Here is a 72,089-nt window from a genome sequence, read left to right as displayed (position 1 = left end):
TAGCGGATTCCGTTGCCTGACAGGCCTTGTGGATGCATTGTGGTAGGGTATAGATTGCCATCTTGTGAGAGGGGGTGGTGAGATGGTCGCCAACCTGTTGTAAGGAGTGCCTGTTTGTGGTAGTCATGAGTGGTATGTGTTGGGTTCCAGCCGGGTCTGGTGGCTCAGTGGACTAATGCGTCTACTGCAGGGGTCTGTGTTCGACCTCATGGTCACAGTTTCAAATCTCGGCGGGTCCACTTAGCCTTTCATCCATCTGAGATCGATAAAATGAGTACCATTGAGTTGGGTAACAACAAACATCTGTTATTCAGCGCCAACATACCCTTAGGGGTGAACGCGCGCTTTACTAATACACATGTTATGTTATGTTTTATGTTATGTTGTGGATGGATGAGGCTATTACTTTCTGGAGTCCTTTTTGGCCATCTGTTATAGACCAACTCTGACAGGATATTTATTAAGCTCTGTAGGTCAGACTGGAGTTCATGTAGGTCTTGTGTAATTTTGTCAAGTCTAGATTCTATTGTGGTGTGGGTGTATGTGGTCGTGGTTTGGGGCAGAGGGCCAGGAGTTGGGGGGCTCTGGATTGTGTAGTTTGGTTGGTCTGAGAGAGATGGTAAGGGGGAGGGCTGCTGATGATCGTTTTAGGCTTGTATTCTGAGATCGGGGTGAAGTCAGTGTGGTGAAAATATTTTCGCTGCTGTGTGACTCCGTGTCCCTTTTTGTAGCAGTTATTTGTAGGTGTGTATTGGTTTGTTGATTTGATGGGAATGATTCTGGTCCATCAGGAGGTATGTGTGAGTTGGTATTGTGTGGGCTTATTGCTGTGGTGGAGTGTTTAGGGGATAATGGTGGACCATTTAATGGTGCTAGCCTGGGCAAGCACAACATTTGGGGTACCTGCAGGTGGTGTGTAGATCTAGGATGATCTAGAGAGAGGGCTAAGTCCTTATTAGATACTGCATGTTTGATGATAGGGAAGAATTTGTTGAATAGATCTATGTTGCAGACTGATCACTGGATGAGGATTATCCTATTGTTATAAATGGAGATGGTTATTTTTGTATTGAAGGCTGGTGAGGAAGCAACATATAGTCTTAGGCTATGAGAGGTTTCCTGGATGTAGAGATCGAGAGCATGGAGGGCTCTCCACCTCTGAGCTCTTTTTGTTGTGTAGAAGATGACATTATTTATTATGGTTCCTTTATATGCACAGAAGAAGGGCTCAGACATGAAGGTTTCAAGGTACATATTGAGAAGTCTGTGTTTAAAGTTCTTAAAGGCCTCTTTTGTTAGATTGGAAGGGTATTTTATTTTATGGGCATTGCAGCAATTGAATTCCAGGTAGGTGTCTAGTGCATCAAGTGAAACAGGATCCATGTCTGATAGGGAGCTGGACACAAATCGATGGATCAAAGAAGAAAGAAAGAATGGATTGTGATTTGAGTGGTGCATAGCAACATACTGACAGAGCTGGGAAAATGTCAGATAATGAATTAGATTAAAATCACAGGTTATGGTCCCGGAGTTCTATAGTCATTACAGTTGGGAAGACAGAAAACGTGATCCTCAAAATGGCAGTGCCGACCGTCCTGGGATGACAGAAGTATCATTGGGCAGGTTCGGGTGTATAGGAAAAGGGGTAGGAGATAGGAGATGATCTTGATCTGATCAATAACAAACGGGTCCTGAAGAACCGTCCAGTTAAAATAAGATAAATTCTCTCTATCACATTTGACTTCATGTAACTTCTTTGAGAAATGTTTTTCTGGCCGAATTATGAGTTTGGGCAAGAAGTTGGCTCTATCATGTTATACTTTGTGTAACTTGGTTGAGATTTGTTTATCTAGCAGACGTATAAAAAATGGCCAGAAGATGGCCCAATAGTTCATAATAAGTTTATGACTGGAGATGGCATAATAGTTAATATTTAATAGTAAGTTTATGACTAGAGAGACTCCATGGTCAGGACTGGGAACTCTACAATAAAAATATGAGATAGGCTTATCTTTTATGTGGAGAGTTCACCGCCCCAACTGTGGAGTATCCCTAGTGGTAAACTTACTATTAAGTCATGGTATTATTCTGATTGAAATATTGTCAGCCACCAAAATTATTCACTGCAATGTAGAAAAACAACTGTTTGTCAGATGCTGAGTTTGTGTATGAGTCAGCACAATCTCAACTGAAAGAGGGACTAACACAATAAGGCCTGGTTCACTAACGTAAATTAAAATTTTTGTGTAAGTTTAATACTTTTAGATATTAGCAAACAACACACCAGGATTCCTTACAACTCCTCGATATAGAAGAAATCTGGACCTCTAATCCATCGCAGCAGGTACTTAAAACCCATATCAAAAGAAATGTCCGTCTCTGGTCCTTCCACTCGGACAGAGCCCAACTGGTTCAACGTAAGCACGCCTGGACAGTTGTAGCAGGATTCAAGCCAGTGATTATGGGACCACATCTGTCATGTACCTACTCAGTGCTGTGGAACAGATTTTTGGCCCTCAGAATGGATGAATGGCCATTTCTGTATCACTTGCCGAGATGGCGATGTGCAAATCCAAATGTAACGTGCAAAGGCTGCGGGAGCAGTACAGAAACAATCGAGCACGTGGTATGTCTTTGTCCTGCAGCTCATGACGACCGAAGGAAATTGTTTAAGAGCGAATGGAGCAAACTTGGTATTCGTACACGCCCTCAGGCTATTCTTGCATCAATGAACCCGGATAATCCACAGCTTAACATCAGGTTCACCAAGTTTGTTACAGGAACAGCAAGAAAATTTACAAACAGTGAGACCCTGTAAGCCACCAACGGATATCCATCAAAAGACAGACAAAGCCCTGCGCCCATGTTGTACTCCTTTCCGATTTGCATAGTCCTTTGTACTACACAAGAATAGCTGACAATGGCCCTGGCGTACGGGTTGACTTGTTTTTCCTGTGCATCCCTGGAATTATTTGAAACACTGTATGCAGGGGGCTCATTACATAAATGGATTGTAACCCCAGGATCCTCACCACAAACTCTGAACCATATTATCAAAGTTATCAATTGTTATTTCTTAATAGCAAATGTCTGCATGTGGTTCGATTAGATGGAAAAACTAGAACGGATAACTAAGGTTTACAACTACTTTTATCAATAGGCTTTTAGGATTTTAAATCATTTTTCTGATGAATTTTATCTTTCATTCCCATTGTGAGGGTACAAATGTAAATATTTTTATAACTATTCATGACATATGTTTTATATTGCTCGCATGTTCACCATTGTAATGATTTTTATTAATCAAACAATAAAGTTACTCCACACCAGGTTTTGTGACTCTGAACTCCCTATACTTATGTGTGTGGAGTTCTGGGCCTGAAAACTCTGCACACATAAGTAATATGGAGTGCAGATTCTTATAAATCTGCACATAGTTTGTGACTAACTAAAAGTAGAAGTAGTAAACCTATACAAAGTGTAAGCTTATATATGTAACCCTTCTTTCACAATCCCTTTACTGTACTGAACAGCAAGGCAAACTGCTTCAGACATCCAATTCGTGCAGCAGCAGTTAGATCTAATGTGGCAGAAAAATAAGCCATGGTTCTTCTGATTTTGTCTTATTCTTGAACAAGCACAGATAATGTACATCCTTCTCTCTCATGGCAGAAATCTTTAAAAAAAATTACATTCTTGGAGCAGGTGCACTACAGAGTTAATCTCAGAGCATGAGGAAGGCACCCATGCATTTGTCTTAAAACTGCACAGGATTAATCCATTCTCTACATTTCACAGGAGCCAGGAACATTCTTACTTTTCTTCGTGTGTTTGGAGTATTCAGTCTCAGTATTGCAGAAACATGTTCTTTCTTGCCCTGTTTTCAATATGGTAACCCAAATAGATTATTTCTTTCATACAATAAAGCATTTTCGTGAGAGACACTTTACAACTATTATCAGCATGAGGGTTCTGAGCCTAATTGCATCCAACTTACAATCTTCTTTGTTTTTGCTGCAACCAAATATTCAATATATTTTATGAGCACCGAATTACAGGGTAGTTGCAGATTTTCCAATTCTTCTTTAAAATTTAATTACAGATTGAGGGGCTTTTGCATACCTTTGTAGGATACAGCACCAAAAGAACTTTATTGAGGTACTCAATGTGAAAAGATATTGGCTATCTTTATTAAGAGGAATGGAGAAGAATTCTTGGCATAAGTCGGTAACTGTGTACCATTCTGCATCTGCAGGAATCTGAACTATAATCAAGCAGGATTGGGTACCACACATTTTGTTGATATTTTGAAGATCTGGGACTACCCTGTATTTTCCACTTGTTGTTTAAATATTCCCTTCACTGTGTAATTTCGGGGACAAGCTAGCATTCCCTTTAGAATTCACTGTTCTATTGTCTTTTCAGTTACAGGCTTCATTCCCTCCTCTGCTTCTCATGTAAGATTACATTGAGGATTTTGAGGAAAGCCTACATTAATATCACTGAAAGTTTTTTGCTGACTCTGTACTTTTAATTAGTCCTATCTTTTTACATGTAAAATTCACCTTGTGTCTCAAATCAAAAAGCAAATGATCTTTTTTTTCTCTTCAAATTTATTTATTAAAAGGTTGAAATCTTATACAACATCATGGAGACATATGACAAGCTTTTCAATAGTGTACATCTTGCATTATAGGCTACACAACTATAGTAGGAATGTTAACATTATGCATCACATTCCTAGTAGCATAACGGCTAAGATCGTAACTGTATCTTGCTAAAGGAGCACAAGCTGTGGCAATAGAAAAATAGAAATGTACGAGAAAGAAAAATAGAGGAGGAAGAGAAGGAGCCAGGAAGGGGGGAAGTGGGAGGAGGGGGAGGTATCTCAAGTAGGCCCAACAAGGCCTCCTATAGGCGGTTAAGGGGTACACATTTGGTTCTTTGTAGTTTCAAGCTGAGGATTTTCCCAAGGGGTTTTAGCACCCTGGACTAGCGAAAGGTCCTTAAACAATTGGAGGTCACAGAGCCGAGATGGGGTGAAGCAAATATTTTCCAGTAGGAGAAGTGGTCGCTCAATGGCTACAAAATACATTTGAATTTGAGTTCTGTATGTGTCACCCGACATGAAAGAAGTTCCATCGCCATAACATGCCAGAGACTAGTAAACCATAGGATTATGGAGGGTGCAGAGGGTTTCTTCCAATGGAGGGCTACTAATTGTTTAGCTGCACCAAGCATACGTGAGATGAGGTGCCAATCGGAGTGGGTCATGGCAGTGAGCGCTGTGGCTCAGAACTTCCTTCCAATAAAGGGTCAGTGAGGGACAGGACCACCAGATATGATTGAAGTCCCCAGTCACAGATTGACAGTGCCAGAGAAGGTAGGGGAGGCAGGCAAAATCGTTTGCAAGTGCAGGGGGTGTAGTCCCATCTTGTCATAAGTTTATAAGCAGTTTCACGCTGGGGTATGCTTTGTATATTTTGGGAATGTCGTGCCGTAACGGCTCCCATTGGTTTGAGGGATCTCCTCTGTAGCATCAGCGTGCCAGTGTTTTGGTATGAGTTAAGTCTGGTCAGGGTAGAGTGTTGCGGTACTTGGTAAGTGCGAGAGATCAAGCCCGGCGAACCATCATAGGAGCAGACTAGTAATTCAAAAGAGTTGAGTGGCCGATTTGCCTCTTGAGTGTTCAGTGGTGTGAGATTTGGTAATATTATAGTCTAGATTAGTCCGGTAGGTGAAAACTGCGTTTGCACTCATTGAATGTTTTGAACATAGTTCCCTCAAAGAGATCTTAGCTCGTACTGCATTTGCCCTCTCTTCATGTTGAGAGAATTTTGTGACTATAGAGTAGGGGGAAAGTCCGGTTCGAGAGGGGAAGGAGGTGAGGCCCTTTTGTACTGCACTTTTGTCACTGATTTCTATGACTGTTTTAGTTGGGGTGGCTATATAAGTGCTACGAGGCCGGGCATGCAGCGGGAGCCAAGCCAGGTTCCAAATCGGTCTGCAGGCCACCGCCGGATTCATATGGAACCCGTATTTCTCACTTTGGCGGACCACCCATTCCAAAATTAATCTGTGGTGTAACGCCCAGTAGTACTACAGGAGATTAGGGCATGCCAGGCCCCCCCCATCCCTGGGTAGCATGAGGAGTTTGCTGGAAAATCTCTGATGCTTCCTTGCTCAAATAAAAATGGTAATGTGCTGCCTTAGATGCAGTAGGTCTGTCTGTAGTCTAGGGGTTGGCAGCATTTGTAATAATAACCTTGAATTTTTAAAGCGCACAGCTACCTTCGAAGTGGTTTCCCGGTGCTGGGGGCCCTTGTGAAAATTAAGCGAGCTATTGCCCAGAGTAACATGGTGCTGGGCTGACCAGCCGCCAGCACCGGGGATCAAACCGTGAACACCGTGGTCCGGAGTCAGGGACCCTGGCTGCTGCGCCACACCTCTACCTCCACTTCCACCCTTTGGAAGAGGTATAGGATTTTTGGCAGAATAGATATTTTGACCGCGCTAAGTCGTTACAAAGCGAGGAGATTGGGAGCAGCTTCCAAGTTTGTAAATCTTCTAATACTGATTTCCTACACTCCGGACAGTTTGCCTGGGTCCATGTTGATAAAGAGGGGATTAGGATCAGCCTGAGATAGTGGAGGTAGTGTGGAGCCCATTGAAAAGGGGTGAGCAATTGAAATACTGGCATATCATTATTAGGAATCTATAGATTCAGTGTCCGGGATTTGGCCAAGTTGATTTAAAAACCGGAGGTTCCCTTAGAAGAACAAAGAAGTGATGTCAATGCGGACAGGGAAATCCTAGGGACAGTCAAGATAAGCAAGAGATCGTCAGAGAATAGTGCTACTTTGTGCTCAGTGCCTCCAAAGGAGATGCCCTTGATGTCTCTAGCTAGTCGCATAGCGGTTGCCAATGACTCAACCACAAGGGTGAAAAGTAGGGGCAAGAGCAGGCAGCCCTGCCTGGTGCCCCTACATATATGTTTGGGCTGGGCAAGCTGGTCGCTAATCCTGATATGTGCATGTGCTGTCGGAGAATGTGTTAAAAAGTCACAGTAAATGGTTCTGTATTTGAGGTAAAAACATACGATAAAATGAGACCGGGAGGACATCTGGACTTGGAGTTTTACCAATTGGTAAGTCTTTTAGTGCCCGTTGGAGTTCAGTTAAGGTGATTGGTACTTAAAGAAGCTGTGAGTGGTGTGCGTCAAGGGGGGGCAAACGCACATGCAGAAAGGAAGGAGTTGATTTCAGTTGGGGAGGATGGATCTTTCTCATATAGGGTGGTGTAAAAAGCTTGAAACGCTCGTTGTTTATCGTGTTCCAAGATAGCCCAGGTACCCTCCACACTTTTGAACTTTGCAATATGGTCCCTTGCCACCTGCCTATGTAGCCTGCGCGCAAGAACAGATCCCACTCCCCCCCTTCAAAGTATCACTGCTTCAGTGCCAGCAGTGACAATTTTGCCTTGTTTATCCGATGCACCCTCAGTTAGCCCCAGAGCATGCTAAGTCACAGTTTGTGGCATCTGGAGGGCGCCAAATGAGCTAGTCACTCCAGCACCTTGATGTCGCTGTACAGGCCGGTTTCAACTAATCAGGTCTCCTGTCTACGTGCTATTGCGATTGAGGTGAGGACACCCCAGGGTTCCGCCTTCAAGGCGTCTCACAAGATAAAGTATGTAATTTCAGGTAGGTCATTGGAGGTGAAATAAGCTCTAGCCGTATCTCGGCCAGTCGACTGGGTCATGTAGAATATGGGGGGCCATCGTCAGCGGGTTCGGGGTCACGCTGTGTTGGTGTGTCCTTGCAAGAGCAATTCCAGATGAGCATGGTAGGAAATGGAGATGTCAGTGATGAGGGCAGATTCTAGGTCCTGTATGAGTGAGTGTGAGAGGAAGAAATAATCGATGCGGGAATATGAGCAATGAACATGTGAGTAGTAAGAGTAAACATGGGTGTCTGGGAATTGGTAGCGCAGGCATCTATGAGGCCCAGGTCCTAGAAGGCCCTCTTCAATGCCACAGATATCGCCCCAGTGCCCTGAAAGGATGTAATGCTGCGGTCTAGGTCAGGGTCCCAAACCAAATTAAAGTCCCTCCCCCAGGATTAGTCGGTTCCCCTCCTGTGTCGCCTGTTCTTTCAATAAGTTTCTACGGTTCAGGTGCTGTGATTGGTTAGGGGCATATATATTAAGCAGACAGAGGGGTTGTGTATTATGTTGGATCACAATTTTTAAGAACTTGCCATCCCTGTCCCTTACCACCCACAAGCCATGGAGGCAGAGTCCTGTTTTGCAAAGGATTGTGACCCCAGCAGTTTTGGTTGGGAAGGGATCCCAAAATTGTGGCAGGTATTTAGGATTGGCCATTCGATGTCTGTCAGATGGCATGAGGTGAGTCTCCTGTAGGAAGATAATATCTGGATCTTGAATAAGTAAATAGCACCAGATCTGATTCTTTTTGTTAGAAGCATTAAGACCCCTCAGGTTAAGGGAGAGAAGTTTGTAATAGGCGGTGGTACTCTTTGTCAATATCAAGGGGGGGCAGCCAAAAATGAATATGAGTTCAAGCCGCCTCTCCCTGGGGGAGGGAATGGAGCTGTTACTCGTGTTTCCAGAGGTCAAGGAGGAAGCCCCCAAAGGTTACGCTCAGCTCTGCAGTCCTGTGTCAGGCCCCAATATGAAAGGTGCTATCCTGCAGCACTGGGTAGTTCGATCCACTGTAGCAGGAGGAACGATTTTCATATCCTGTGCCACCCACTGCTGCTCCAGTGTTCCGGCGATTCACGGTGGGTTTTCACTGGCCCTGTTGCTGATGGATTGGCTATGAAAAACCAGGGGAGAGCGGAGATATGAGAAAGTGCATCTCACTCAATTGGTGGCTTAGCCACGCCTCGCAAATTATCTTTTAAGAAAACTAGATACAAATGACTTTGGGCCTGATTTAGATCTTGGTGGAATCAGTCCCGCTGTCACGATTTCAATGGTTTCACTGCCCGCCTACTTGGCAGTCCGCCCACCCGATTTAGATGTTGGTGGGTCCATGGGCGAAAAACCGTCAGAGTCCCACCGCCTCCACCAGGAATCTTCACTCAGGTCAACAGTACCATAGTCAGAAGTGGCTGGCAGCAGGAATCCAGCCTAGGATTCCTCTGAGCTGATTGCTTTGAGGCAAATATGGTAGGAATACCTCCTGTGGAATTGAAGGAAAAGAGGCAAAGATGTACATTTTTCCTGTTTTCCTCTTTTGTTTCCATCTTGTACCTGTTAGCCCAGGTCCCTCCCTTGCGACTCTGACTCTAACATGACGCCAAACAACTCCATTGTGCTGGGATCTAAGGTAAACTACTTGTACAATTGCCCTAATATAATTTGTGTTTTGGCAATTGCTGTACTCTAATGGATCTTGTGTATTGCTCTTACATGTAATATTTGTCTTAGGTGTGATGCATAGTGTTCATTTTCCTGCTTATAGCTGTAAATTGACCACACCTGTATTGGCACTGCCAAAAAATATTTTTTTGTGTTGTGGTTGTGGGTTTTGTGCTTGTGGTGCCTGTGGGTTTGCATTCAATATTATGTGTATGTTGTGTGCGTGGCATTCAATATATTACACAACAAGACATAATGCATTGCCTACATATGTTTTTGACCAAACGTGACATATATGTGTATTGGCACATTATTAAGTAGTATTATTTAACAAGGAGTGGAACCTTCGGTGGACAATTTTTAACGGGGTCCAGTGTGTGTGTCCAATGCACTAGCAACAAAGAAAGTACACACAGTTCCCCAGGAGGACTGGGTGTAAGGGAAAGAGAGTGTGTGGTGTGGAGTAGAAGCAAAAAGCCAAGAGAGAAGGGAAGGGAAGGGGGGAAGGGAAGGGAAGGGGGAGTTCCCTCTTGGGAACTAGAACCCTCACACACCCAGCAAGCTAGGTGTCATGCTTCATCATATGGGTCCTGCTCCTCGTCGGACTGGCGCTGCAATGTCCGACGGGCCCCCGCAAAGAGGCTCTTTAGCGGAGATCTTTTGTTCCAGCCATATGGTGCATGCGTGTGAGAGGGTAGGTGAATGTGTGGTCAAGAAAATCCCTTCGTACCTTTAAGATACTAGGGATGTACTTCGCCTTCTAGAAAATATTGAAGGAAGAGAGGGAGTTGACTTGTTGCTAACCCTTGACGTGGAAGCACTCTACACGAATATTCCACAACAAGCAACACTTGAAGCTGTAGTGACCGCTCTCCAACAAGAAGAGTGGTCTTAATTTTGAAGGGTAAGGCTTCATCTTGTTTTTAATTGCAAAATCCTCTGGTACACAATAGATCATGCAATTCAATTTTGTAGAGGATGTCCCTACCTAATGAGCTTACAGGACTTGTATCACATTTTATGAACTCACGATCACTCTCAAGTTGAACAATTTTTACTGTAACATTTGCTCAGATTTGCTAAGACCTGGTTAGTTATCTGTCTATCACTAATACTAACAACTTTGAATTCTTTCCTCAACAGGGATAGGTTTGCAGCCCACCATGGGACAAACAGTGGTGTGGGAAGCAATGGTATCAATCAGAAATGATACTGGGTGGCCATTCACATCACCATCTACATATGGTAGTGTATTCTACATATAGGACTCCACCAAGCATGCATTGCTCCTCCCCCTCTCAGGCACTGTCATTGTGAATCACTAACATTTGCTGTTAAGTGGGGAAAAACCTGCATCATTGGTGATTAAATGAATTTGCTATTTTGCATATTCTGCAACATCACTGGATCTACAGGTACATTCATATCATATTGTCCTTCGTTCTGTATATTTTGTACAGGAGACGGTTTAGCTGGGACCATTGACTGAGATTTCAGGGATCATTCTGGGCTAACTGATTTGAATTCAGCTGCATTTTAGGATCGAAAATCATTCTGAATTTGATCTGGATTTTGTCTGCATTCTTGCTTCCAATGCCCAAGCTACCAACAGTTATGCAGGAAGCATTATTCTTCAATATATTAATGTTCTAATTTCCGTGTGAACTGTTTACAAAACCACTACCGCTACCCTGAGAAATAACGTCTACATTCTGATCATTGCTTTACATCACATGTATACGTTGAAAATGCAAACCTCAGATCTTCTCACACTGGAAACTCATTCACAACCATTTCTTTTTCAAATTCATTTTCATGTATTTTTCTTCTGTGTTTTGCCACCCCTTTAGGTTTTGGTCCTCATTTTTCACTGTATTTTTTAGAGCCATCCATTCTTTAGTACATCTTGCTAACTTCATAATGTGTGACTGTAGGCAGAGTAAATACATTTCATTTATCTCATCTTTAGTCATATACATTATATACATTTTTCATAAACATTTCTTTTTAGTAGAGGTGAATGGAACTCACAGAGTTTCACTATTTGCAACTCTGTGGATTGACATAAAAACTCAGCGAGATTCCACAGAGTTCCGCAAGCGTGCAGATTCAGCACGTTGCGCAGATTTTTTAGCGCCAGGAGCTTGCCGAGTGCTCCAAAATCAGTACATACGGAACCACGCAGCGCGCCAGTTGGTGCTGCTTCTTTCCTGCTGCTTGAAAAGATTTTCTGCTCGAGTGGCAGCTTTCTCACTGCCAACAGTCGTGACAGTCCGCGACCGCCCGTGTTGAGAAAATCTCACTGGGTGCCACCCTAGCACCAGAATATCGCACTAGGGGACAGCAAATCTCGCTCACCATATTAATGTTGGCGAGTCCCACGTGGTGGTTGGCGGAGTTTCTTTGAAACAGAGCATTACAAGCAAGCGGGCACTCCAGCGGCGGAGCTGAATTTATTGTCCACACCTACTACTGCCAGCTCCTCAAACTTCTCATATGCATCACATCAATGAAAGCTGCTTCTTTAATCATTTAATTGAAAACATCCACATTGTAGAGAATGTATCTCTTTATAGTAATACTACCTCACAAATTGTCCACATATTGAAATTTTTCCTTATAAATATTAGTCTCTTTTCTTGCTGATTCTTCTGGTTGCTCTGCAGTAGCCACAGCAATAATAATTACTGTGTCAACAGTTGGCACATTAGCTAAAACAACGATGGTAGGCACAATGATAACACTGGTTGGATCAACTACACTTGGCCTTGCTACTTCATTAACAGGTGCTGTTGGAACTTCTGGCACTGTACGTGTAATTCTGGCAGCTGCACAAAGGATCTCCTGCTCCTCCCTGCTCCACAAGTCTTGATTTCCGATCGTCATCATTGTTTGGAGAAGGTCTTATTGCACATGCCTTCCAAAATGTGCCCTCCTAATTTGAATTGTTCTCAATATTTTGCTTTTCTATTTTAATTTTATCAGACCCATTATCTTTTTACTTTTTATCAGTATCACTAACTATTGCAGGAAACACCCCCACCTAACACTGTATTGCTTTTCCATACCCTTTTCTGCATGCCACATCTTGATTCTAAACAATGGATCACACCATTTTTTTACTTGGTTTTTCATTCTTTTTCGTTCCCTTTTAAATACCTTATAATCCCATTCATTCAGTGCTTCAAACTGTACTGTTCAAGGCTGTGGCTTTTTCTTGAGCATCTTCCATCTCAGATAGTCAAGCTTCCTCACATTGAAGGTACCATCTAAAGTAAAGCACAGGTTCTTGGCTCATTCCATTCTTTTAACCACATACACATATAGGGGCCACACAACAAAAAAAATAATTGGCAAGGGAATCCTCTGGAGAAATAAACACAATTACACTAAACCAGTAATAGCATCACTAAAGTAAAGGTCAACCATTCACGATGCAACACTCCTATGCAACATCTATGTTAGACCTGACAGCCTTTGGTGTAGTCTTCCCCGAAACCTTTTGTCTTCTTTCCTCCTGTTGCTGAAATTTGTTTTTATTGGCTTTTAATGCTGTGCACTTTAACACGGCTAACTAGTGCTAAAGAGCTTGTGGTAATTCATCTAAACATGATACAATTGACTTACACCTATTTGGCACATTTAATGTATTTACAAGTCCCTAGTAAAGTGGTACTACAAATACCCAGGGTCTATAACTTAAAATGCTACTAGTGCTCTGGTACCAGTTATTGTGCGGCCCACTTAAGTAGCACTTTAAACCATTTCTGAGGCCTGCCATTGCTGACTGTTTGCAGAAAATAAACCTTTTTCCAAGCATGAGCCTTCCATTTTAATACATATAAGTCACCCTCAAGGTAGGACCCTAAACAGCCCATGGGTTAGGGTGCAGTGTATTGAAAAGACTGAACATTTACTTTTATTTTACATGTCCTGATAGTGAAACATTCCTAACATCGTTTTTCACTATTGCAAGGACTATCTCTCTTATATGATAACATTGCATTAAGTTGTTGTATTTGATAAGTGATAACTATTGCTTGAGAGTAGGTAGGACTGTCATTTTTGGTGTCTAAGGAATTGTAATTTGAAATGCCAGTTTCAGTGATAAAAAGGGGACTAGATGTTGCCAGGAGGTTTCTAATGTGCTGCATCTAGCACACTCACAAAGAACTTGACATCAAAATGTTTTCACCCTAGGAACTTTGGAGACGGGAAGGGGAAGGGTGGAAATTTCCAGAACCATATGTAGACAGGCCTAGACATTTCTCCCACTTTAAAGACTGGCAACAGATATAACTATTGGACCTTCAGGTACACTCTTTGGTAAACTCCTGGCTTTGTAGAAGACTTCAAATGGACTGCCTTGTTTCACAGAGGACTGCACTGCTGCTTGAAGCCTGCTGTGTATCCCAGATGACTACCTTGCTGATACCAGAGGACTTCACTGCTGCCTGAGGTCTGCCTTGTTCTTCAGCTGACTGACCTGCTGCTTGTGGTCTACCTTGCGGCTTGAAGGAGAGAGGACCATCTCATTGAGCCTAGGACTATGAGAGTGACCTCCAACTATGAGCTACATGGAAATTAAAAGCTCCAGAGGCCTCATTGCAGCTGCCCCATAGACCTGCTTCAAGTGGACCTGCCTGGACCTTCCTGAGCCCTGCAAGCTTCTGCCAGAGTGAATTTCTGATCCCAAGAGGTGCCTCCCCAGGTCGTGGACCATTGGCTTCCATCAGTGTATACTCCTCTGTGAAGAATGGGGAAGTCCTAAAGTTTGAACTTGTTGTGACTGTGAATGAGCCCATTCGTGCAGAGACTCTGCCGCACATGGCTACTCCCAATTCAAAGATCCGGTGAACGCCATTCTTCACACTACAAAGACCGCCAGCAATGCAAGATCTGCACTTTGCATTACAGCAGCGACAGCCCAGGCTAACCATCAAAGCGAAGTTCCATCAACGACGATTCACAAAGCGTGGTCGGAAACTCCCTCTACAACAATGGCCATCTGTATTTCTCTCCTCACTTCTCCCAGCCTCCTCCACCATAAACTGGGCTCTTCGAGCGGAACTTTGAAAAGTCACCTTTTCAGTGGAACGAATCTGGTCCCTGTATTCTGCCCATGCTCCATCACAGTTGGCCTGAACTTGCGACTTTCCCCCAGTCTAGCATGACCAGATGGCCATCACTTGCACCTTGTGCTTTGAGGTGCTATATTTATCTAAATCTTTGAAATTCCATATCTGCGGTTCTACTGATTGGATTTTTATTATTTGCTTCTTAAATTATTTATTGAATTTTACTATGTTATTGTGTAAATTGGTGTGGAAATTTTCTTGTGTTTTGCTCTCACTTTATTATGTTCCGTTTGCTGCATAAAAGCTTAATACAGTCTAAGTTAATACTGCCTGTTTTTGTGCCAGGTTACCATAGCTTTACATAACATACTTTATTTGCATGATTTATTAAAACCGTTACAATAATTTACTTAAAACACAAATAAATAAGCAAGAAATCATAATATCCATTTTTACAACAACATGGTTTAGCATATAAAATCAAAGGGAGGTTGGTTAAAATTTTCAAAATGACATCACTAGGATGTTGTTGTTCCAAGTATCCAGAAAAGGCGAAAAGAGGGCAAGTTCTATGTGCAAAGATAGCAGATAGCAGGATTTCCAGTAGAGTTAAAAGCAAAAGATTGTTGTAGCTTTAATTTTATAGCTTGGTCGAATCATCTGCTGCAGTTTTAGTAAAGACCTCATCTGCCCAATGTCACTTTTGAGTACGTTTCATTTGGAGAATACGAAGTGGACATGTTTCAACTATGAATGCAACAATGGAGGCCATCCAGTGCAGCTAAAAAAACAACAGTTGCAGCAGCATTTAGTTTTAGCAGGATCAGCCCTTCTGCTGCGGTTTTGATAACGGCCACATCCACCCACGGTCACATTTAAGTTCATTTGGTGGTGCCGTTATGCAACCATTTGTTGATTCATTTGCCTTTTGTGAATGTCTCCCAGTTTGTAATGTATGAAGCTCTGCAACTTGAATTCTCCTAGAATTTGCTTTGCAAGGGCCAAAAGGCCTTCAGTGTCGTCTGTTTTCCATTTTACTCTTTTCTCATTAGTGGAGGAGTGTGGCTCACTGATTAGAGCGGCAGACCCTGATACTGAGGTCTGGCCCGGGACCAGGGTTCAATTCCCGACGCGGCAGGGTCCTGAGCCCAAAATGTCCACAGAGTCTATAATTCTCGTCTCGGTGCCTATTCTAATCATGGGGTCCCACGCTGCAACTCTGGGCAATAGCTTGCTTAATCTCCACTACGGTGGCCCACCCGCTGCGGGATGCCTGGCTTTCACCTTGGGGATGCCCAGTAGGGGTTATCTCACAGGGAAAAAGTCAGGATGGGTTCCCAAGGCAAGCACCTTGATGCCGTTGGGTGATACGTGCGCTATATAAGTCGCAATACATTTACATTTACATTTACATTAGTTGTATACTCTGGGCAGTGTACATTTGCTAGCTGTAATTGAGTTGTTGGCAACACTTTTATCATGATTTCTTGAGGCAAGTGATCCATGTAGTCTAGGGTTCAGATGTGGTAATACTCTACTTTTGAAAATATATGACGGGAGATAATAGTGTAATCGATTGTTGAACTTGCTACAGCATTATGGAATGTTGTTGCCTGTGGGTGATCTCCTGTAGGTCTACTGTTTAATGCGCGGAGGCCCAGCTGCTCTAAGGTCACAAGAAGCTTCTATGCTATTTTAGAATGTCTTCCGCAAGTATTATTTTCTTGTTGTAAGGTGTCCAATGCAAATGAGTCCTTTTCAACGTAGTTGTCGTCAACTGTTTTGCTGAACATGTATAGGTTGAAATCCCCAGTAATAATCAAGCTGTTCAACTGCTCCTCCATTAGTATTTTCATCCATTCTTTCTCCAGCTGGTGGCTGCCTCTGGTTTTATCACGCAGGTATAGATATACATGTATTAGTAGCATAAGTTAGTTTTTGTCTACCACCTGTGTCCTAATTCTAAGTGATTGCATTGCATTGGGGGGCGCCAAGTGGTGGAGCAGTGGCTCCACTGCATAAATGCTCCTTTTAGAGCTTTAAGTAGCAAGATCCACCTTACTATGGCCAAATGTGGTGCTCTTTGTAGCTGGTAAGTGGTGTGAGTTAAATCCTTGCAGGTCTATTGGTACATCGCACCACATTTCTTGCAATGAAATAATGTCAAATTTTCGAAAGTATAGCTGTAGTTCCGGATCTGAGGTCTTTTCTTCAATGCTGTTGATATTCAAGGAGCAGAGTGTTTTTTGTGTTTGGTATCGTGGGCAAGGTATGTCAGAGATTATGACTTTTGGTGTTTATAGTCCTGGAGAGCCATCTCCACTCTTGTGTGGCTATACATTAGATTCTGCTGCTTGATGGATTCATTAGTATTGGGGGATTTGCTGAAGACTTCTCACAATATTGAGTATGATCGGGGACTGAGTTGGTCCTGCCAGGGTTCTGGTTGATTTTTTAGTTCGGCTAGTAGGTGCTTCAGGTATCTTAGTTTAATAAAGGGCCGCAATTTAATTCAGCAGGCGTTAAGTTGGGCGTACTCTTTTACGACTTTCTCAGCTAAGCATGGTGAGGCCCAGACTGTTTTGGTTACTTCGATCTTGTGCCTCCACAAATTCGATTGACCCTAGTTCATTGGTGTTTAAGATCTTCAGGCTGGTGATAGACTTCAGGAGACGTACGATATTTCTCCTATTTAGCGTGTTAGCTTATTCCTTTGATTTATACTGCGGGTGAAACACAATTGTTTTTGAGACATGTTGAGCTGTTTGTTTGCCAAGTGAGTCCTGTTGAGCTGTTTGTTCGCCAAGTGACTCAATCAGTTTGCATTTTGGTACCGGGCATTGTGAGTTTGTTTCACCTACCTGGACTGTCTCTGTGCGAAGACCTATTGCTGTAGCCATGTCCCCATGTGTGCATCCTCTTCCTTTTTGGTGTTTATCCTTAGTGTTTGTGTTGTTGCTTGTTTTTTTTTTAGGGTAATGCTTCCTTTTCCTCCTGCCGCCCTTCCAGAGTGGTGTTCTCTGCTAACTCATGATTCTGATCGGACGAGTCTCTCACCAAGGTTGAGATGTCTTGTGAGTCTTCCTATGGTTGATTGCCAGGGCTCTGGCCTCTAGTGGGAGATATTGGTTAGATCAATCTCCGTTTTCACCCATTCCTCTTCAGTTTCCTCCGCTGTTTAGAGGATTGTGCGCTTACTGATGAGTCAGCTGCCTGAGGGGGTTAACTTATAAGGGCAAAGTTTCCCTTTCCGGGGGGGGGGGGGGGTGGGATGAAGCTCTTTGAGACAATGGCGTATTAGAATATTTTCCTTTTGGCTCCATAACCTTGTGGGGCAGCTTTGTTTCTGATGCTAGGTTGTAAGTAAACTGGCCCCTAACCTTGGTTATTGCGTTTGTCACTGGTGGCTCATTATTTCTGGAAGGTGCTGTACTTTTCACTGATTGGTTTGTGACAGCCTCTCTTATGTCAGATTAGAGATTGTCCATTACTGTTGGTAGTGTTGACAATTTGTCAACAATTGTTACACAGGTGCAGCTGATCTGAGTGAGCTGTGTCTCTGATTGGACCCGCCTAATCAGGTTGTTAAGTTCTGCCAGTTTGGCATCGATGTTTGCAACAAAGACGGAAAGTGAGTTTAAAACTGACAGTTGAATATCCATCTTGTCAGATTGGTGTTGCATGGCACTTGCGAAAATGTGCATTATATTCAGCAGTGAGGTCCAGATGTCTTCTTTTTCCTGCAGTTTTCCTTGTTTGATCTTATGTTGTGGAGAGTTTCTGTTGTTTCCTTGTAGTTCATCTCAAGAAACCAGGGTGTATGAAGCTATCAGTTCCTCCCATTACTCTGGTGTGAGGTAAGATGACTCTAATTCCAAATCCTTGGTTTTTGCATATTACCCTTGCATTATTGGGGGGTTGAGTTTGAATAATGCTTTGCAGGAGTTGGTGGTGCAGTTGTTCCTGGGAGGGTTGATCCAACGGCTCTACTGTTGTTGTTTGTAGTGAGTCTGGTGATTGTCTTCCTTCTTTACCGGCTATCAAGTCTTTACCAGCTGGGGGTCCTTGTTGCCCTCAGTGACCTTGATGACCTCTGGCATGACTTAGAGGGTTAGTTGCCTTTCTAATTTAGATTCTGCCTCTGCCTGTGCCCTGATTGTCTCATGTTGTTGGGAGATCTTTAATAGTCCTTCCTCTCCCCTTGAGGTGATGGTGTTATGAGGGAGGTGTGTGTTTGCTTGTGGCTTATCCTCCTCCTTTTTAATGGGGTGTGCAAGCCATTTATCTGGGCTTTCTTTCTGAGTGTGTCTGTTAGGGTTAAGGCCATCGTTTTTGTCTTTTTCCTTCTTTCTCGTGGCTGCTGAGCAGCTTATAGACTGTCCTGGGCCATCATTCTCACTCCCAGTGAGCATTTCAAAATTTTGAGGCCTTTCCAACTCTGGTTGGTACAAAGGATCTTGACTTGGTTGCCCCTTTCAACGTTTCCTTTAGCCTTCTCTCCTTTCCTGGCTTCTTCTAGTTTTGTTGCGCCTGTGCCTTTTCTGGGAGTTACGAGCTCTCCACGTTCCGTCTTCAGCTGCTGTTGTACTATCTGCTGTGCTATGGTTGGATGGAGAGGGGAATGGAGATTTTTGGTTGTGGCCCTCCTATTTTTTCCTTTTTCTATTCCCTTGTTCCTTCAACGGCGAGTCAGGGATAGCCTTTATCGCCTTTGTCATTATCCTTCCACACCAGGTTTTTGGCTGTCCTTAGCTATCCGTCTTCTCTTGCCTTTTGGTGGATTGGTCTAAGTTGGAGCTAGTACGTAGGGTTCAAGTAGACATGCGTTCAGGCATACGGGCACATAGCCCTAAGAAGTGGCACATGGGGGAGCACTGTGGGCTAAGCGAGATAGCAGGCTGTGGGATGGGGGCAAGCCACATCGGGCTAACCCTGGCTGCTTCCTCTCCTATAACCACAGACACCAACCGCCTAGGGTCTCTCACTGCCCTCTGTCATTTCTTAGCTTTTACACAGTGTTGCTCAGATCTTGCTGGTTTGAAGTGTTAGCTAAAGGTATTAACCCTTCTTTAAATTGGCCTTTCGAGTGGTTCCGCTCAGATCACTTGGGGCCTAACTTATTGCTCCATGTGTTGCAAATGTTGCGACTGCTGTGGGCAAGCAGTGCCAGTGGTATGCCAATGGTGTGTCAATGGTGTGCAGTTTGTATTTGGTATTTGTAGGGGGGTTGCAGAAGTGGTTGTATTTGTGGTATTAGTTATATATGTTGTTTTATGGTGATAGGGGCTGGTATGGGCTGCTTATGTTCCTGATTCATCTAGTTGGCCACCTATTGATTTGTTGGCCTCTAGTCATCCACTGATCTACCCACTGATCTGCTCTCTGACCCCCCCTGGGGAGCTACAACTGCCTTGGTCCACGAGGCCACCAGCTCACTCACCTCCTGTCCATGGATTTTGGGGTCAAGTCACGATTAGGGATATCCCGTCTCTGGATCTTATTTTTTTCTAAGCAGGCCTTCAGGCCCACCTCTTGCCGCTTGTGCTGGCGCTTACAGCTCGATACTCTCCTGCACCCGGGTGTTTCTTTCCTTCCTCCGTTGCTGCCGCTTCTTCCCCGCCAATTGTGCCAATTCACACGCATAAGTGGGATGGCGGTTAGCGATCAGCGAGACTCGGCAGAGCCCCGGGGTCTGGTGGGATTGTGGCAGGTCGAGGATCGAGCTGTGAATTAAGGCCAGCGACAGTCTGCTGAGCTGCCGCGAGCATCCTGGCCTGCTGACGTCTAGTGTGGATCCGTTCACCATGGCGTAGTATAGAGTACCATAAGGTTAAAGGTTAATTTAATGACTTTTGTTGTTCATACTAACAAGGATTGTGGTTGCTACTGGAGAAGGTTTGACACCCACCTCAACCAAAAACACAATTTCTTACAACAAGCCTATCACAGTAGGACAGCCTGTGACAATCAACCAATAGTAGCACTATTCATGTGACGCAATGCTCTACTCTTGAAAAAAAACTAAAGAACAATTTGAATCTAATCAAAATAAAAATTCCTTGTCTGCTGCACTTGACAAAGGGCAAAAAACAAAAGGTACATTAATTTCACTCAGAGAGGAAATAATACCTTTTCGCACTATCACCCACACATAGGTAAGTTTGCCACCAGCGTCTAGTTCTATCCACAAAGAAGTAAACAATCACCAGTCCAAATTAGAATGCATTCATAACTAGCCCTTTAGTAACAGCACAGAGTAATGTCCTACAATGTTGTGAATGTGGAACCTCATAACTATTAATCAACAAACTAAGGAGTAAACCCTTGTAGTAGAACCCAACCTCTGTATAGGGAGGGCAGTGAGGTGCGTTAATCACAACTCGTGGTGGGACAGCCTTTGTCCTTAGAAGACCCCTCACTCACCAACCTGGTTGGTGACATGCTTCATCATCAGGGTCCCACCTGAACAGCTGAGTGCCGTCCAGGTGTGCTGCGACACCTGACTACAGTGGAGCTGGTTGTTTCTTTTTATATGTACAAGAGAGATAATCGTGTGTTAAAAAAGTATCCAAAACTACCCACTCGTAGAGTTTTTATTCTGGAGCGTCTTGGACACTGGTACAATTGTGGGAAACCTATTGCCCAATTAGGTGGGCTATTGGTGTTTAAATTAGTCGTATTATGTTAATTAAAAAGAGGTCTACATGTTTCAACCTATATGTAAAGTATCAAGTTTTCGTCAGGACCAATGTTGTGCTGACGGGAAGGTCTGCGCCCGCTAAGACGCACCCTCTCCATGTCAGCAGTGATAGAATCACAAACTGTGATTCTCAATCAAAATTGTGTTCTTCTCCTGAATTCTTGGAAAAAAACCTGTGGAAAAAATAGGGAAAAGGGTTGTGGATAACAGACATCTGTACATACACACATATACACATATATAAATATATAATCAAGTGCACCTCGTGAGGTCCCCGGACAACCAGTAGTACTGTCTCGTGGGGAGCCTTCGAAATTTATCCATGGCTGGTAATGCGTATTCTATGGCCGATAGATCTACAGACACTCGTGCTATTTAAAGAAACAGGTGTGTCTCTGTGCAACCCACAACAACGTGATGCCTGTAAACTGTCATCTATACGTGTGGTCAGCGCTAGTAAAAAGGTGGTCACACAGAACAGGAGACGCTGCGGGTTTCTTGCCTCACAGCCGAGGCTAATGTGATTGTGATAAACAAGTTGTGCGTTGCTTGAACAAGCACATACACATCTGCTTTTGTGATCGTGATAAGCCAGTTGCACATACACATCTGCATACATAAATACGCCTTCCAAAAAGAACCTGTGTTATAATTAAAAATTAGCGGGGCTAGTCGGGTAAGATATCTTACTGGGAGCGCTGTGATTAACGGCTCCATGGGCGTCCCCGAACCTGCAATCAAGACCCTCACAACGATCTGTTAGGGAAAAAAGGGTAGTCAGATGGGCGTAATGCAGCAGGGAAAGCTGGCGTATACGTCCGTGTCACCCATCGGTGTTTTTCGAACGGACAGACAACCTTACTTGTGGAGGAATGTAGAGCGGCAGTTGCGCCTATGCTGGTTCAAACTGGAGCCCTGTAGGTGTGGTTGGCAGGTCCTTGCCAAAGATATTAAGGAGTCGGACGCTTCCGTATGGGAGTGGTTAGGTTTATCGCGTCACCGCCGGACCGCAACCAGTTATTGATGCCGGACGCGGGGGCTCGTGAGAGGTTGGAGGCTCCAGGCGTGTCATTAGTGTCAGGGAGATTTGACAGCCAAAGCTTTCAGTGAAGCTCTCTGCATATGGTTACAGGCTAGAATCGGCCTGGAAACGTTATTGAGCGCTCCTCAGTTAGCGAATGAACACTGCAACAAGAAACGAAATACTGGGCATATTAATGAACAGAAAATTAAACGAGAGGAATAAAATGGAATAAATAAATTACACACAGCAAGTGGTCAGAGTTTAAGGATCTAAAAAAGAGAGAAGAGAAAAAACACACCGTTTCGGACTATATTGGTACAGGTAGTAACAAAGGAATAGTCCCATATTTTCGGGCGTTATATCTGGTCTGCCATTATTTGGGTAGGACAGAGTTCCATGGGATATTGTCATTTAAGCCAGTCCTGTGGCTGGAAAGTCTGTACACCCAGCGTTTTCGAATAAGCGCTAGTTCTGATTCCCGCCAGTGTCAATTTGCTCTATGACTGTCCATTTCAAGTTGTTCGGGCTGTGTTTCATAGATAAAAAATGCTCTGTTTGGTCATGGATTTTTGACATTGAATAGTGCTCCTGTGTTCGCAGATCCGTTGTTTTATTTTTCTGCCGGTAATCCCTACATACTTCAGGTTGAAGGGACAAGTAATTAGATACACCACATTCGAGCTGTTGCAGTTGGTATGTGATCTAATGGTCCAGGTTTTGTTTGGTTCCAGAGAGAGTGTTTTTGTATCCTCAGTTAGAGGGCACAAACTGCAGCTCCCACATTTGTAGTGGCCTGTGATTTTCTCGAGGCTCCAGGCATTGAGCACCGTAGGTTGATCTATGTTGAGTAACCTTTTAAGTCTGGTATTCACCACACAGTCACATATGCTCCTTGCTCGTTTGTAAAAGAACAAGGGTTTTTCCCGCTTGAGGGTACCTGTGTTGATGATTTTCCAGTGTTTATTTATTGATTTGGAGACAATGTTTGAAGCTCTGATGTAAGTTGTTACACACGTCGGTGGTACATCTTTGTCTTCTCTGGAAGTGTTCTCAAGTAGTGCCTCACGTGGTTGGTTCCGTGCACGTTTTTGGCATTTGTTGAGAATTCTGTTGGGATAGCCTCTCGCTTGTAGTTTTGACGTTAGGTCACCTGCCTGATCACGTTAGTCAGTGAATTTACTGCAGTTCCTCCATATTCTCAAATACTGTCCGTAGCTGTCGGCTTGAAATGTGTTTTAGTTTCAAGTCGTCCGCCCTCTTTAGTGATGGTAAGGTCGAGGAAGGTCATGGTAGTCGGATCCTTGGTGTAGGTAAACTTGAGGTTGTTGTCCAGTGTATTGATCCACTCAAAAAAGGCCGTGAGGGTAGTTTCTGGACCCTGCCATATTGTCAGAACATCATCTATGTACCGCTTCCAGAGGAGGATATGTGATCCAAACGGGTTCTGTTCACACAAGATAAACTTCTCTTCGAAGTCGAACACATAAAGTCCGGCCACGCTGGGAGCAAAGGTGCTACCCATAGAGGTACCCCCCACTTCTAAGTAAAGGGTCCCCTTGAAATCAAAAAAGTTTTTCTGAAGTGCCAGTCTTGCACATTCCAACACGAAGTTTCTTGGTGTTCTATGAGTCCATTCCTCTTTGTTCAATGCCGTTTACAGTACATTGAGGGTGTCATCCTGAAGTATTCTTGTATACAAGCTTTCTATGTCAAAGCTAACGAGTATTGTATCTTCATCAATGGTCATCTGGTCCAGCATCTGTAGGAGACTCTTGGTGTCCTGTAAGTACGTGGTGTTTTTTTGTACTAGGGGTTTTAAAAAAATGTCACAGAACCGGGACAGTGGTTCCAAAAGTGAACCTATCCCTGATACAATCGGTCTGCCCGGTGGGGGGTGCTTATTCTTTTGCATCTTCGGGAGGGTGTAAAAGTAAGGTATTTTCTCTTTGCTGCTGCACAGGAAGTCTGCTTCCTATTTAGATAAGAACCCCCTTTCCACACCATGGTCAACCAGGGATTTATTTCACTTTTAAGTTCAGATGTCGGGTCATGAGTTAAATGTCGGTAGGTGTTTGCATCAGATAGCAATCTCAGGCATTCTGCCTGGTACATGGTTGTGTCCTGCACTACCACACCCCCTCCTTTGTCAGCAGGTTTTATTGTTATTGTGTTGCACTCTTTAAGGTTCCCCAGTGTAATCCTTTCTTGTTTGCTCATGTTTATGAAGGTTCCTTCGGGTTGATAGGCCTCTATGTCATTGAACACTGCTTGTTCAAAGGTCGCCAGTTCCACTGGGGTAGTGTGTGGTGGAGGAATGAAGGTAGACTTTGTACGGAGGACGGTCTCAATAGGGTCTTAATTGGTATTGTTCATGCTATTCTTTTCAAAGAACGCCTTCAATTTCAGTTACCAGAAAAAACTTGACAGTTCGCAGTGTAGTAGGAATTTGTCCAGTCGTGGTGTAGGAGCGAAGCCAAGGCCCTTATTCAAGACTTGTGCTTCAATCGGAGATAAGGGTCTAGTTGCTAAGTTGGTCACTAGGTCTTGCTGCTGCTCGGGCCCGCTTGTGGGTTCTTGCTCCGTGTGTGATTCACAACGGGGTCCTCTGCTCCCCAGTGCACTTGGGTCGGACCTCTTCGTCTCCCCCTTCCCCTTCCGTCCCTTCCTACAAAAGGCGGCCTGTAGTTGTTAGGTGGGAACATTGGCTGTGGAAACGGTGGTTGCCAACCGTACATCTGGAATTGCTGAGGGTGGTTGTAAGGGCCTGGAAAATCCTGCATCGTGCTCTGATCGAATGGGGGCCAATTCCCTTGTGGCATTGTTCTCCCTCTACCAATGCCTTTCTGTTTATTACTGCCAGTGCTAGAGTTGCTTGAGTTGCTGCTCATAGAACTGTTGCTAGAGGCATCGGAGTTCTGGTCTGCTTTAGCTGGTGCGGCGTAGTCAGGATCCGAGTAGGGGTAAGTTTTCACAAAGGACAAACGTTTCAAATCCTTTTGAAATTTGTGTACTTTTTGTAGAGTGAGATTATCTTTGTACTCATTGATTTCTTTGTTCAGTTCGTCTAGCTTCTTTTTGTAACCAGTGATCGAGGTCTTTATGTGTGCTTCAATTAGTTGTATCTCTACTAGTTTTTTTTCGGATAGTCTCACCGCAGTTTTTAGGATCAGCATTATCCAATCGTGAGTACAGTGCCATGCGATGAGCGCCCAATCCTTCCTGAAAGTGGTGTCATCCAGAAAGATGCGCGGAGCATAAATCACTGCTGACGTGGAGAGGGTGCGCCTTAGTGAGCGCAGACCATCCCGTCAGCACAACATTGGTCCTGACGAAAACCTGATACTTTACACATAGGTTGAAACATGTAGACCTCTTTTTAATTAACATAACACAACTTATTTAAACACCAACAGCTCACCTAATCGGGTAATAGGTGTCACACAATTTTACCAGTGTCCAAGACGCTCCAGAATAAAAACTCTACTAGTGGGTAGTTTTGGATACTTTTTAAACACACAAAAAGAAACAACCAGCTCCACTGTAGTCAGGTGTCGCAGCACACCTAGACGGCACTCGGCTGTTCAGGTGGGACCCCGATGATGAAGCATGTCACCAACCAGGTTGGTGAGTGAGGGGTCTTCTAAGGACAAAGGCTGTCCCACCACTGGTTGTGATTAACGCACCTCACTGCTCTCCCCATACAGAGGTTGGGTTCTACTACAAGGGTTTACTCCTTGTTTTGTTGATTAACTTTAAAACAAGGGGATCAGGAGTCCGGACCCCACCTTCACTGGTGAAATACCCTTTCTCTCTCACATTGTTTTGCAACGGAACATCATAACTACACATCTCCACAGTGCAGATAAGGTTAAACAAACCTGAATATCAAGGGATCTTGGTTTTGATGAAAAACTTCATCAATTACCTCAAAAATTCTGGAAAAACTCTAATTCAGAATAACTTTATTCAGGTGCCAAAGCAGCCATAAAAGTTCACAAACCAACAGTAAAAACAGGCAATGCTTACATGATCATTTCAGTGTGGTTTCAGTTGACATGAGACAAACCTCATAATAAAATTCAGTGCATTTCAACATCGTTGAATAGGAGTATTACCTGATTACCAAGTGGTTTTAGTTGTTGTATATTTGTTTACGTATATTTAGCACTAGCACTTTATGAAGGTCTACTTAGATCACTTAGCACTTTAGGTATATCTGTCACTGTCTTTTGCAATTTTGCACATCTCAGCTTGAACATCGAAATGGGTACTCTGCAGCATTCAAGCAGGTAGTTGAAAATAGATTGGTACTGTAATTGATACAGATAGGAGCCACATAGGTATATTGTTTACAAACAATTTTTGCAATTTGCACAGCCACAGCTTTTACATTAACTACTATTTTCATGTTTTTAATGCATATTTATTAAATGTTTCATGAATTTAAAATGTAGTGCTTTCATGTATAGAAAGTGATTATGTAAAGTGCTCAAAGGCTAAAGGTTTTTTATGCATTCCAATTAATAAAGTATAATATAAAATGTTTACCTTGATTTTATAGGCAAATTGCAATATTATCATTTGTGCATTTATGCTGGAATTTTTTGACTCATGTCTGTAAAAGTGACTCATTAGTGGCAGAATTTCTAAATGTTTGAAAAACAGACGCGCCAGTGCATTCGCAAGGGATTACCAGTGTTTTTTTCTATGTTTATTAACCACGTGGTGCTTGCACTTACACACAGCATTGTATTTAAAATGGCGAATGAGGTTTCTTACTTGACTTGTGAGCAAGGGTACTAGGTACCCGAAACACGTCAGGTTTGAGGTTTATGTAAAAAAATATCATCTGGCCTCACATAGCTGGGTTCGTGTCTCTGTTCGCCAAGGATTGAAGTGCAGAGCTTCAAGTTTATTTTATATATAGAGGAGGTGGATTGTCTGTGCCAGGACCGCAAGGACACTCTGCGGTCAAGATCAAATCGAACACCAGGCGCAACTACAGGAGGAGCCAACGCCGCAAAAGGTGCAGGAGCCGCAAAAGCACAAGCCAAGGGACCCCCAAGAGGCAGATGGAATCGCCCGAAACCACGCAATCAGGCGCAATCGAAAGCTCCAGCTCAGTGATTAACCTTACAACAACAAAACTGACAAAGCAAGAGGAGGCGGTCCTTGCTTTGGGACTATCATACTGTCCGCCAAACAATTTCAATTACGCAGATGCACATATGGACACATACAGATTCATTCGCAAGCTGAAATTAAGTAAATTTCACTGCCTTCACTCCAGAAAACAAACTCCTGTTGTAATTAGCAGTCCGACCTTGCTAACTGTGGGAGACCAGGACGATCTGAATGCAATTTGGTCCCTCCAGAATGAATCTACTGGTAACGATGGGGAGAGTTGCAACATGGAGCGTACAAATGCAGCTGCAGGTTTGACTCCGTTCAAGCCTAAATCAACGTTCCAGCCTATCATGCTCCATGATAATATTGACGTCTATCATGATTTGGTGACCAAGGAATTAAAACAACTGTATGTGGCCACCAACAAAAAGCACAATATTATGAATAAACGCAATTGGAGCTACATCAAACTGGTAGAAAAACTCAATGCGGATAACAATATTTTGGTGCGCCAAGCGGACAAAGGGGGCAATGTTGTCCTGTGGCCTCGGAATTTATATTTGCAGGAGGCAGAAAAACAGCTAAATGATCTTGCATGTTACAGGAAAAGCAATTGGCCAACATTAAAAGCAACTTGGGGGGACCAGGTGGCCAAGCTACAGGCATGGAGGAGTGCTGGTATCATTACGGAAGATGAGTTCCGTTTTATGAGAAAGGAACATCCTGTGGTCCCTTCTTTTTATTTAATTCCGAAAGTCCACAAAGACAGCAGTATGCCCCCTGGACACCCCATAATCTCCGCAATTGATAGCTCCCTGGAGAATGTATCTAAATACATAGACTTCTTTTTACAGGATTGGGTGAAGGGATTGAATTCATATGTGCAGGACTCGACAGATTTTATTCGCAAGACTGAAAAATTGGTTTGGGGCCCTGACCTCTTACTCATGACTCTGGATGTATCCTCGTTATACACCTCCATTTCCCATCGAGACGGACTGAAGGCTATAGAACACTTCCTCAACAAACGCCCCATACATTATGGGGTGCACAATAGGATGCTGATTTCCATGGTCCAAATGTGTTTGGAGCAGAATTTTTTTCTGTTTAACAACCAGATTTATCATCAAATCAGGGGTGTCGCCATGGGGGCCTGTTTCTCTCCTAGCTACGCATGTTTGCACATGGGGCTATGGGAGGAACAGGTCCTGGCGGGTGATCTGCTTAATACCATGGTTGAGTCCGCTCAGAAGAGGACGCAACAAATATCCCGGGAATCCGCCCTGATCCCTAGAAACAGAGAGGAAGAAACCGCTGTGGGGGGAGGGGTGAATAGCCCACGCATGATTATGACATACAGCAGGCAGCATTCAGCTTTAAGAAAGATATTTTGCGGTAACTGGAATCTCATATTGGGAGATCCGATTATTGGCAACAGAGTATCACAAAAGCCACTCCTCACCTTCAGAAAGTCCAAATCGATGGCTAATGCTTTGGTCCAGAATGCCTTGGAACCCCAGATGTCTTCGACATGGAAGGCTTTAGGAGGGGGTTTCAAAAAATGCATCCTGTGTAAGGCGTGCAAATATGGGATCAACAAATCTTCTTATGTTGTCCCATTCTCCAGTACCCCTAGGAGAATCACCAAACGCCTTACTTGTAAGACAGATTACGCGGTATATGTGCTGGAGTGCACGTGTGGCTTGAGGTACGTGGGTAGTACCCGCTTGCCGGTCCACAAACGTGTGCTTCAGCACATCAGAGCTATTTCCAACAAAGACCAGGCCTACCCTGTTGCTAGGCATTTTGAACAGCACCATAGCTCTAATCCTATGCATCTGTCTTATTTTGTTTTGGATGCAGTCTGGCCCATGAAGAGAGGGGGTGACCGTGAGGCGAAATTGCGCCTACTGGAAACCCGGTACATCCTAGAACTTGATAGTAAGCAGCCACAGGGTCTAAATGCAACGGAAGATCTTTACACCTGTTTATAAAGTCATGACAGGCACTATGCACTTGTTTTCTCTTCTGCGCTTACAATCATTCCAGGATATGTCAGTCATTCATTATGTGTTTTTTTGGTATTTGCCGCATGGGTACTTGGTCTTTTTAATTTTACAACACTGTTGTTGCTGTATGTTAAAACATCTAAAACCTCCACATTTTCTGTGTTAAGAACTTTTCCATATACGGGAGGATTGGTCCTTGGAGTTTAACCAAGGGTTCAACACAACAAGTGTTTTTTTGAATAAGTTATGATTTCTTTTTCATACATTTATTTGAGCACTAGCACGAGCACTTTATACATTTTTTGTCACTTAGCACTTTTCCTAGCCTATGCCAGTAAGTGAGGTACTATATCATGACGCAAATTCACGAGTTTCTGTGCCCACTTGGGCTTAATTTCTCTCATCAAGTGCCTTGTACATTTGGAGGTTGAGCGTTTTGTGTATTTGAACATCTGATTGCAATGAATCCATGTTTGATTTATGTGGGTTTATGTTCACGACACGATTAACTTGTATTCATACAGTTATTTATAACATTTTTTGTGGTTCTTAAAGTGTAAATATATATTTATATTTTATTTATTAAGCCACTTGTACTTTTAGCAGGGTATGTATATGAATTAGACATAGATCTGCTAGCACTTGAAAATGAAGTATTTCTTCTATGTTGCTGATTCTTGTGTAACGATTTGCGCGCGCACTTGCACTTTAAATGTATGGCATTGGCTGTAGGCAACTGGCCATGTGATCAAGCTGTAAAGGCGAAACGCGTTATGGCGGCGGCAGGCTTGCTGAAATAAACACGAAGGATTAAGCACTACAATTTGGGTCCGTTCTTTCGTCAGCGTGAGTGTGGGGCTGGGGCTGCTGCCTTAGCCGGTGACGAACTTTCGTTCATATATATATATATATATATATATATATATATATATATATATATATATATATATATATATATATATATATATATATATATACATATATATATATATATATATATACATATATATAAAAATCAGCTTCTCCTCCTTAAACAGTGCAGAGAACCACAGGACACAGCATGGTTTTTCAAAGAGTTTTAATCTTGAGGCTTGCATGACCGGTTTCGGTGTCTTGCCTTTTTCGAATGCTTTTCTCAAGCAGCATATTGTCCTTTTGCTAATCTTTTATTGGCTGGCTCCTCCTTGCCAAGTGGTGGATGGCCCACCTTCACCAAGTCAGCTGGGCTCGCTAAATTTATCTACCAGTCCCATGGTGCAACAAGCTGCTGTACTCGGTGCCGGTGAAAGGAAATGTGCCGCGTTTGAAAGGTATTCTCTTTCAATCCCTTTCTTTCATCCCATCGACCTCAGTAGTTTGATGTTTGAAATGTTCAGGGTGTAGATGCAATCACGGCGTCCTTTCACTCTGGGGTTTCGATGGTGAGTCGATGGTGAGTCGAGAAAAAAATCCGATGCCTCGGCTAATTTCAAAGTGTTCCCTTATCTCCTTGACCTTCCTGTGTGCGTGCCGGGGCAGCGCGGTGAAATATACAAATCAGCTTCTCCTCCTTAAACAGTGCAGAGAACCACAGGACACAGCAGGGTTTTTCAAAGAGTTTTAATCTTGAGGCTTGCATGACCGGTTTCGGTGTCTTGCATTTTCGAATGCTTTTCTCAAGCAGCATATTGTCCTTTTGCTAATCTTTTATTGGCTGTCTCCTCCTTCCCAAGTGGTGGATGGCCCACCTTTACCACGTCAGCTGTGCTCGCTAAATTTATCTAGGGACTACCAGTCCCATGGTGCAACAAGCTGCTGTACTCGGTGCCGGTGAAAGGAAATGTGCCGCAATTGAAAGGTATTCTCTTTCAATCCCTTTCTTTCATCGCATCGACCTCAGTACTTTGATGTTTGAAATGTTCAGGGCGTAGATGCAATCACCGCGTCCTTTCACTCTGGGGTTTCGATGGTGGGTCGAGGAAAAAATCAGATGCCTCGGCTAATTTCAAAGTGTTCCCTTGTCGCCTTGACCTTCTTGTTTGAAAGGGTCCTGTGTGCGCGCCAGTGATGTCATGAGTGATATCTCTGACCATGTCATGAGTGATGTAGTATGTGACATCATCAGCAGTGCATTGCAGGCGTGCAAGTTATAGTGAGTCCAACTAACTATAACATGGGAATTTCAATGGTTTTATGTCAGTAAAATTTCCAGCTAACTATAACTGGTGTGAAACCTATGGTTTTTTCAGTGAATTTAATAGATTTTTTAAATGCTAATTCCTAAATATAACTGGTGTGAAACCTATGGTTTTTTCAGTGAATTTCATAGGTTTTTTAAATGCTAATTCCTAACTATAACTGGTGTGAACCTATGTTTTTTTCAGTGAATTTCATAGGTTTTTTAAATGCTAATACCTAACTATAACTGGTGTGAAACCTATGGTTTTTTCAGTGAATTTCATAGGTTTTTTAAATGCTAATTCCTAACTATAACTGGTGTGAAACCTATGGTTTTTTCAGTGAATTTCATAGGTTTTTTAAATGCTAATTCCTAACTATATATAGGGCCTCAAACCTATTTTTTTAAGTGAATTTCAAAGGTTTTTTAATATTAAATTTCTATAGCTATGAAATGTAATATTTTTTATAATGAATCCTATATTGTATATTTATGTAATACTTTTTTTTAATGTATATTGTTCCTGGTTTTTTTATTTTTTATTTTTTTGCCCTGGAGCGCTCCCAGTGCGCGCCCCGGTGAGCGCAACGGTAAGCGCAGTCTTGCGGCGCGCCCCGGGGCACATACGGGTGAGCGTCCCGTAAGCGCTATTGCCGCGAACGAAAAACATCATCGTGATGTATCGCGTAGCCGCGTCTGCGTGATACGCACGGCGTAAGCGCACCCGGAAGCACTCGAGCGCATACAATCACGCTACATAAGCATCCGACGCGCTTAAGCTGCACGCACCGGGGCCCGTAGCGTAAGCGCGTCGGGTCATGTGACCTAAAAATAACACTTTTTATTGGTTCAGGACAGTTTTGGTTTCCTATTACTACCTATTTGTACTCAGAAATGGCTACAGTAGCAGCAGCAGCAGGAGCATCTCAGCCACCACCACCATCAATAGGACCACCACAACACCACAGTGGTGGAGATGAAGAAGAGGAGGAGGAGGAGGAGGAGGAGGAGGAGGAGGAGGAGGAGAGGAGGAGGTTCCTGCCTGAAGATACTACCCCATATAAGCCAAAGGAGCACATTATCTGGGAGTTTTTTTCAATCCCAAAGGACCTCAAGAAAGTAAATGCGCCAAGGGTTACTTGTCTAATCTGTGGCACTGTGCTTTCCAGGGGGAACCCTAACAAAAAGTACTCTTTTGGCAATAACACCATGATTCGCCACATGCAACGCCGGCACCCTAACAACTATGCTGCGGCAGAGGTCCGAGAAATGACCAGAAATCCTCCCTAATCTTCACCCAGCACCTCCAAAAGTAAGCAACCCACTCCATCGGGTCCAGAGACAAGGGAAATGGTCCCAAACATACAAACCCAGTTTGGACAATACAAAATCAGTTGTATATTTTGTGGAAAAACAATTACCTATGGTGAGCAAAGCATTAAACTCATCAGCCGTGCTGGTGACAACCACAATTGCCCAAAAAAACCCTTAATTTTTTCCAGATTTTTTTTGCTCCAGTTGAGCCGTTTACAATTCTCCGTTTTTTGTTTGTCCCCATAAAAATAACAAAAAAATAAAAATTGTTCATAAAAGCCAAAAAAAGTACAAAATGTTCAAAAAAACAATAAAAAAATACAAAAAGAAGAAAAAAAACAGTTCTTTTTAGAACTACCTCCAATTTATAAAAAAATGCTACATTTTTTAAAAACTCTGTCATTCTTTTTTCCCCATGGTACGCTCTCCGGTGCGCGTACCGGGCGCTCCCCCGCGCAAATTAAAAAAAAAAATGTTTTGCCCCGCGGTACCCTTTTATGGCCGCCACATCAAACTTAGGGGACTAAGAGGGGTCTACTCTACACCCTTTTGGTCATTTCCCTCTTTTTTTTTGCCACCTCTTGTGTCTCCATCCTACCGAGACAATATATGGCGGCCGCTCCGGACTGTTTGGAATCTTGACAGACACCTGAGAGCCAATCAGCTTTCCGCGCGCGAACTCACGTAGCGCGCTGGTACGCGCCCCGGTGCGCGTACCAGGGCGAGCTTATAGATATATATATTTTTTTAACCTAAATTACTCAAAATCCATGGAGCACATATCTTGAGACATAGCAAAGGCACATCGGGCTACCAGTCCCTACAATTTTGCCAAGTTTGGTGGAAATACTTTCAGCCGTTCAAGCTAAAAGTGAGTCCAACCGTCCTATGGAAATTAACATGGGAAAAACACGTTTTGGTACCCCCCTTTTATCTCGGCCCCAGCTTGACAAATCCCCCCCTAACTTTCAGGGAAGGAGCGAGGCAAATTTCAGGAAATTTTCAGGCAGATTCCTCAACTCGCACCAAAGTTATTCCCAATAGAATGTTGCGGATTCCCTATACAAAATAATCCTAACTATAACTACCTACTGGCGACCGCCAGTAGGTAATATATATATATATATATATATATATATATATATATATATATATATATATATATATATATATATATATATATATATATATATATATATATATATACCGTATATATATATATATATATATATATATATATATATATATCAAGGGTAGAGCATCAGCTCCTTGATTCAACGATTCTCTTAAGGTTCTTAAATTGGCCTGTAAGCAGGCTGAAAGAAAATGGAGACTGGGCTACCTTGATGCTAACAAGCAACTCTGGAAAAGTAAACTTTTGGAATATAAAAATGTGATTATGAAATCCAAATCTGCCTAGTATTGTTCCACAATTTGTACAGCCGCCAACAGCTCCAAAAGTATCTTCCAGATTCTGAACAGCCTTACCCATCCTGACTGCGCAAAAAAAGCTATCCCCCCCACACAACACTTGTGCGACAATCTGGCGCTGTTTTTCAATGACAAAATTGAGACTATCATTCGAAACCTAAGCATCTCCCCCACTTTGGCCGACTCCATCGGCACTGAGATCGCCAGTACCGACCATGGAGCAGCGAGCCAAGGGTGCCAGCCTATGGACCTCCTGTGGGAATTTCCCCCCATTACTGGGTGGAATTTAACAGACTGGCTCAAGGGATTTCATCGGGCTCTCCTCTCGATCCCATCCCCCCTAAAAACTAGAAGGTATCCGGAGAGGAACTCTTTCCCACTCTTTGCAGGATTTGCAATCAATCCCTAAACAGTGGCCTAGTTCCTGCCCTCTGGAAGCAGGCTCTCATTAGGCCACTGTTGAAGAAACCCTCTCTGAATCCTGAGTGCCTACAGAACTACTGACCAATCTCCCTGCTACCATTCCAGGCAAAAATTGCCGAGCGCTGGGTGAGCTCGTGCCTCTCCAAACATCTGGAGCAGAATCATTTCCTGGACGAAATACAAATTGGCTTTCGCCCAGCCCATGGCACTGAAACAGCTCAACTTACTGCCATTGAGGACCTTCGTATGCGATCAGACAGGGGCCAGGCAGCAGCCTTGATCCTGTTGGACCTGTCTGCCGCATTCGATACGGTCAACCATATGATTCTGCTGGAGAGATTAAGAGAGGCCGGGGTGGGTGGCACTGTCCTGCATTGGTTTCACTCCTTCCTGCGGGATAGGAAGCAGGCTGTGTCTCTCCCCCCGTATCAATCGGCCTTCTCACCGGTGACCCACGGGGTGCCTCAGGGTTCGTCCATCAGCCCGATTTTATTTAACGTTTACTTAAAACCTCTGATCACGTTAATAAAATCCCACAGGCTAAGAGCAATTAACTACGTCGATGACACTCAGCTCATTCTATCTTGGGAGGGTTTCCTTTGGAGTCGTTTCATGACTGTCTGCGAAATCTCCTTACAGTTCAACGCCTCCAAAACCGAGGTTTTGTTCTGTGCCGGAAGTCGGATCCCTCGCCCGTTCCCAGCGGAGTTGTGGCCCCCTGAAACTCTGGATAGACCACAGCCGGTCACCGCCGTTCGCAATCTGGGAGTCATGATAGATAATAAGCTCTCCATGGAAGCCCAGGTTGCGAAAACTGTGCTCACCTGCACTGCCCTTATTCGCTCACTCCGCAAGATCTTCCCACTCCTCCCCTTGCAGGCTCTGGACTTAATAGTCAGGTGTACTATTCTTAGTCGCCTTGACTATTGTAATGCGCTGTTGCTTGAGGCCCGTTATCGTTTTTGGCCACTATAGGTGTGGCAGGGTATACTCAGACATGAGTCCCTTTCTCACTGCTCCATCAGGATTCAAGCAAGCCGGGCCGAAGAGGCTGAAATGCCAGAAACCGGTCCCCGGTAGCTTGTCTCCTTTCTGGTGAAGAATTGGCTTGGTAGTTTGGTCTGCCCTGTTCCCATGATGCACTGGGCCAGGGACAGACTAATTTGCATATAGCCAGGTTCTGAGCTGGGATGGGGCAGTGAGATAAATAACGGTGATGGATCAAGCCCTGATCTTTGGACTGGGTAGGAGTGGTCTGCTTAATTCAGACACTCTGTTCATCACCACCCCCTTTTCTGTATCGTTTTTGGCCACTATAGGTGTGGCAGGGTATACTCAGACATGAGTCCCTTTCTCACTGCTCCATCAGGATTCAAGCAAGCCGGGCCGAAGAGGCTGAAATGCCAGAAACCGGTCCCCGGTAGCTTGTCTCCTTTCTGGTGAAGAATTGGCTTGGTAGTTTGGTCTGCCCTGTTCCCATGATGCACTGGGCCAGGGACAGACTAATTTGCATATAGCCAGGTTCTGAGCTGGGATGGGGCAGTGAGATAAATAACGGTGATGGATCAAGCCCTGATCTTTGGACTGGGTAGGAGTGGTCTGCTTAATTCAGACACTCTGTTCATCACCACCCCCTTTTCTGTATCGTTTTTGGCCACTATAGGTGTGGCAGGGTATACTCAGACATGAGTCCCTTTCTCACTGCTCCATCAGGATTCAAGCAAGCCGGGCCGAAGAGGCTGAAATGCCATAAAACGGTCCCCGGTAGCTTGTCTCCTTTCTGGTGAAGAATTGGCTTGGTAGTTTGGTCTGCCCTGTTCCCATGATGCACTGGGCCAGGGACAGACTAATTTGCATATAGCCAGGTTCTGAGCTGGGATGGGGCAGTGAGATAAATAACGGTGATGGATCAAGCCCTGATCTTTGGACTGGGTAGGAGTGGTCTGCTTAATTCAGACACTCTGTTCATCACCACCCCCTTTTCTGTATCGTTTTTGGCCACTATAGGTGTGGCAGGGTATACTCAGACATGAGTCCCTTTCTCACTGCTCCATCAGGATTCAAGCAAGCCGGGCCGAAGAGGCTGAAATGCCAGAAACCGGTCCCCGGTAGCTTGTCTCCTTTCTGGTGAAGAATTGGCTTGGTAGTTTGGTCTGCCCTGTTCCCATGATGCACTGGGCCAGGGACAGACTAATTTGCATATAGCCAGGTTCTGAGCTGGGATGGGGCAGTGAGATAAATAACGGTGATGGATCAAGCCCTGATCTTTGGACTGGGTAGGAGTGGTCTGCTTAAATCAGACACTCTGTTCATCACCACCCCCTTTTCTGTATCGTTGTTGGCCACTATAGGTGTGGCAGGGTACACTCAGACATGAGTCCCTTTCTCACTGCTCCATCAGGATTCAAGCAAGCCGGGCCGAAGAGGCTGAAATGCCAGAAACCGGTCCCCGGTAGCTTGTCTCCTTTCTGGTGAAGAATTGGCTTGGTAGTTTGGTCTGCCCTGTTCCCATGATGCACTGGGCCAGGGACAGACTAATTTGCATATAGCCAGGTTCTGAGCTGGGATGGGGCAGTGAGATAAATAACGGTGATGGATCAAGCCCTGATCTTTGGACTGGGTAGGAGTGGTCTGCTTAATTCAGACACTCTTTTCATCACCACCCCCTTTTCTGTATCGTTTTTGGCCACTATAGGTGTGGCAGGGTATACTCAGACATGAGTCCCTTTCTCACTGCTCCATCAGGATTCAAGCAAGCCGGGCCGAAGAGGCTGAAATGCCAGAAACCGGTCCCCGGTAGCTTGTCTCCTTTCTGGTGAAGAATTGGCTTGGTAGTTTGGTCTGCCCTGTTCCCATGATGCACTGGGCCAGGGACAGACTAATTTGCATATAGCCAGGTTCTGAGCTGGGATGGGGCAGTGAGATAAATAACGGTGATGGATCAAGCCCTAATATTTGGACTGGGTAGGAGTGGTCTGCTTAATTCAGACACTCTGTTCATCACCACCCCCTTTTCTGTATCGTTTTTGGCCACTATAGGTGTGGCAGGGTATACTCAGACATGAGTCCCTTTCTCACTGCTCCATCAGGATTCAAGCAAGCCGGGCCGAAGAGGCTGAAATGCCAGAAACCGGTCCCCGGTAGCTTGTCTCCTTTCTGGTGAAGAATTGGCTTGGTATTTTGGTCTGCCCTGTTCCCATGATGCACTGGGCCAGGGACAGACTAATTTGCATATAGCCAGGTTCTGAGCTGGGATGGGGCAGTGAGATAAATAACGGTGATGGATCAAGCCCTGATCTTTGGACTGGGTAGGAGTGGTCTGCTTAATTCAGACACTCTGTTCATCACCACCCCCTTTTCTGTATCGTTTTTGGCCACTATAGGTGTGGCAGGGTATACTCAGACATGAGTCCCTTTCTCACTGCTCCATCAGGATTCAAGCAAGCCGGGCCGAAGAGGCTGAAATGCCAGAAACCGGTCCCCGGTAGCTTGTCTCCTTTCTGGTGAAGAATTGGCTTGGTAGTTTGGTCTGCCCTGTTCCCATTTTGCACTGGGCCAGGGACAGACTAATTTGCATATAGCCAGGTTCCGAGCTGGGATGGGGCAGTGAGATAAATAACGGTAATGGATCAAGCCCTGATCTTTGGACTGGGTAGGAGTGGTCTGCTTAATTCAGACACTCTGTTCATCACCACCCCCTTTTCTGTATCGTTTTTGGCCACTATAGGTGTGGCAGGGTATACTCAGACATGAGTCCCTTTCTCACTGCTCCATCAGGATTCAAGCAAGCCGGGCCGAAGAGGCTGAAATGCCAGAAACCGGTCCCCGGTAGCTTGTCTCCTTTCTGGTGAAGAATTGGCTTGGTAGTTTGGTCTGCCCTGTTCCCATGATGCACTGGGCCAGGGACAGACTAATTTGCATATAGCCAGGTTCTGAGCTGGGATGGGGCAGTGAGATAAATAACGGTGATGGATCAAGCCCTGATCTTTGGACTGGGTAGGAGTGGTCTGCTTAATTCAGACACTCTGTTCATCACCACCCCCTTTTCTGTATTGTTTTTGGCCACTATAGGTGTGGCAGGGTATACTCAGACATGAGTCCCTTTCTCACTGCTCCATCAGGATTCAAGCAAGCCGGGCCGAAGAGGCTGAAATGCCAGAAACCGGTCCCCGGTAGCTTGTCTCCTTTCTGGTGAAGAATTGGCTTGGTAGTTTGGTCTGCCCTGTTCCCATGATGCACTGGGCCAGGGACAGACTAATTTGCATATAGCCAGGTTCTGAGCTGGGATGGGGCAGTGAGATAAATAACGGTGATGGATCAAGCCCTGATCTTTGGACTGGGTAGGAGTGGTCTGCTTAATTCAGACACTCTGTCCATCACCACCCCCTTTTCTGTATCGTTTTTGGCCACTATAGGTGTGGCAGGGTATACTCAGACATGAGTCCCTTTCTCACTGCTCCATCAGGATTCAAGCAAGCCGGGCCGAAGAGGCTGAAATGCCAGAAACCGGTCCCCGGTAGCTTGTCTCCTTTCTGGTGAAGAATTGGCTTGGTAGTTTGGTCTGCCCTGTTCCCATGATGCACTGGGCCAGGGACAGACTAATTTACATATAGCCAGGTTCTGAGCTGGGATGGGGCAGTGAGATAAATAACGGTGATGGATCAAGCCCTGATCTTTGGACTGGGTAGGAGTGGTCTGCTTAATTCAGACACTCTGTTCATCACCACCCCCTTTTCTGTATCGTTTTTGGCCACTATAGGTGTGGCAGGGTATACTCAGACATGAGTCCCTTTCTCACTGCTCCATCAGGATTCAAGCAAGCCGGGCCGAAGAGGCTGAAATGCCAGAAACCGGTCCCCGGTAGCTTGTCTCCTTTCTGGTGAAGAATTGGCTTGGTAGTTTGGTCTGCCCTGTTCCCATGACGCACTGGGCCAGGGACAGACTAATTTGCATATAGCCAGGTTCTGAGCTGGGATGGGGCAGTGAGATAAATAACGGTGATGGATCAAGCCCTGATCTTTGGACTGGGTAGGAGTGGTCTGCTTAATTCAGACACTCTGTTCATCACCACCCCCTTTTCTGTATCGTTGCTTGAGGCCCCATGTGCGCTGTTAGACAGACTCCAAAGAGTCCAAACAGCTGCGGCCAAATTGGCCCTGGGTTGGCCTAGGAGATCCTCGGCCACTGCGGCAATCGCTGAGCTTCACTGGCTACCTATGAAACAGCGAGTTGCTTTTAAATCTCTCTGTCTTGTTTTTAAAGCTTTGCACGGAGTAGGGCCTGCTCCTCTGCAATCTATGTTTGACTGGTACATACCAACTAGAGCCCTCCGATCTACAACAGCCTGTCTTGTTAAAGTTCCAAGATTTAAAAAAATTAGGACAGGAGGAAGATCTTTCAGGGTTACTGCATCAAAACACTGGAACAGCCTGCCTCTGGATGTCCATCAAATAAGTGAACTTGGCTGTTTCCAAAATGTTAACTGCCAATTACTTAACTGTGTCTCTCATTGCATCCTTCTTAGGAGTTGTCTCAGCGCCAGGATACCTGCAAGGTGATAGTTGCGCTTTATAAATGTTTTAAATAAATAAATATATATATATATATTACCTACTGGCGGTCGCCAGTAGGTAGTTATAGTTAGGACCTAGTTTCCATAGGAAATCCTCAACATTCTATTTGGAATAACTTTGGCCCTGGTGGATGAGTCTTTGCGAATTTCTCAAGGAAGACGGCTCCGTCCGCTGCGCTCCTTCCCTGAAAGTTTGGGGGGGATTGGTCAAGTGGGGGCTGAGATATAAGGGGGGTCCCAAAACGTGTTTTCTCCATGTTATTTTCCATAGGACCTTTAGACTCGGCTACTGGTCGAACGGCTGAATGGATTTATAAGAAATTTGCCAAAACTGTAGAGTCTTGTTCGCAGATTACGCTTTTTTTGGAATGGTGTAAATCCGTTCAGTAGTTGTTGAGAAAATTAAAGTTAAAGTCAATTATATATCTATAGGCGTGCACACGTGCGCGCACCCAAGCGGCTGCGCGTGAGCGGAATTTTTTTTTGCTGCGTGCTGTCTGTTAACGTTCGATTCGAAGGAAATCAGGAAGTTTTGTCCGCCATTTTGTCACTGCGAGTAAATATATTGTTCATTTCAAAGCGTTGAAACATGGAAAGGGGAGAAGGTAGAGATTGTCTTGCTGCGTAGGTTTTCTCGGGGTGTGCAGTAAGGCCCTTAAACGCGAAAAGATATATTTTTTTTCGGGAAAAAAATAACGGGGTGCGCGCACCCGGTCGCGCACACCTATTCACAAGAGTGTGAAAATGGAGATAAATCAGAAGTTTGAGTGCTTAGATATAAGGTGGCTCTGAAAAGAGCCCTTGTGTTAATTGAGTGTTTTCTGCATTTATAAGTAAGTACCGATGCAGAGCCTGATGTTGCAGAGGAAGATTCTGTTTCCCTCATTCGTGAAATGAACACCGTCTCTCCTATAGACGTCTTGCATGTGGTATCGCAAGTTGTTGTGGTAAATAGAACCCATGCTATAATCTCTGAGGAACGCAGAAACAGATTTATTTACATGTCTCCTTGCTTTCTCAAATTGTGCACAATGTTGATTGGACCAATTCCATTTCTGTCTTTGGCATATATTGGAATATACCAAGGCAGATCGAGGAAAAAGTGTCATCAATTGTCGAAAGGTGTCTTTTAGAAGCATTTCCAGACCTACCCCAGTGATTGTGCCAAGATCGTTCCCACCACAGTGCACAATTATAAGGTCTGGTTCTGGGAGATGCATAAAAGTTTTCACCAATGGAATCAATTGGTGACATTTCAATCCTCTTTTGGCAATCCATGTTATGTGTACATTTGGTAAGCCGAGGTTGCAAATTCGTCTGCTTACTGCATATTTTTCACTCCAGTGAATATAACTGTGTCCTATTAGCCAGACCTTCATTTTCAAGGGATTTGTAGTCGTCCTCCGATCGGTTCTGGAAGTGGAATGGTAGTTAGAAGTTGAAATTCTAAATAAAGAAAAAGGAAGAGGCTGGGTGTGGTTTAAAATATAAAAATGATTGATTGATTGTAACAAGTGGAGATTGAACAGTACGTTCCATGTTAATGTTTATGTTAAACGAAAAGTACTATTGGGTGTGAAAAAACAAGACATGTAACAGAGCTGTGTATTGGCAGGTGTTTCTGGAGGGAAAATAGTGTTCTTAGTTTGTTGTAGAACGTTAAGACATGAACTTTTGACCTGTGCCTTCAGCAAGGTGCAGAATGAGGTGTAACCATGGAAACAGCCGGAGATGGCAGTTGGTGATGGGTTCACTCTTTGGTGCCTCTGCATCTGAGTCTGTTCTCTGGTGGCAGGCGGAGAACTGTTTGTTATTGTAGAGATGAAAGGGTGATAAGGAGAGAAATACGACATAGCGTCTGGCCTGTAGAAGCGTGGGAGCAGTGATTAACTCTGAGTAAAGCGGAACTGTGTCGGTGCTTAGTAACAGTAAAAAAAAAATGTTAACAGTGGTATAACTGTCTTTACGGTGCGCGACCTACTAAGAAAGAGTTCACGGGCCGTAATTGGCTTGCAGGTTCTAGTATCAGTAAGTGAGGTCGAGAAAAGAAAACATTCAGGACTTTATTTATGAAGGCCTTGCGCCACCGGTGCGTTACTTTTTCCCATTTTAAAAAATGAGGCACTGGCGGCGGAAGGTCTTTATAAATAAGGTCTTCAGTGTCTACAGTTAAGGTTATGTGGAACCCATGAATAGTTTTTCAATATGAAATCATTTCAGTTGAGATTATGGATTAAAAGAGAAACCGTGAATATTTGAAATGTTTATTTAGAAATGTACTGTTTTAAAGGCAAATCATTATGTAATATGAGTACAGAAATTGCAAAAAACACAGTAATTGGTATTGTCAGTAGTACATGGAATAGAAACGCTATAGTTGAAGAAAAATGAATATAGTTGGAAAAAAACATTGTACACTCTTATAAGGAAGTATATTATATTTTAATAAATGGAAGAAGGTCTCTGGCCTTTCAGTTTAGGAACGATATATGAAAATGCAAGTGGTTATACATCATTACTTTATGAATCAGCTGTCAAACAACACGAAATCATAATGTCCACTGTTAGTAAAGCATATAGGTCTGTTCTTCAAAAGAAAATATGGAAAAGAACGTGAAGAATATAGAAAACCAAAAGGAAATGAGGACGTCAATGGCTTGTATGAGAGTTATTGAAGCATTGTTTAGGCAAAATAGGTAGCTTCTGCTTGTAACAGGAAATCAGTTTTATCATTTGAAAGTATGTCAGCTATCCAATGGAAAAGAGTAAAGCAGTACTGATGATCTGTTATAATCGGAGCCTCTTTTACCATCAGAGTGCAGGTCGGTGGGTTTTCGATGTAGTTCGCTGTTAGGAAAGAGTTAACCGTCCATTGTGTAGGCAAAGTATGCAGCAAGTGCCTCTAACATGAAATCATTGTTATCATCTGAAAACATGTCAGCCATCCAATTGAGAAGATGAAAGGAACATTCATGATCTGTCATTATTGGTGCGTCTTTTACCATCATAGGGCAGCTCGGTGGGTTTTCGATGTAGCTCTCTGTTAGGAAATCTTGCGCCGCTGCGAATATATTCCAATGACCCAGAACTCCTTGTATCGCTGCAAAGGCCATAAACCCTCCGTTGTAACAAAGCTGTTCATGATCAAGTAACGGATTCATGAGGTGATTGTAATTCGGTTCAGGAGGTACCAAATTGCAGAGACATATATCCAGGGCCCACGTGAAATCACAGCTCAGGCAATGAAATACAGGCTGCACACAGGTGAAATACGAATATCGAAATGATAATCGATATGAAGTATTCAAAGTTGAGAGTGGTAAGGTGCCATAGTACAGAAGCATTCTCTGTCGAAATAGTTCTAAGTGGCCCGGCTCGTTTGCGAAGGCAGGAGGGACGTCCATTTTGAATTTCCCAAGATGGTAAAGGAAACGGCGCAGCACCGCTGGTTGTATAGCAACTCCACAGAATTAGGTCGCCGGCTATGCAGTGGAGAGGAGCAGAATGACTTGATACATTTTCTAGGAGTCTAGTCACTTATATATTGCTTAGTAGTTATCAAAAAAGTAGCTTTTTTTGAACTGGAGGATACGTTAAAAAATAAGGGAGTGATTTGAGGGAGTTGTAAAGCAAGGTCAATTTTTTTTTTACATCAATGCTGTTTTCTGTGAATGTTAGCTTAGTGAAAGATATGTGTGTGAGCAGATGCAACGTTCAGTTTTAAATGTGACAATGGCGGTCTTGTTCATGTCTTCCGATTCAAGGTCGGTATTCGCTGCCAAATACAAAGATCAAGAAACGCATGTGTGGGGTAAATAGTCTGCATTCTTAAAGGAAAGCAAATGAAGGGTTATTTTTACCGCGTTAGCATTGTCGTTTAAAAAGTTACAGTGATTTCCATTATATGTTAAGAAAGTGTCACTGATGAAGACTGAAAATAAATCCTTACAAATAATAGGGACTGGTGTATTTTAGAAAAGGTGTGTAACATTACATGAATTGTGAAAAAAAAATAATGTAATTGAAAGTGTATGGTTTGAAAATGAAAAGTAGAGGTTTATAGTTCACGTTTTGAAAGCAGTTCTAGAGGGTCAGATGAAAGTGTATGGTTTGAAAATGAAAAGTAGAGGTTTATAGTTCACGTTTTGAAAGCAGTTCTAGAGGGTCAGATGCATGATAGATTTATAAAAAATAGAACATGTTTTTAAATAGTATTATGGAAATAATATGTGCCTTTATGTACTATTTACATTATCTGCCTGTTGCGTATTCTTTGAGTTTTAGTAATCCTGTGTCTTATAAGTTTTCTAGGGGCGGTTTGAGGTTCATGGTGGGTTTGGGCAGGGAGGGTAGGTTGGGGGTTTGTAATAGGGGGTCCGGGTGGGGTGGAGTGCGGAGTTTAGTGAAAAGTGAGGGGGGCGGGGAGTTACGGTGTTTGGTAATGGAGCAGAGTCAGAGGACGCCACATTTGTGTTATGGGGTGCCACGGAAATATGTATTTATTCTCAGAGGTTTATTATATTAAGGATATATATCAACATGGTGGCTCTTGTCGTTTTGTGGTTCTGTGCATGTTTATAATGCTGGCCCTGTAGTTTTTGTTTATGGACCTTATTACAACACACAGGGGAGCTACGTTGCACAGTTGGAGATCAGAGACTTAGGAAATAAAACTTTATAATTGTAAGGGCTCTAAGCGATACAAATCGCCCGTTCTCGGTGTAAAAAATATCACCGCTATTGGTGGTATTTTCTACGGTGTTAGTGCTCGAAGGAGAATAGTAACATATATGTGAAAGCAAATTGTGTAACAGGCTGTACATAGCAATGTCTCTTATAATTAAAGGAACGGAGTGTATATAGTGCTATTTAGTACTCTGCTATGTGATTGATGTCGAATATTTCATAAGAGGAGGCTTTAAAAGTTTTTCGATAAACTAGTTTTCTAGGGAAGTGGGTGGAGTGTTCCGTGTAAATTGCAGAATAGAAACTAGTAAGAACCAATTGGAAGTGTTGTTTTAAAGTCACATGACTGCACATGCGTGTCTCGACGCCTGTACGCGATAGGTGGGTGCACGCACCCGGTCGCGCACTATAAGAAAGCGGCGAAAAAAACATCTCATAATATGCTCTTGGAGCACGTTTTGGTAGAAAGAGTTAGTTCTGAAAAGAACTTTTTTTTTTTTTTTGTTTGTTTTTTGGGAAACAAGTGTTATGATGCTTTTGATTTCTTAAAGTTGCTACAACATTTTTCAGTATGTTATACTATCCAAATAAAGTGAAGAAATTTAACTTTTCTTGGAGCATTTATGACTCTCAATTTTGTGTTTAATTAGAGTATAGCTTTGCTCTCCGTATACAAGAAGTTCTCCACAGTTCGTGCATTTCATGTGCACGTTCGCAAGATATGGTCTGAAGTCCATTTCAGCACTCGATGGAGATACAGGTCGTCCACCGGAAGATGTGCTGATTACTTCTGATGGTAATAGCGTGGCCTCCGTTTTTCTTGTCAAAGGTGGTCGCTCATTTCCTTCAGATTCGGAAGATGAATGCGGAACGGTAGCCATTGTAGCAAAGTCTTCGGGAAGATGTTCGACGTTGTTGTCTCTTGAGAGTAGAAAAGAAAGTGATGGAAGTGGGTGGAGTGCTGCATGTAAATTCCAGAATAGAAACTACCAAGAACCAATTAGAAGTGTTGTTTTGAAGTCACATGACTTCACATGCAAGTGTCAGGTCCTGTACGCGATAGGAGGGTGCGCGCACCCGGTCTCGCACTAAAATAGAGTGGCGAAAACACATTTTATAATATGCTCTTGGAGCACGTTTTGGTAGAAAGAGTTAGTTCTGAAAAGAACTTTTTTTTTTTTTTTTTTTTTTTTGGAAAGAAGTGTTATGATGCTTTCGATTTCTTAAAGTTGCTACTACATTTTTCAGTATGTAATACTATGAAAATGAAGTGAAGAAATGTATCTTTTCTTGGGGCATTTGTGACTTTCAATTTCGAGTTTAATAAGAACGAGGCTCTGCTCTCCATACAAAAGAATTTCTCCACACTCGTTGCATTTCATATGCACCTTCGCAAGATATGGTCTCAAGTCCATCTCAGCACTCGATGGAGATACAGGTCGTCCACCAGAAGATGTGCTGGCCACCTCTGATGGTAATAGCGTGGCCAGGGCTCTTGTCGATGCTTTTGCATAATGCTCAGGATGCCTTTGTTTAACATGCCGCTGCATGGTGTGAATAGAAAAGGAATATTTTTTATTTGGATTTCCCCTTGAGAGCTCCGAATTGCATATCGTGCAGGTTACTTTTGGCGCATTCACTTTCTTTTGATCTTCAGGATAAGTAAAAAATTGCCAAATGAAAGATTCCTTTTTTCTTCTTAACGGTGGTCGCTCATTTCCTTCAGATTCGGAAAATGAATGCGGAAGGGCAGCCTTTTCAGCAAAGTTTTCCGGAAGATGCTCGACGTTGTTGTCTCTTCAGAGTAGAAAAGATTGTGAGGAAAGTGGGTGGAGTGCTTCGTGTAAATTCCAGAACAGAAACTACTAAGAACCAATTGGAAGTCTTGTTTTCAAGTCACATGACTTTACATGCTCTTCTCAGGATGTGTAGGCGGTGACACTATCTAGTTACGAACGTGATTTCATACTTAGGAACTAGCATTAAAAAAACTATGAAATTCACTGAAAAAACCATAGGTTTTACACACGTTATAGTTAGGAAATAGCATTTGAAAAACCTATGAAATTCACTGAAAAAACCATAGGTTTGACACCAGTTATAGTTAGCTGGAAATTTTACTGACATAAAACCAATGAAATTCCACGTTATAGTTAGTTGGACTCACTATAACTTGCGCGTGTAATGCACTGCTGATGACATTACATATTACATCACTCATGACATGGTCAGTGACATCACTCATGACATCACTGATGATAGACCTCCTTTAAGTGTAATGTAACCCTTAAAACACATATTGGAAAATAGAAATTAACATTTTGAAAAAAATGGAGATACCCATACCAGTTACAACAACCAATTCAGTAATTCCACCATCTATATACACATTCTCTCATTCACCAACAGTTCTATATAGTCACTCATACATATACTCACTCATCATATGTAGTGATACACCTATACATCCTGTTACACACCGACAATCATCCAAAAGTTACTCACACACATACTCACACATGCAAATAAACTATTGAACATCCATTTATTTGCATATAAAACTATACACACACTACCACGTTACTTCTAAAGAAACTTATACATACTTATTCTCTTAAACAATCACTTATAGAAACACATACTTATTTAAACAGGAACTCTTTCTATCTCTTAGTCTCACATATACTGACTTATATATATCAATACTCACATATACTAAATTAAAACATATCTCGTTACTGATAAAGACACTAGTGAGGCAGGCATTCACTCACTAACACACACATATACACACTCATCCACCCATACAGTCCTGCACCTTTGCTGTCTTCAAAAAACATAGAAACAGTGAGTCAGTCATTGATGGATCTATATGATAAGTAACACCCCCACCAAACTATAGAGACACTCATACTGATACTAAAAAAACATCTAATAACCCATATACACACACATGTAGGTACTCATCAACCCATGCAGCCACTTATTCACAAAGTGAAACACTGATACATATATTTAAATATTTAAACATTACTCGCTAATATATGTATTCACTAAGATACACTTAATAAGCCAGTTATGCGATCATTTATTTTTGAAAAAAACATTCATTAAGACAATAATTTAAACATTTATTCTTCCCTCGACCTTTACATATACATATATAAAACATATTTATTTTTTAGAAAGACACACATTCACTGGATGGTGTCATAAGTGATGTCACTGACCATGTCATGAGTGATGTAATATGTAATGTCATCAGCAGTGCATTACACGCGCAAGTTATAGTGAGTCCAACTAACTATAACGTGGAATTTCATTGGTTTTATGTCAGTAAAATTTCCAGCTAACTATAACTGGTGTCAAACCTATGGTTTTTTCAGTGAATTTCAAAGGTTTTTCAAATGCTATTTCCTAACTATAACGTGTGTAAAACCTATGGTTTTTTCAGTGAATATATATATATATATATATATATATATATATATATATATATATATATATATATATATATATATATATATATATATATATATATACATATATATATATATACATATATATATATATATATATATATATATATATATATATATATATATATATATATATATATATATGTATATATATATTTTTTTTTTTTAGGGTGAACACTGACGAAGCCTCTGGGCGAAACGCGTCTGTTGTGGGGGTAGGGGCTCGAATTTAATAAACTTGTTGAAGCTGAAGGTATGGTGTGCTGGTCTTCTGTCTAGCCTTATTGGAGTGGACTGTTCGTGAATATATATATATATATTCAATGAAAAAACCATTGGTTGTAGGCCATATATAGTTAGGGATTTGCATTTAGAAAACCTTATTTTACTCGCATAAAACCATTGAAATTCCATATATAGTTATAAGCGCTAACTATATATCGCGCACCCACTGCTGATGATGTCACATATTACATCATTCATGACATGGTTAGTGACATCACTGATGACATCACTGATGACATCTCAAATGACATCACTGATGACATCACTGATGACAACATCCAGTGACTGTATGTTTCTGTAAAGTTAAAACATGTTTTACATATTGAAGAATGAGTGCATGTATAAGTGTCTGGATGAAGGATTTACTAGGTGCATGACTGACTGATTGAGTGAGTGATTAAATGTGTCTCACTGAGTGCATGGGTTAGTGACTAAACTGTTTTAATTTGTGCATCATTATATCTGTTGTTCTACAAACTGCTGCATATGTTGATCAGTAGCTATATGAGTAACTGTATGGGTTATTGATTGGTTGTCCAAGTATTTGTATGGGAAACTGAGTGTGTGTGTATGGGTGGCTGGGAGGTGTGTGACTCTGTACATAGATGTGTGAGTAGTTGATTCACTATATGTATAGATTCAAAACTGCATGTGGAAACAGCTGTATGGGCGGTTGACTGTGCATGAGTGTATTAGTGAGTGAATGGATATCTCAGTGCTACATGTCAAATTAAGTACATATGTAAAACACAGTACATGTGAGAGTTGACATCTATAAATAACTGTGCATAAGAGCTAGTGAATGTGTGAGTGGCTGTATGGATCATTGTGAACATGTATCAGAGATTGTATAAGAGAGTAAAGTAAATATGTGTTAGTATATGTTTGAATAAGTAAGGTGTGTATAACTGTATAGTTGAGAAAATGGAGGTGTGATTAATTTTTGGCATAACTGACTAGGTGTGTGAGTAACTCCATGGATGAGTGACTGTCTGTTTACACTGATTGTATCTAAGGTTATATTAGAGTCTGAAGAGGTTCATGGTATTATCACATGAATGATATCATCAGTGATGTGATCAGTCATGTCAAATGAGATGTTATCAGTGATGTCATCAGTGATGTCATTTGAGATGTCATCAGTGATGTCATCAGTGATGTCACTAACCATGTCATGAATGATGTAATATGTGACATCATCAGCAGTGGATTGCGGGTGCGCGATATATAGTTAGCGCTTATAACTATATATGGAATTTCAATGGTTTTATGTGAGTAAAATAAGGTTTTCTAAATGCAAATCCCTAACTATATATGACCTACAACCAATGGTTTTTTCATTGAATTTTCAAGGTTTTGTAAATGCAAATTCCTAACTATATATGGAGTATAACCTATGGTTTTTTCTGTGAATTTCAATGGTTTTTTAATAGCAAATATCAAAAGCTGTCAAATGTCAAGTACGTGATAGGTAAAAACGTTTTCGTGTTTATGCACGCTGATGTGCTTTGAACGCTGCCCCCCCCCCACTCCCCTCTTTTCTCTTAGTAGTACTCTCTCTTTGCAGATAGTGAACGGTAGTTAACTCAGACCTTTACCCCTGTTGTAATCCGTCGTACCTGCTTGTCTCTCCATTTGATTGATTATTATCCAAGCATTTACTGTTTTACAATTGGTTCTCTTTGGATCATTCTCTATTTACAAACAAGCACAAAGTCGCAATACTCTGTTTAGTCTTTGCAGATAGTGAAAAATCGTGTAAAAAAATTAAAGTAATCGAGCAAAATCAGTAGACCACTAATTCGATCTCTTTTTGACCTCGGCAAAATACAAACATTAGGAATAACCCTTCATGAGAAATACGAAAATAGTGAAATGAACTGAGCTCCACACCATGAGGGCTGCAAAACAGCTCGACTCCGCCACCCACACCGCCCAAAATAACGGCAAACCCTATGCAAATATTATAAATATACACAACACACCAGCAAAGAAACAGAGTAAAACATTTTATTAAATAACTATTTACATAACTATTTTATACTTTTTATTGCCCGATCCGGCTAGCTCAATCGATCGAGCATGAAACTCATGCACTGATAACAAGCGTTGAGAGTTTGTAGAATGATGGCTTCAGATTTTCCACATATGGTGTACTGGCGCGAACTGGCAGGGGGCGTTTGGATTCTACCCCTTCTCCAAATAAGATTTTCATACGTGAATGTTCGTTCATGCTTTTTGTCCCTGACTTGCTTCCATGTCACTGCCTTACATACATGGCATAAGTCCTGGTTGTAGAGTGCCATACTTCAGAGTTCTAAGCAGCTCTTGTAACACTGTTTAAACCTTATTTGCACCTGCTGCAGCTTCACTATTCAAAGTAAGTGGGGTCCATTTGTGGACCTGACTGCATTGGAAAACAATGTGATACGGTGCCTCCCTAAACCGCTTGCCGGAGGCCCCCGAGGGGCGGTGAGATGGCGCGGACTGAGAGGGGGCGCTTGGCTCCTGCCCCCTCCCCAAGTCGTGTTGCCCTGGTGAGGCCTGAGATCGCCCCCGGCATAGGCGGCCGGCTCCCGGGGTCCGGCGGAATTTTTTCCCTTTTGAAGAATCTTTCATTCTGGACCTTGTCCCACAATCCGTTTCACCTGAAGACACGCTGTCGTAGGGCGCCCCTTTACCGTTTTAGTTGCCATTCCGCCCGCTTTTGGTACTCTGTGCCTCTTCCGCCATTCAGCTGTTTACCGCTCGCTCTTGCGACTACAACGTCTCGCTCACCATGTAGTTGAGTTGCTCCCGCTCTTAAGATTTGACCGAACTTTTTGGACTGCTGAAAGCGGTTGTATTCCGACCGCTGGTTGGTGGAGACATTTTGACTATATTCTGCACCTGCATTGTCGCGTAATGCGTCATATGACGCGACGCGTTAGCGCACCCGGAAGTGCTCCGGTGCGCAAGGCGCAGCTTCCCGGAAACGATCCAGAGCGCGCCGCGCAGCGCGTAACGTAAGCATAACAGGTCATGTGACTTGTTAATAAAACTTTTCATTGGTTCATTTTACTTTTCTTTTCCTAATTATGTAAGACTAGGTCATGTGACCTAAAAATAACACTTTTCATTGGATTAAAACATTTTTTTTCCCCAAACGATGAAAGCCTCACCTTGTTTCTGGATGTTGCAGACTGAAGCTGGCGTCACCATGAGAGCACCACCATCTCGTAGCTCCGTCGTGGCCATTCCGCAAGCAATCATGGCAGCCGCTCCCCACCGGAAGCCTGCGGGAGTCGAGGGCCCCCAAGACTTTTGTACAATCTTCAAGGCTGAGGGGACGCTTTCGAGAATGGAACCCAAGCCCTGGCAGACAAGCGTCCGAGTTCCAAGGTGTCCCAGGGCCATTTTACTGGACCAGGCCCAAATCCGAAGAGCCGGCCGCCATTTTAAGAGTCCTGTGGCAGCCGCCTATCGCTGCACCGCAAGAGTGGGAGCAACTCAACTACATGGTGAGCGAGACGCTGTAGCCGTAAGAGCGGGCGCTAAACAGCTGAATGGCGGAAAAGGCACAGTGTAGCAAAAGCGGGCGGAATGGCGACTGAAACGATAAAGGGGCGCCCCACTACAGCAGACAAGCCTCCGCCATGTGCTTCAAAACTGCATATGTATCTCGTGATATCAAGGTTGGGCAACCAGTACAGAACAAGCAGTTACGAGTCCCATTTACACCGGCGCCATTTTGGGCGCGGCCGGGCAGGTCCAGGATCTACTGAAACATAAAAAATGAGGCTGACGTCTCTGAAGCAGTTGACGAACAGCAGGACATAGCAAATAAACATGAACTCTCTAAAGCTGTTAACTCACTGCAGGACAAAACAAGTGAACCTGAAACCTCTGGAATAATTGTCGCTCAAAAGAACAACACACAAAACTCTGTAGAGCCTGAAGAAAAAAAAACAGAAGGGCACTGTAGTTTCAGACACACTTAACACTAATGACTAAACAAAGATATTGTCTGTTTATAAAGCAGTTATCATCTTGACAGAATTGACAAAGAAGTGTACAGACACCAATGCATCAGCATTCTCGGAGATAACATCTTAAGGAACAAAGAAAGACCTGTTCACTCTTGACACCCCAGGTGCTGTGTATATTGCACTATAGTGCTGCATCGAGAAAACGGGCAACCCTATTGATGTGGATTTTTCAATATTGATTATTGTAAAGAAATTGCGACTCCCCCCTTTAGCAGTTTAGCTAAATGTTTGCGTAATTTAGGCATAAAAGTTATATTATTGTTGTTGTTATCGTTATAGTTCTGGTTAATTTCAAAAAATGGTTAAATATATTTACAGTTTTTGTTGCGTTCGTTATATTTAAATGTTAATAAAGTTTTAAAATGTAACTGTCTTGGAGTACTATATTTTTTTTAAAAATCGGGTGAATGGGGCCTTGAATCGGGTTATTGTCATGTGTGGGCTTTGCAAGTGTACTGCTACAAGATCGGACATTTCAAACTCAAATGCACGTTCTTTTTCTTACCTTTCCGAAGCATGGAGCGCAATAGCAGGCAGAGAAAGGGTGATGCACGTGTTGAACACTGCCTGACCTGCAAATTGCTGGCAGTGCCTTCCCGCCCGCTCCTGAAAGAGGGCACACACACACCGCCGCCCCGAGTACTTCACAAATCTTTAAAAGACCATGCGCTTGTTCAATGTGAAGTGGATAACATGGCTAAGAGCATTTGCTGGATAATGCATGAATATCGCTGACTTTTCAACGATATTCATGCATTGCGGCCGTTTTTTATCGCATTTGCGATAAACCTTGCTAATAGCAAGGTTTATGTGCGATAAAATTCGCCGATGTGCGGCGATAATTTTTGTCTCTAAACAAGTTAGAGACAAAAATTACCGCTAGTTGTTGGTAATATGCCCCCGGGTTTTTCCTTGCAGGAATCGGGAAGCGAAAGACTAGCACTGAAATCAGTAGTCTCACGCCTGAATCGGGAGGGTTGGCATGTCTGGATACTCTACAGCTGGGGCCATAAACTACATTCGCAGGGCTAGGTGATAGCCTAGGTCCGGCCTGGACAATCGGACACAGAGGAAGAGGAGTGTCAGAGGGTGCGGTAGTGAATAGGATGAAAGGGAGGTGTCGGGCAGGCACAGGGTGTGATTCTCAGAGAAGAGCAGCGCAGATGGGGGGAAGTATATGGCCCATGCATGAGAGAGAGAGCGGGGGTGACCATTGCGTGGGGGAGATGCGTGCGAGGGTGGGGAGCCATGCTGAGAATCGGCGGCGTGCAGAGAGTGGCCCTGGTCAAGGCATCTAAAATGGCTGCCGTGCACGACAAAATTGTGGCATTGGACAAAATGCAAGATGGCGCAGACAATGTTTATCAATAAGGATTCATTTATAACAAAATATTTACTCGCAGTGACAAAATGGTGGTCAACACTTCCTGATTTCCATCGAATCGAACGTTAACAAACGTCACGCAGCAAAAAAAAACAAAAAAAAAAAAAACTCACGCACAGAGCAGTTTTTAGCCATGTTGTCCAATGGAAGGTGGATAACACGGCTAAGAGCATTTGCTGGATAATGCATGAATATCGCTGACTTTTCAATGATATTCATGCATTGTGGCCGATGTGCGGCGATAATTTTTGTCTCTAAACAATTAAAACGAAGCACAAAATGGCGAATTCCCGTTTCGCTACCAGTTTGCGGCCCAGTTCGCGGCCCGGGAAACGCTTCTACCGTGAAAAATATTTTTTTTTTATTTTCCCCACGGGACCCTTTAATAACCCCAACAACAATCCTAGGGGGTCAAGAGGGGGATACCTTGCCCCCTTTCATTAAATTCCCCCTTTGTTTTTCACCTCTTCTTCTCTCTCGATCCTACCGAGAGATAAGATGGCGGCCGCTCCGGACTGTCACGCAGCAAAAAAAAAAAAAGCTCACGCACAGCCGCTGGAAGAGATGTATCAACATATATCAGCCTCCTCAGCCACCCTCAGGAAACATAAGGGATTAGGATACGTCTCCCGCACCCCCTTATACCTAGTAATTTAATTAAAACAAAGCACAAAATGGCGAATTCCTGTTTCGCTACCAGTTTGCGACCCAGTTCGCTGCCCGTGAAGCGCTTCTACCGTGAAAAATCATTTTTTTCCCTTTTCCCCACGGGACCCTTTAATAACCCCAACAACATTCCTAGGGGGTCAAGAGGGGGATACCTTGCCCCCTTTCATTAAATTCCCCTTTCGTTTTTCACCTCTTCTTCTCTCTCGATCCTACCGAGAGACAAGATGGCGGCCGCTCCGGACTGTTTAGAATGTTGACAGACACCGGAGAGCCAATCAGCTTTCTGCGCGCAAAGTTCCGAAACGCGAAAAGTAAGCGGACCGGATCGCTGCCCGGAGCGCTGTTACAGATATATATCTTGATTTAAACGTTAATTTCTCAAAATCCACTGAAGCACATATATTGAGACCTAGCAAAGGCACATCGGGCTACCAGTCCCTACAATTTTGCCAAGTTTCGTGCAAATCCATTCAGCCGTTCGAGCTAAAAGTGAGGCCAACCGCCCTATGGAAAACTCAATGTAAAAAACGCGTTTTGGGACCCCCCTTTTTTCTCAGCCCCCCCTTGACGAAACCCCACCAAATTTTCAGGGGCTGCTCAGAAACAAAATGTGCCATTTTCCTGAAAATTTCAGCCGATTCCGTCCACAAACGCCAAAGTTATTAGACATAGAATTTTCAGAAATCCCATAGGGAATTAATCCTAACTATATATACCTACTGGCGATAGCCAGTAGGTAATATTTATATATATATATATATATATATATATATATATATAAATAAATATATATCTATATATATATTACCTACTGGCGGTAGCCAGTAGGTATATATAGTTAGGACCTAGTTTCCATAGGAAATCCCCAACATTCTATTGGGAATAACTTTGGCGCTGGTTGATGAATCTTCGCAAATTTCTCAAAGAAGATGGCTCGCTCCGCTCCTCACCTTCCCTGAAAGTTTGGGGGGATTAGTCAAGTGGGGGCTGAGAAAAAAGGGGGGTCCCAAAACATGTTTTCCCCATGTTAATTTCCATAGGACCTTTAGACACGGCTACAGCTTGAACCACTGAAGGGAATTACACCAAACTTGTCAAAATGGTAGTGTCTGGTACGCAGATCAAGCTTTTGGTTAAATAGTGTAAATCCCTCCAGTAGTTCCTGAGAAAATTAGAAGAGAAATCAATTATATATCTGTAAGCACGCACAGTGCGCGCACCCCGTGATTTTTTCAGAAAAATTGGGGGGGGGGCCTTGGGGGGCTTCTCTCTTTTATTTTATTTTTTTTATTTTAATATTGAGGGTGCCCACCCCTCATTTTGCCCCCCCCGAGATCACCGCCGCGACCCGAGCAGCCTCAAGATGGCCGCCGCCTGGTTGTGGGCGGGGCCGGAAGGACGTGGTTTCCGCTTCCCCCTGCCTGGGGGAAGCCTTCAATGTCTGGTCTCCCGTGCCAAGGGGGAGACCAGGTGATGCTGGCCTGAGGCTTCCTCAGCACACGGGAGCCCCGGGAGCCCCGGGAGAAGAGGAGACGTGGTGTGAGAGAGGGATTGTCTGCACACCTGTGCTAGTAGAAGTCCGTTGTTCCTGACCAGGCCGACCAGGTGACCAGAGGAGGTGCGGAGCGGAGTGGAGCTACAGGGCTGCGGGGTTCGAAGCGAGCAAGCCGCGGAGGAAAAGACGAGACAAGAGTCGGCGAGGAAAAGACGCAGGGGTCGAGTGGAGGACGAGTGGAGGCGGCGGCGTTTTGGACAGGGTTGAGTAGGTTGGTACGGCTCCCCTTTCTTTCTTTCCCCCCCCCCCTTGCCCTCGCTCCCCCCCTTGCCCCCGCTCCCCCCTCTTGCCCTCGCTCCCCCCCTTGCCCTCGCTCCCCCCACTCCCCCTCGCTCCCCCCCACTCCCCCAAGCAGCCAAGCAACCTGCAGCGTGTACCTGCACCTGTAAACCGCAACCCACATCCCGCGACCCAAAGAGCCCCTGAGATATAAGAAATGAAATCTTCACTTTCCCCTTAAATCCTATCACTATGGGTTTCTTGTGTTTTAAAAAAAAATTTAAGCTCTTCGGTCCCATTAAGGGTATGCTTCTGAGAATTGAAAGTCATGTCACGATTACAGCAATGTCTAATCACGTTGCAATCACGAACTAGGAGCGCTCAGTCACGATTACAGCAATGTCTAATCACGTTACAATCAAGACAGTTTTAGGCCGGTTTACACCATATTTCACGAACTTTACTGCAAAGTAGTGCTGCATTGGGTTTCCATAAAGTAGAATGTTAAAGTCAGCCTCTAATGTGAAATAGTTCGTTCAGAGGCACCATACTGTTTCAATGTTGTTTGGGTTTGCACATTTTGTTGACGTATTGTGGTCATGAGAGAAAGGCGATTCATTGTAAACGATAATTAGGTGAGTTCTATTAACGATTGGAAAATTCCTTCAAATTAGGCAACATGAAAAATAAGCGACAACACGGATTTGGAATTGAATATCTGCCCCTTTGATAGCCAACATGCGTGTGCACACACCCACAAGGGGGACTGCTTGTGTTGCAGATAGGGGATGCCTTTTTGTTTCTGCATTATCTTCATGTATGGATTGAGAAGTTCATGGTTTGATGGCCTCAGAAACAGGGGTCTTCGTGGTCCCTTGCGGTGCAGGACAATGTTCGCCAAGGAAGAGAGAGATGGTGCTCTTGCTCAATGCCTTGGTATTTATTTAGTGTGGTTTCACTGAGTGCTGGCTGTTGGAAACGAGATTATCAGAGGTTCCCTCCTATAATTTGTAGAGGGAGCATCATTTAGTGTTACACTGCCAGGGCGGACAAAGTGGCTGCTACTAGAAGTGTGAACTATGACAACAATATTTGAATAGATTGAACTTTCAGATGAAGCATTGAAATGCTAACTGCAATATCTGAGTTGTATTGAAAGAGTAATATGCCACCATTATTGCAGCTCTTTAAGTGTTTTTGTATTTATTGTAAGTTTAGTGGGCGGCTCAGCACGGAACCAGCTCCCGATGGAGCTACGCTCTGTTGGTAACTCATTGTTATTGAGGAAGAAACTGAAAACCTGTCTCTTTGTGCAAATCTAACTGTCATCCATCTGCGCGGGGACACTCCTGGGAGTTCTACGCGCATTATAAATCGCCTCTCATATCACATCACAATCCTTTTTAAAGCAGTAGGTACAATCCCACCATTTTATCCCAGTGAACCACTAAAGGTAACAGGAAGGATCTGCTAGTCTCACCATTTCGATTTTTTTTTCATTCCAATCGCTATATAAAAGCTATATAATAGACTGAAATTCACACATCAAACCATACTCTAAAATCTGACATCAACACACTAACAGGTCGGGCCTGTGCCCATTTCCAAGGAAGCACAAAGAAAGCTAGGCGAGGGTTCAAAATACAAATCCCAGTGCACGTATTACAAGTGAATGAGTTAGGCAACATTTCAAGAGCTTACATTTAGTCAAGAGAACGTGAGTTATTTATTGTTTGCAACTTCAGAAACGCCTGGCCTAAATTGCTTATTGGCGTAGTGCACATATGGGCAAATGAAGTGGGTGTTTCTCATGTGAAACATATCTCTCAGAACAGCAATTAGGGAAAGCACAAAAGCTATTTGTTTTGTACCCGAATTATGTTTTTTGACATGTCATTTCAAAGCAATGTAAACGCTTTTAAAATTCGCTTCAAACGTAGCTTAAGGTTGAAGTTCAGTGGTGAAGTATGAAGAGCCTCAGGTCATACCAGTAGGGTACAATGATAGTCAAATAATCTCCCTCATGAGTGCCCATTAGGATTTAGAAAATGGTGCGAGCATGGTTTTTCGCCACAAAAAAGAGCCATGCGTAAGTGTGTCAGATCAAGAAACAAAACACAGGATCTGAATATTCAGTGGCAGAGGATGAAATACATTGTGCTTGCGTGAATAAACAGGTTTTAGTATCCGTCCATCCATACCCAAATAGGGGATAATGCGAGATCTGTCATGCAAGACAAGGCTATATTTCACTCAAGGGCTTCTGCTGCCATAAACCATGAGCCTCAAAGGGTCAATCACTTTATGCAGCTGCAGAGAGTAAAAATTCACTGAAAAAACCATAGGTTTCAGGCGTTATTTAGTTAGGGATTAGCATTTAAAAAACCTTTGAAATTCACTGAAAAAACCATAGGTTTTAGGCCTTATATAGTTAGGAATTAACATTTAAAAAACCTTTGAAATTCACTGAAAAAACCATAGGTTTTAGGCCTTATATAGTTAGGAATTAACATATAAAAAACCACTGAAATTGCTCCTATATAGTTAGATGAACTAAATAGATGTCATCAGTGATTTCATCAGTGATGACACTGACCATGTCATGAATGATGTAATATGTGACATCATCAGCAGTGGATTGCGGGTGCACCATATATAGTTAGTTCATCTAACTATATAGGAGCAATTTCAGTGTTTTTTTATATGTTAATTCCTAACTATATAAGGCCTGAAACCTATAGTTTTTTCAGTGAATTTTCAAGGTTTTTTAAATGCGAATTCCTAACTATATAAGGCCTAAAACCTATGGTTTTTTCAGTGAATTTCAAAGGTTTTTTAAATGTTAATTCCTAACTATATAAGGCCTAAAACCTATGTTTTTTTTAGTGAATATATATATATATATATATATATATATATATATATATATATATATATATATATATATATATATATATATATATATATATATATATATAATGTCTCCCATTCCAGTCCTTCACAAAGTTTTCAACGAGATATCGTGTGTGCTTAAGTTGTTATTTATTTCCTCATTTTGGTTCCAGCATGTAAATACACGGAAAACATCACACAGGGACCCAAAATGCCACACGAAGATGAAACTCAGCTCACTTTATTCTGGTGCACAGCCTGCCAGCAGTAACTCTTCGAGAACAGCATTCAATAGTGTCTGCCAGTGCCACCAGACGCGTTTCAGGAGTAACCCTTTCTTCAGTGGAGTGCAAATGGCAAGGAGTTCTAAGCACTGCATCAGGTGCACGGCTTAAATACCAACATCCGCCGATGTGGGAGTGGCCTCCTCTGAGGCCTTGTGTATGTTGTAGTGCACTTTCAATAAACCCTGTGTGGGTGCAGTGTTCAGAGTCTTAAATCAAAATACATTGTTCTTGCTGAAGTCCAAGAAGGCTACTGCCCTGCTTTATGACTGCCACACGTAGCTCATAAACTGGCTCCTTCCCTATAAAGCGCCAGTTCAACTTCGTTCCTAAGCAGCAGCTCCGTTGTGGTTCCGCTGCAGACCCGCCTTCAACGACAGTGGGCTCTCTTTGCGACCGGGTTAGGGCCGCTACAAATCCAACACACAGGAAACCAAAGTGAAGAGATGCCACACAAAGATGCAAATCAGCTCACAAGGCGGGTCTGCAGCGTATTTACTTTGCTATTATGTACTTGACTATGATTAATATTAGGTTCAAACACTGATCAGTAGTGCCTATGCAGTTTTTGAAGCCATATTGAGAAGGATTTATAATTGCGCTTTCTGCTGTCCATGCCTTAATTCTGTTATTTTATACTGTTCATAGGATTTTAACAGCAGTAATGATCAGTGAGATGAGACAACTCAAATTGGCAGTGACCTGTTACCTTTCTTGAAGATTGGTAGAAGCAGCCCAATAACTCTGTACTGGTGAGTGTTTGAGATTGTTAAAAACATTAGTCAGCTGCAGGGCCCAGAGTTTGATGTTACATTTAATTGATAGGAACTCCATCTGGGCCTGGAGTCTTTCCACCAAAACTCTGTTGATTAGAAGCAACAACTTCATATAGGGTAACCTTTATATATGAGAACTGTGTTGTTGTTGTTGAAGCAGAATATATTTGGGAAACGTGTTCCTCACATGCCTCATTTTGGATATGACAACTAATTGGGGTGACTGTATGGTCAGCAATTCGCATAGCAGATACAGCAGTCCAGAAGGAATTGCAGTCTTTTTTGATGGCAGCATAAACTATGAGCTCTTCCATCTGTTAACAGTAGCTGCTGTATACTGTTTCCAGACAGCAGCTACTATAGGAGGGTACCTGAGTTATCAGCAAGGGCCCCCGGAGTGATTGGATAGCTGCTCAGCATTTGTGGTTAAGCCACCTTGATGGTGTGTAAGTCACTTTGGAAGATTTTTAAAAGGATTTTTAATGATTAAACAAAGATTCACAAAATAACTGAATATCACCCCATAATCTCCCTCGTCTGCCAGCTAACTCAAAACCAACCCCTGGTTCTCATTTATTCCTTTACCCAGAAATCAACCCTGATTCTGAAGTTTCCATACCTCTCTAAGATTGTCTGTGGATGACTGTAATTATAGAAGTTAATCAAATACAAGGTCAGGTCCCCCTTAAAAAGCAAAGCTTGACAATCACTACCTGGGGGTTCCGGTGCAATGGCATGGCCACCAGTCAACAAATGTATCCAAACAGTAACAAATCAATTCGGACCACATTAAAATCTAGATGAACACAACAACAAACACATAAACCAACCTCATATATATGACATAATTAATAAAATCACAGTAACTAGGCCACCTAAAGACCCGCAAACCAGAACTGCAATGCAAAAGAGCTCACACACAGTGTAATTCATACCGAACATCTCCAAACTACAAGCAACCACAATGCACTTGAGCGAAACCAAAACTCACCACAATGCATCTAGCCATATTTATATTCACTTTCCTTTGGTCCAGAACAGCTCAGGAACATGGAACACTGCAAATAATCAAATTTAGCAACCACTGGGGCAGACAGAATCCAGATTATATTTGGTGTGCCTATTTTTGTGGTGCCCGCATCCTCCACCTAAACTGTTGACACTATCAAATCAGATAATCAAGATAAAGTGCCATCAGGGGAGCGCGCGTGATGCAACTTAAGATGGCCGCCTAGCTACTGAGCTCTGCACCGCCTCCTGGGTCGTCAATGTGACTTTGGCGGTTCTAGTGCCGTTTTTGGCATTCTGCAGGTGTTTCTCAATTTCTGAACACCTTCTCCTGAGGAGGATGACATTATAGCTTACTATGTTCCTGGATAGACCCTAAAAATGTCAGGTGATTCTACAAGCGGTTTTGCAGCCGCCATTTTGTACTCTACCCTGCACTATTTCTCCTCAGAATTCAGCCTGTTGTACTCTGAAATGCTGTTTTCCCCACTTTTTATCAATCTTTCCTCACTTTCTACTACTGAACTATATTACTGTACCTGGGAAGAGCATTTATTTAAAGGGATTCTGAAACCTGCGAAGCACTTTCCTCCCACAGCTTCTGGACCTCCCCACGACGATCAAATTAATTATTCAACGGGCACATAGACTGGGTCCGCGTCTGTCATCCTCATCTGCTCTGTCCAAGGCTTGCGTAGTAATTCTCCTATTTCTGCAATTTACTGATCTTTTCAAAGTTCTAAATGCAGCTCAACTAAAAAAACAGATTTTTTTTGTCTGGTACAAGACTTTTTATCTCTCAAGATGTTTCAACTGTCACCTCTAAAAAAACAAAGGAATTCCTGGACCTTCGCCCTGCTCTTTGCTCTCTTGGTGCTAGCTATTGCTTATTCAATCCTTGCTTATTAAAGTTCAACTTTTTGAACAAAATGTCTTCATTTGAGGATCCTGCAGATCTTAGAAAATTCAGTCACTCCCATTCTACTTCCTCGATGGAGATCGCTGGTCCTTCTTCTAACACTTGACTTTAATAGGTTTTCTGTAATGTTAATCTTTTTTGCATATATTGAAGCATGTTACTTTGTTTAATTGTGTTTTTGTTAACATGGCTTCCCTATTCCTATTACAGGTCCTTTGAAACTCTTTGATTGTGTACCCGCCTCATATTCCCACTCCTATTTATGTTGAATTGACGTCCCTATGTGGTGCGCTGTCCCTTGTTGGGTATGCTCTCATTGTAAGTCTGTTGCAACTCCTCATTCTTTCTTCTGTTCCCCTGTGAATGTATGTATTACTGTCTCTTCTTGTTCTTTCTTTTCTTTCCCATTTCCTATTTACTCTTCAGTGTTGTTCTCCCTCCCTTTTTCTTGAAGCTACCGCAATCTTTTTCTCTTTGTACCCCTCTCTTTCCATATGCATCTGTCTTCCTTCTTCAATGTGGTACTTTTCTATTTACATGTCTTCTTGGTATCTTTCACTTCAGCATCCCTTTCCCTTTCAATTACACCATTACAGTTTCTATTTCTCACTCCTTCTCCTTCTTACTTACATCATTACTTCACTGTTGAACGTGTTCCTCTTTATATATTTTTGATATTCTACATTCAGAGTGTTTTCTTGGAATGTTAATTGATTTATTAACCCAATCAAAAGACAGAGAATTTTTATCTCATCTTGCCTGTTATAACCCTGAGTTGGCTTTTCTACGAGAGCCGCATCTCACGGAAGCAACGACATTAAAATTGAAAAAGTGTTAGGTTGTTTCCCTTTTAGTCTCCCCTACTCCTTCTAAAAAAAACGGTGTTATTATTTATTATTTTGTGTCATAAACAATTGAAATGTAAAGTTTTATCACAAGAAATGGGATATGGTTGTTAGCTAAATTGCTTATAGATAGTATCTCTTTGACACTGTTTAATGTTTATGGCTGTAACGACCGGATTTTCAGACCAGATATCACCAGCTCACCAAAACACCACCAATCCAGCCGAAACGTAACCATCTCCCTCCCCAGAGCCTACTTGCCACAGTACCTATGTACCTTCCTGGGGATGGGAAATTAGCAATATACAAGCTCATATCATCAAAAACACCACTAAATCTATAGAATTACTAGGAATACTCACTGATTACTAAGGAATTCCATATTCTACACCACACTCATACCTTATAGTCTCGCGGTAACTTAGGCCCAGACTATGCTACCCTCCTGCTCATAGTGAAGGGGGCAGTTCTGATTACTTACCATTACACACTGACCACAATCAGGGCTCACACAAGCCACAATCCTGTGGGTTTATACATTGACCACAATCAATGCTCTCATTAATGCCACTCTCTCTAGCAGCAATCTCACTACGCACTGTATCCTCCCGGTGCTCTCACTCTCTCACACAAGCCACAATCCTGTGGGTATACACATTGACCACAATCAATGCTCTCACTAATGCCACTCTCTCTAGCGGCAATCTCTGTCCTATGAATACCTTCAGCTCTCTCTCTCTCTGTTGGGAAGTTTCTCTATATATCTAATATCTACTGGGGGTGTAATATTATAGGTTATGTGATAGATAGACAGTTCAATCCTCTCACACAAAAATGGCCAAATCACAATATGCAAAGGTTATTCTCTGATATAAGTGCTCCCTGCTCCCTTGCTCAGTTACCACTTACCCGGACGGGAAACGCATCCGTCCACATAACAGCATCTGACTAGAAGAAAGGTTAACCTTATCATAAAAACAAATAACAGTTACACAATGGTTCACTAGGAACTGGAGTCCCTTTATTACACAATAGCAAATTATAACATCACAATAACTAGCAATCTGGACATAGCCTGAAAAGTAAAGGGAAATAGACACATCTAAGGAATAAAGCTTTATTATTAGCACATCCACATATAGCTAACAGCAACTGCAAATAGCTGAATTATAACAGGACTGCTCACCACTGAAAGAAAAGAGATTAATCAGTGCAACAATACAGTAGGGAATATAGCCTAGGAAAATAAAGGAAAGGATTAATGCATATATATATATATATATGGGCACTAATATAACAGGACAGATATCACCGGATTATTATGAAGTCTTGTTCTAGCTGTCATCTGGGTCCCTCTCTCGTCTGTGCCTTGGCTCATCTCAGATTCTCCCCTGCACTCTTGGACACACATCTGCGCCGATCGCTCTGCACTGGATTTCTCTTTCCCACAAACTGTCTTCACCTTCCAACTTCAGTCTAATGATATAGTTTCTGCCGCTCTGATAACCCTCTGATTCACTAGCTTCTTCACTCTGTCTGATTGTTCCAGCTCCAATGTCCAACTCACTCAAGCTGCTCCCACAGACTAATCCACGATATAACTTCAGTCTCTTCCAAAAGGTATCACTCCAAACTCCAGCTGTTAACTGCCTGCTCCAACTGATCACAACTCCTTCTGACAAGTAACTGCTTCTGACTGCTTTCTTCAGCTCCAAAGACCATCTGCCTTCTACCATTCCAAGATTCATCTAACTGCTCCAAGATCCATCTGACCGCTCTCTTCAACTCCAAAAACCATCTGACTGCTCTCTTCAGCTCCAAACACCATCTGACTGCTCTCTTCCGCTCCAAACACAATCTGACCACTCTGCCTCTCTGCACTTCGCTAATATGGAATACTCTCCCCTAGTGGAAAGTTCCAGTCAGCAACCTGCCGCCCATCAGATCCCTGCACCACTCCGCGCCAAGGACACACACCCAGCCGGCCGGCCTTTTGTGGTGTCTTCGACACAAAGAAAAATACAGTCTACTGATAAGGGCCGGCCCAGGCCAGTTCTCTCCAAGTGAACATAACCTCTTAACTAAAACATCACACTTGACCTACATGCATTTCAGTCTGCAGAGGCAGAAAGCAAAATGGAGTCTCTCTGGTTCTGGGCCATGTAGGCCCGAAAAGGATGAAATAGACACTTAGCTCTATACACAAACCCTACCAATAGGTAATATAAAGTCAGAACTACAGGATCCACCCTCTACTATAGGTAGAATGATGAAAGGACACATAATCAAGTCAAAGCCAATAGGCAATAGATGGATTAGAGTCAGGAATAAGGGATCTATCATCATATAAAGCGGCTATCCTCTAGTTTATTCTTCTAGGTCTGAAAAGAGGCCTGAAAAGGACCAAAACAAGCTAAGAATAGGGATCTAGGATGGTAGCAAGCTAAAGTCACCATCACTCAGAAATAGAACCAAAAACCTGGTCACTACAATGGCCCAACTCAACCGGATTATGCATTTTGGCCTACTGTTGCACAAAAATGTATTCAGTTTAGAGATTATTTCATTATTTTAGGAGGTGATTGCAATCAGATTGTTGACCCCTTTATTGACCGCCAATCCCAGGTACGCATCTTCCCTCATAAAACCTATAAACACTTTCTCAATTCCTTTCCCAAAGAACACCTCATTGATGCACGGAGGTTATCTCACCCAGACACTATTTTCTTCTCATTTTTCTCTCCTCCTCATATCTCTTTTTCTCGATTAGACTATATTTTTATTTCACAATCCCTAACTTACATTCATATCTCTAAATAAATCATGCTCTGGTTGTTGCTGATTTTGACATGCTTCCTCCGTATTCAGATCTTCTTGATAGCACTTTAACAATTCCCTTCTACAGGACCCACTTTTCTCTTCTTCACTTACTTCCTTTGTATAAGAATTTTTTGTACTGATTAACGATCCCAATCTACCCTTCCATGTGCTATGGGATTCTTTTAAAGGCACAGCTCGGGGTTTTATCATAGATTATGTCTCAAGAAAAAAGAAACAATTACTTCTAAAATATAAAGCTACATTAGCAAATATTAAAGCCCTGGAACACACATTTTACACCTCGACGTTAGATTCTATCATCCAAGAACTTGTTCATGCTAAATTAATTTTGAAAAAAGTCACTACTGATAATGCATCATCTATATTACTCCATAGTAGTGCTTTCTACTATGCTGGACATAATAAAATAGGTAAAATTCTGGCTAACTACCTCAAATTTCCAAAAGATCGAACTTTAAATGATTCCATGTATTCTTCAGATGAGAAGCCTATCCATAAGGATCAGCATATCCTAGATCAATTTATGTTATTTGACAAACATTTATATACTCTGGAATCCCCTCCCACTATCTCCCTTACCCAATGTTATCTGAATAACATTCCTGTCCCTTCTAATGGTCATCTCAACTTCTTTATGCATGAATCTCATCTAGTAGAGGCTCTTTCTCGTATTGACAAACTCCTTTCCTCTTGGAATCAACTATTTCTCTCATGGTGTGGATGGCTGGAAATGATGATTACTCCTATCTTACTATATATCTTTTCTATGCTCCCTATTCTCATTCCGTCTAGTTTTTTTAAGAAGATAAACTCTCTTCTCTCCAAATTCCTTTGGAAAAATAAAACATCTTAAATATCCTTATCACATCCACGGAAACCAAAAGTTAAATGAGGGGTGTTACTTTTCCTGATTTTCGAATTTGCCATAAATCCTTTTGCCAATGTCAAGCATCTAAATGGCTCCTTTCAGAATCCTCCCCCTCCACGCCTCTATAGCTTACTATTGAACATTCTTTGCTTTGCCCTTTTCTACGAAGGAGGTACTGGCCTTTTCAACCAAGACTGTCCAAACTACACTTCCCTTATTCAAGCACATGTGTTCCTTGTTGAAATCGTTGACTGAACCAAAGATTAATTTGAGAGAATCCTTTATATGTTCACCCATATGGCACAATTGCCTAATTAGCATTAATAATAGCCCACTCTTGGCCTATTTGATGGTACACCCCCTTGCACATTCCCTCAATTTCAATACACTTTTAAGTGTCCCCGTTCTTTTTGGCATACATTTTCCATTGTAATGGTAATCATTCTTGACATATTCTGCTCTCTCCCTTCAATTCCTCACTCTTCTGAAGAAAATTCCCATCTTAAAATCCTTACAATTCTTCCTAAAGCCTCCTTAATTTATAAACACGCCTTATCTCCTGATCCTTCTCGCACTAAGAGGAAGGTGGAACTTGCCTGGGAAGCGGAGTTTGGGCTGTGAATGGAGCATCAGCTTCTGGGCTAAGTTTTGGAGCCGATCAATCAAAATCTTTAGATCTGCCTCTGTTACTCAATGTATGTTCTTTCTAAACCATAGATTATATTTCACACCCATGTCTCTAGCTACCTTTTCTCACACAGCTCACATAAACTGTTGGCCATGCAGATCCCCCGCAGCCGACCTAATGCATCTTCTCTTTCTTTGCCCTAATGTTATCTCTATTTTGGGGGGAATTTGGTCCTATATTTCTTTTATATTTAATATAAAGTTTCCCCTTTCCAATGTCATTCTTTTCACAGGAAGTCTATTAGAAACTCTGGATCTTCCTACACATAATCATAGTTTATTTGACCTTATGCTGGCTTTAGCCTTCCACAAAATTGGACTTAATTAGAAAAACTCAACAAAACTCTCCTTCCAGCACTGGTGAAATAATCTGTGTCATTACCATTGACTAGACATTGCTTTTGCCTCCTCCAGTAAGCCATTTGTTAATAGAGATTTATTGTGGTTGCCACTAAAATTATATCTAGATAAGATTGCAAAAACAAAAGGCTTTCGTATACATTCTGAAAAGTTTAAACCTCCGTGAATGTTTAAGTTTCTCTTTTCTTTTTTCTCAAGTTTCTTGTTGGCAAGCAGATCTCTTCAATTAATATGAGATTGTTTTTATAGTTTGTTCAGGTTATGCAATATAACTCGTTCTTCAGGTGAAGAGTATTCCTTACCTTCCCTCTCCTCCTTTTCTTACCCCTTATTGCTGTTTTAAATAAAAAAGTAGCTTTCTTCTCTGCTTTTATTGCTAGCCGTTCTTGGTACCTTCTTCCTTATTAGTTTCACTATGTAACGACTGGCTCTTTGTACCCTTTTCTTGTTATTTATTAAAGCTTTTTATTTAAAAAAAAGATAAAGTGCCTTTGCAGGATCGGGGATGGTGTTGAACCTCAAGTATATATAAGGCAATGTGTCCTTAAATAGCACCCAATCACAAATTAATTAATTAGCATTTAACTGAAATAATTCCTTAAGAGTCAATAGTAAGATGTAAACCATGAGGGTGTATTAAAATAATTCAGGTGCAATACATAACTCAAACACACTAATTAGTTGAAATGCAGAGTAAATCAATAAAGGGAATCAGTGTAAGACCCATTGGAATGCAGCATGAGAATGACATTAAGTCAAGTGAAAAATATTAAAAGTCAAAAGTATGAGACAATCCAACAAGGGTTAACTCTCTAGAGTCAAGCAAACCAGACTGGCTCTCCTCCAAAATGTACCATCTTTATAGAACGATTCACAACAACGGATAATGGAAAGGGCGACGTTAGCATAAGGAGTGCAAGGTAAACAAATCACAATTCAGAATTATACCTTATCATCTATTGCCACATCCTAGCACTATGCTGTAAATTAATATTAAGTTTCCCTATTCTAATTTAATGTCATTCGATGTGGCATTACAAATCTAACCAACAACTAGCGATAGTTTTTGTCTCTAACTTGTTTAGAGACAAAAATTATCGCCGCACATCGGCGATTTTTATCGCAGATAAACCTTGCTATTAACAAGGTTTATCGCAAATGCGATAAAAAACGGCCGAAATGCATGAATATCGCTGAAAAGTCAGCGATATTCATGCATTATCGAGCAAATGCTCTTAGCCATGTTATCCACCTCCCATTGGATAACATGGCTAAGAACTGCTCACGGCAGGTGTTAGCTTTTGGAGATATTCCCGCTTAGCGCGAATATCTCCAAAAGTTGGTAATAGGAGATAGCGATGTTAGCGACTGTTTTCAGTCTCTAACATCTTGGCACGCCCACTTTGCATGTCATTAGTGATAAATATCACTGACATGCAAAGTGGGGCCCAAGATGGTCGCTATCTCCTACTAGCTGTCGCTAACTGGTGTTAGCGACAGCTTGGTAATAGGGAGATAATTTTATCTCCGCTTTCTTGGCTTTTAAAGCCAAAAAAGCGGAGATAAACCCCCTTGATAATATGCCCCCTAGTTTCTCAAAACAATGGCAGCCTCATAAATTATTGACCTAAATTATTACTAGCAGAAAGAGCACTGAATGTTACAAAAGACTTCCTTCATAATTTTAGAGAACAACGTGTCAATACAGAGGATTATATAGTGCACACTTTGGTTACGTGCGGTAAACAGAAATTAAAACACACATCACAGCATATGTTAAAATCCATAGTGGCAGTTTGACTTAATTTGTGCCTAGTTTGGTCCATCACAGGAAAACAAAGTTCTGTCAAGTGCATTCTTTTCGTTTTAGTGCAGAAATGTTCATAATGTTAAGCATACATTTTTATTAAATCGAAATCCACTATAATAGCATGATAGCAGTTCATTTAAAGGAAAAGCGTCTCAAAGTGAATCAAAAGCTCTAAAGTCCAGCCCTCTTTGAGGTATAGAGACTTTACTGTAATTTGTATTTGGAGTTTCTGGGTTATGGTATGTTATGGAGACGTGTAGAGCGCACTATGACCCAGGAGGGTATCCTGGCCATGAGCAGGTGTGAATCAAACTAAATCTAAGGCCTATTGGGACTACACAAAAAGATAGGTTTTCAGCTGCTTTCAGAATTCAAGAAGTGAGGAGGAAGCTCTTAGATGTAGTGGCAGGTCATACCATGCTTTAGGAGTGATGTTGGAAAAGGCTTGACCACCAGATCTGTTTTTATTGTATGCATGGGATATGTGCAAATATAAGTCTGGACAAGTAGAGGTGTCAGGAAGGTTTGTAGAAGAAAATGCAATTGTTGAGGCATGAAGGGCCAGCGTTATGTAATGCATTGAAAATGTGGGTGAGGACTTTGAATTATGCTTGTTTGTGAACTGGGAGCCAGTGGTGCTCGTTCAGGTGTGGTGTAATGTGAGTGTAGTGTAGGAGGTTGAGGATGTCTGGGATGGTTTTCTGCTTATTGTTAGCTGTAATTATTCAGTTTCCATGTGTAACAAACGTGTGGGCATGAGCAATTTTCAGGTCCAAAAGTTGAGGTAAAGATTACTGGACAGCCATTCTGGGCCAGCGATTTCAGACTTAACACAAATACTGAGGACAAGATCAGGCACTACAAATACAAAACACAAACATAAGAAAATAAAAGCAGATGTATTTTATTTTATTTATTTATAAAGTTTTATATAGCGCGAACTTGATCCCGAAGGATATCAGAGCGCTTTACAATTTGAGGCAAAGGTATCAAATCAGAACATTAGTCTTACATGGGGAATCTAACATACACCTGGGTAAACGAAGAATGTGCTAGACGATGGAGCACAATGACTCAAGGAGATCAATACTCAACAATCATGTACAGGAACAACAACCAAACCAAAAACAATGATCATTTACAAGAACAACAATTGACCTATGTCCTATGTGCCCAGAACTAAATTCTGGACACTCAAAACTCACGCCCTTCATCTCTCAGCACTCCCAACCCAAGTTCTGCCTCCTTCCATCTTCTCTCCACACGTGTAGCTTTTTCTATATTCATGACTGCAAGGCAAGTAGGAGGGGGAATGGTAATGGACTCTAAACCACTCAAAGGACTGGGGCCTTTTTGAGAGTGGGATGGAGATACAAAAACAGAGATTATCCTTAACAATCCATCTTGAGAATCAGAGGCCAACCTACAGAGTCCAGGACAAGAAGTTAAATGAGCTAGAACATTGCTAGCATCAGGATCTAAAGCAGGCTTTAGTGGCGTTGGAGGCAGTCAGTATTTTATTAACTATCATGGCCAACACAATGTGATACATACTACTTCGATCTTGACAAAAACTATATTCAGGCACAGGGTCCCACTATAAGGTAGTGAGGAAATTCTGATGCTTTGAACGTCTTTTTAATGCCTAAAGGAACGTTTGTGAATGTTACTTACCATATAAATTGACAGTACTTGGAACAGCTTAGTACTTCTACAAGCCATAACCAGGAAAAAATACCTTCATAGATGATCATTATAGTATGGAATGATTTCTTATGAACACATTCTAATAACCTACCCTCAATTATTTTTCATTAGGAATCCACATGTTTATTGAAATAAATTAGGTCTTTAAGCTTTTGCTCACCCCTCCAACGGGAAAGCTTCCAAACCAAGATACATGAGACAATCTAGCCCCAACCGATCACCACAAGGACAACAGAAGTCACAGAGGATCCACGTCACCACAAACATGCATGAGACCACATGCCGAGCGCCCCCACGAGGTCACCGAACCGTTCAGCAACCCACACCACCGTTTATAATCAGTGACGCAGCAAGTCGCTGATTAAAAAGAAAAGACATCAGCACTTGACTATTATAAGTTATTATCGTCAAGTTCTGAGGACAATGCCTCCTGCAAGAGCCAGCAGCCAGGGTGAATAGCAGGTCAGGTCATGAAACATGTTAGAAATGGGGGTCTCTAGTTGGCAATGGCTGGCGCCAATGTCCAAATAGGGACCCTTCTTCCTAAGTCAGGGCAAGTGGCCTACTC

Source organism: Lissotriton vulgaris, chromosome 2_1, assembly GCF_964263255.1.
Source record: "Lissotriton vulgaris chromosome 2_1, aLisVul1.2, whole genome shotgun sequence".
NCBI lineage: Eukaryota > Metazoa > Chordata > Amphibia > Caudata > Salamandridae > Lissotriton > Lissotriton vulgaris.
This window is presented reverse-complemented; position numbering follows the sequence as displayed.